Source organism: Hemitrygon akajei, chromosome 1 (assembly GCF_048418815.1).
Source record: "Hemitrygon akajei chromosome 1, sHemAka1.3, whole genome shotgun sequence".
Classification (NCBI taxonomy): domain Eukaryota; kingdom Metazoa; phylum Chordata; class Chondrichthyes; order Myliobatiformes; family Dasyatidae; genus Hemitrygon; species Hemitrygon akajei.
The window spans coordinates 149848594-149920682 of NC_133124.1; positions in this window are offsets into that span (position 1 = coordinate 149848594).

The following is a 72089-nucleotide window of genomic DNA, read 5'->3' on the forward strand; positions in this document are numbered from 1 at the left end:
GTGGGAAACAAGTAAGGAAGTTATGGAACCTATGACAATTAAAGAGGTGGAAGTACTGGCGCTTTTAAGAAATTTAAAAGTGGATAAATCTCCGGGTCCTGACCGGATATTCCCCAGGACCTTGAGGGAAGTTTGTGTAGAGATAGCAGGAGCTCTGACGGAGATCTTTCAGATGTCATTAGAAACGGGGATTGTGCCGGAGGATTGGCGTATTGCTCATGTGGTTCCATTGTTTAAAAAGGGTTCTAGAAGTAAGCCTGGCAATTATAGACCTGTCAGTTTGACATCAGTGGTGGGTAAATTAATGGAAAGTATTCTTAGAGATAGTATTTATAATTATCTGGATAGACAGGATCTGATTAGGAGTAGCCAGCATGGATTTGTGCGTGGAAGGTCATGTTTGACAAACCTTATTGAATTTTTTGAAGTAGTTACGAGGAATGTTGACGAGGGTAAGGCAATGGATGTAGTCTATATGGACTTCAGCAAGGCCTTTGACAAAGTTCCACATGGAAGGTTAGTTAAGAAGGTTCAGTCGTTAGGTATTAATGCTGGAGTAATAAAATGGATTCAACAGCGGCTAGATGGGAGATGCCAGAGAGTAGTGGTGGATAATTGTTTATCGGGATGGAGGCCGGTGACTAGCGGGATGCCTCAGGGATCTGTTTTGGGCCCAATGTTGTTTGTAATATACATAAATGATCTGGATGATGGGGTGGTAAATTGGATTAGTAAGTATGCCGATGATACTAAGGTAGGAGGTGTTGTGGATAATGAGGTGGGTTTTCAAAGCTTGCAGGGAGATTTATGCTGGTTAGAAGAATGGGCTGAACATTGGCAGATGGAGTTTAATGCTGAGAAGTGTGAGGTTCTACATTTTGGCAGGAATAATCCAAATAGAACATACAGGGTAAATGGTAGGGCATTGAGGAATGCAGTGGAACAGAGAGATCTAGGAATAACAGTGCATAGTTCCCTGAAGGTGGAGTCTCATGTAGATAGGGTGGTGAAGAAGGCTTTTGGAACGCTGGCCTTTATAAATCAGAGCATTGAGTACAGAAGTTGGGATGTAATGTTAAAATTGTACAAGGCATTGGTAAGGCCAAATTTGGAATATTGTGTACAGTTCTGGTCACCGAATTATAGGAAAGATATCAATAAATTAGAGAGAGTGCAGAGACGATTTACTAGGATGTTACCTGGGTTTCAGCACTTAAGTTACAGAGAAAGGTTGAACAAGTTAGGTCTCTATTCATTGGAGCGTAGAAGGTTGAGGGGGGATTTGATCGAGGTATTTAAAATGTTGAGAGGGATAGATAGAGTTGACGTGAATAGGCTGTTTCCATTGAGAGTAGGGGAGATTCAAACGAGAGGACATGATTTGAGAGTTAGGGGGCAAAAGTTTAAGGGAAACACGAGGGGGTATTTCTTTACTCAGAGAGTGATAGCTGTGTGGAATGAGCTTCCTGTAGAAGTAGTAGAGGCCAGTTCAGTTGTGTCATTTAAGGTAAAATTGGATAGGTATATGGACAGGAAAGGAGTGGAGGGTTATGGGCTGAGTGCGGGTAGGTGGGACTAGGTGAGATTAAGAGTTCGGCATGGACTAGGAGGGCTGGAATGGCCTGTTTCCGGGCTGTGATTGTTATATGGTTATATGGTTATATGGTCAAGAGGTTCAGTTGTTGTTCAGACCAAACGTCAGACTGGGGAAGAAATGTGATCTAAGTGACTCTAAACGAGGCCACGGAGTGTATGTTCATGGTATTCTGCTGCTGTAGCCCATCTGCTTCGAGGTTCGATGTGTTATTCATTCAGAGATGCTCCTGAGCACACCACTGTTGTAACACAAAATTATTGAAATTACTGTCGGCTTCCAGCCAGTTTGAACTAGTCTGGCCATTCTCCTCTGATCGCTCTCATTAACAAGGTGTTATTGCCCACAGGACTGCTGCTTACTGGTTGTTTCACACCATTCTCTTCAATTCTAGAGACTTGTACATGAAAATCCCAGGAGATCGGCAGTTTCTAAGATACTCAAACCACATTGTCTGGTACCAACAATCATTCCGGGGGCAAAGACATTTAAATCACATTTCTTCTCCATTCTGGTATTTGATTTGACCAACAACTGAACCTCTAGACCATGTTTGCAGGTTTTTATGCATGACTAGATATATGTGTTAACGAGCAGGTGTACAGGTGTATTTAAAAAGTGGCTACAGAGTGTACAGCACTGTGCAAAAGTCTAAGGCGCCTGTAAAAAATCTGTAAAGCAAAGAAGTTTTCAAAAATAATGAAATGAAAAGTTTCTAAATATCACAAAATTTACTATAAAGTGCAGTAAGCAGTGAAAAATGAAATCATATCATTATTTGGTGTGACCCTCCCCCCCTTTGCCTTTAAAGCTGCATCAATTCTCATATGTACACTCTCTTGCTGCTTTATGAGAAAATCAGCTGATATGTTGTTCCAAGAATCTTGGGGAACTTGCTACAGTTCTTCTGCAGACTTCGACCGCCTCATTTGCTTCTGCCTCTCCAGGTAATCCCAGATAGCCTTGATCAAGGCTCTGTGGAGGCCATACCATCTATTGCAGAACTCTTTGAAGATAGTTCTTTATGGTCCTGGCTGGGTGTTTGGGGCCATTGTCTTGCTGCAGAATGAAGTTGGGACTGATCAGACCTCCCTGGTAGTATTGTGTGACGGATGAGAATCTACTTTTCAGCATTGACCAGATGACCAACTCAATCTACAGAAATGCAGCCCAAACTCTGTGGGGAATCTCCACTGTGCTTCACTGTTGGTTACAGACACTCGTCCATGTTGCATTCTCCAGCTCTCCTCTGAGCAAACTGCCTCTAGTTTAAGCCAAAAATTTCAAATTTTGACTTGTCAGTACAGAGCACTTGCTACCAGTGTTCAGCACCCTAGTCCTTGTGTTTTTGTGTGTAGGTGAGTCTCATGGCTTTGCTTCCACTTCAGAGGAATGGCTTTTTGACAGCAACTCTTCCATGAAGACCACTTCTGACAACACTTCTCTGGACTATAAAGGGTGGAACTGGGTTCCAGTGGTTTTTGTGAGTTCGGTGCTGATAGTAGTGCTGGACTTTTTCCAATTTAGAAGGGACATCAGTTTGATGTACCTCTCAAACATGAGAAAGCCTGCAGATGCTGGAAATCCAAAGCAACACATGCAAAATGCTGGTCAGAGAGCATCTAAGAAAAAGAGTAAACAATCGACAGTTCAGGCCACAGCCCTTGTTCAGGACTGAGGAGGAAGGGGGAAGATGCCAGAATAAGGATGGGAGTGGGAGGGGAAAGAGGATAACTGCAAGGTGATAGGTGAAACCAGGTGGGTGGTAAGGGTCAAAGGCTGGAGAAGAAAGAAACTGGTAGGAGAGGAGAAGTGGATCATAGGCGAAAGGGATGGAGGACAGGACCCAGGGGGAAATAATAGGCAATTGAAAAGAAGTGAAAGGTAAGAGTGGGGAATTGAGGAAGGGGTGGGGGGGATGGAAATTTTGTTCACCAGAAGGATAAATTGGTATTCATACTATTAGGTTGGAGGCCACCCAGATGGAATATAAGGTGTTGCTCCTCCATCCTGAGGGTGGCCTCATCTTGGCACAAGAGGAGGCCATGGATGGATATGTCAGACTGGGAATGGGAATTGGAATTAAAATGTCTATTTACCAGGAAGTCCTGCTTATGGTGAAAAGCACGGAAGTACATGACAAAGTGTTTCTTCAATTTATAACAGATCTCACCTGTGTAGGGGAGGCCACATTAGGAGTACTGAACACAATAGACTACCCCTAGCAGATTCACAGGTTAAATGTTGCCTCACCTGGAAGGACTATTTGGGGCTCTGAATGGAGGTGAGTGAGGATCTGAATGGGCAGGTGTAGAATTTGCAAGGATAGGTGCCTGGAGAGAGATTAGTGAGGAGGAACGAATGGACAAGGGAATTTTGGAGGGAGTGATCCCCGTGGAAGGAAGGGGATGGGTGAGGATATGTTTAGAAGTAGGATCCTTTGGAGATGGCAGAAGTTGTGGAGGATAATGTGTTGGATGTGAAGGCCGGTAGGTGGTAGGTAAAGACAAGGGGGAATGCTATCACTGTTAAGGTGGCCAGAAGATGGGGTGAGCGTCAATGTAGCAGAAATGGAGGAGATGCAAGTTAGGGCAGCATCAATAGTAGAGGGAGGGAAAGCCTGTTCTTTAAAGTTCCTGGAAGCAGACGTGGTGGAGGTGACAAAACTGAGAAAAGGGAATAGCATTTTTACAGGAGACAGGGTGGGAAGAGGTATATTCAAGATAATTGTTGGAATCAGTAGGTTTATAAAAGATGTCGGCTGACAGTTTGTCTGCAGAGATAAAAACAGGGAGATTGAGAAAGGAGAAGGAGGTGTCAGAAATGGACCATGAATTTCAAGACAACGTGAAAGTTAGATGCAAAGTCTAGAAAATTGACAAGCTTAGCATGGGTTCATGAAGCAGCACCAAAAAAGTTGCCAATATAGTGGAGGAGAAGTTGGAAAGTATTTCCAGGGAAGGATTCAAACATGGGCTGTTTGATGTAGCCAACAAAGAGTCAAGGAATAGCTGGGGCCCATGGCCTATGGCTACCTTTTGAGTTTGGAGAAACGGGGAAGAGCCAAAGGAGAAATGGTCAGAGCGAAGACCAGCACTACTGAATGGAGGAGTGTAGTGGTGGAGGGGGAGCTTTAAGGCCTTCTCGATTGGGGGATAGAAGTGTATAGAGACTGAACATCTGTAGTGAAGATGAGGTGCTTTGGGTGAGGGAATTGAAAGTTACCGAGGAGGTCGAAGGCATGAGGACTATGGCAGATTTAGGTAGGAAGGGACTGAAAAGGGGATAGAATGCAGTCAAAGTATGAGGACACGAGTTCAGTGGGGCAGAGACAATAGGCCTACTAAGACAATCCGGTTTGTGGATCTTGGGTAGGAGGTAGAAGCGAGAAGTTTGGGGTAAGGGTGGCAGTGGATGGGAGTTCTCCAGAGCTGATGAGGTCTGTGATGTTGTTGGAGATAGTTTTCTGATGGTGTGGGATGGGGTCCACCTTGAGTGGTAGGTAAGAGGAGGCATTTGAAAGTTGTTGTAGAACTCAGGAAATTATGGTTTTGACAACTGATAGGCCAGTGGTGCTAACATGATTGGCATATATTGAAGACTTCAGATAGGTCTGTGGAGATGGCTTAGAAGATAGATGAACTGGAGTTGATTAAAGATGTTGGGCATGGTGTTATTTCAAATTTGAGAATTTTAAAATCATGACATCACCCAGCTAGGGTTCTGGGGACCAGCGACTGTGGGGTTGCTAAGTGAACTGGGAATAGTATGAGCTATACATGGACATAAGGGTGTCCAAGTTTGCCGAGGGTGGAACAAGGGAAGTTCAGCAAAACTGAGTCAAACCATCAGGTCCAGTGGCATTCATAAAGGGTTGATGGAGGTAGAAATAAGCAGTCTTAGTCATGGCCAGGATACCCAGCTGGAATGCTACACCAGTAATCAATTTATGGAATACTACAGCACAGAAACAGGCACTTTGACCCACACATGGACGTTAGGCCTCCATGCCTCTCCATCCATGTACTTATCCAAACTTCTCTTCAATTTTGCAGTTGAACCAGCATCTACTTCTTCATCTGGCAGCTCATTCCATACTGTCACCACTCTCTGTGTGAAGAACCGCCTCCCCCCCATGTTCCCTTTAAACGTTTCCATTTTCACCCTTGACCTATGTCCTCTGGTTTTTTTCTTCCCTGGCCTCAGTGGAAAAAGCCGGCTTACATTCACTCTATCTATACCCATCATAATTTTATATAACTCTATCAAATATCCCCTCATTCTTCTATGCTCCAGAGAATAAAGTCCTAACCTATTCAACCTTTCTCTGCAACTCAGTTTTTCAAGTCCAGGCAACATCCTTGTAAACCTTCTCTGCACACTTTCAACCTTATTAATATCCTTCCTGTAATTAGGTGACCAAAACTGCAAACAATACTCTAAATTCGGCCTCACCAATGTCTTATACAATCTCACCATAACATTCCAACTCTTCTATTCAATACTTTGATGTATAAAGAACAATTCTCCAAAAGCTCTCTTTACGACTCTATCTACCTGTGACACCACTTTTAGGGAATTATGTATCTATATTCCCAGATCCCTCTGTTCTACTGCACTCCTCAGTGTCCAACCATTTACCGTGTATGTTCTACCTTGGTTTTTCCTTCCAAAGTGAACTTAAAGTGAACTTAGTTCTACCTTTCCTCACACTTGTCTGTATTAAACTCCAACTGCCATTTTTCAGCCCATTTTTCCAGCTGGTCCAGATCCCTCTGCAAGCTTTGAAAACTTTCCTTACTGTCCACTAACACCTCCAATCTTTGTATCATCAGCAAATTTGCTGATTCAATTTACCATATTATCATCCAGATCATTGATATAGATGACAAATAACAATGGACCCAGCACTGATCCCTGTGGCACACCACTAGTCACAGGCCTCCACTCAGAGAAGCAATTCTCCACTACCACTCTCTGACTTCTCCCACTGAGCCAATGTCTAATCTAATTTACTACCTCACCATGTAGATCTAGCGACTGAATCTTCCTAACTAACCTCCCATGCGGGACCTTGTCAAAGGCCTTACTGAAGTCCATGTGGACAACATCCACTGCCTTCCCTTCATCCACTTTCCTGGTAACCTCCTCAAAAAACTCTAATAGATTGGTTAAACATGACCCACCACACACAAAGCCATGTTGACTCTCCCTAATAAGTTCCTGTCTATCCAAATACTTGTAGATCCTATCTCTTAGTACTCCTTCCAATAATTTACCTACTACTAATGTCAAATTTACCAGCCTATAATTTCCCGGTTTACTTTTAGAGCCTTCTTTAAACAACGGAACAACATGAGCTATTCTCCAATCCTCCGGCACCTCACCCGTGGATACTGACATTTTAGTCATACTGACTTGTCCTAACTCATTTCCTAATAGGAGATCTAATATTGTATCCTCTCTAGTTGGTACCTAAATATATTGATTTAGAAAACTTCCCTGAACACATTTTATTAACTCTAACCTGTTTAGACCTTTAACAGTATGGGAGTCCCAATCAATATGTGGAAAATTAAAATCCCCTACTATCACAACTTTATGTTTCCAGCAGTTGTCTGCTATTTCTCTGAAGATTTGCTCCTCCAATTCTCACTGACTATTGGGTGGTCTATAATACAATCCCATTAGTGTGGTCATACCTTTCCTGTTTCTCAGCTCCACCCATATGGCCTCGGTAAACAAGCCCTCTAATCTGTCCTGCCTGAGCACTGCTGGAATACTTTCCCTGACTAGCAATGACACCCCCACCCCCACCCTTCATCCCTCTGCCTCTGTCACGTCTGAAACATCGAAACCCTGGAACATTAAACTGCCAGTCCCGTCCCTCCTGTAGCCAAGTTTCACTAATGGCTATAATGTCATAATTTCATGTATCAATCCACGCCCTCAGCTCGTCAGCCTTCCCCACAATACTCCTCACGTTGAAATAGACACACCTCAGAAGATTATTACCACCACACACAACTCTTCTATTTGTGACTTTGCATGAAACTTTAACATAATTTATTTTCAGCCCCATTCCGCTATCTGCTCTGGCACTCTGGCTCCCATCCCCCTACAAATCTAGTTTATACCCTCACCAATAGCACTAACAAACCTCCCTGCAAGGATATTGGTCCCCCTGTAGTTCAGGTGTAACCCGTCTCTCTTGTACAGGTCCCAATGATCTTGAAGTCTGAAACCCTGCCCCCTACACCAGTTCCTCAGCCATGTGTTCATCCTCCAGGGCATCCTATTCTTACCCTCACTGGCACGTGGCACAGGTAACAATCCTGAGATTACCGCCCTCGAGGTCTTGCTTTTTAACTCCCTACCAAGCTCTCTATACTTACTCTTCAGGACCTCCTCACTCTTTCTTCCTACGTCATTGGTACTGATGTGTACCATGACATCTGGCTGATCACCCTCCCACTTCAGAATGCTGTGCACGCGATCAGAGACATCCCTGACCCTGGCACCCGGGAGGCAACAAACCATCCGGGAGTCTCTGTCACGACCACAGGATCTCCTGTCTGTACCTCTATCGAGTCCCCTATCACTACCGCTCTCCTCTTCTTCCCCCCTCCCTTCTGCACTGCAGAACCAGACTCAGTGCCAGAGATCCGGCTGCCGCAGCTTGTCCCAGGTAAGTCATCCCCCCCGCAACAGTATCCAAATTGGTATACTTGTTGTTGAGGGGAATGGCCACAGGGGAGCCCTGCTCTGCCTGCCCTTTCCCCTTCCCTCACCTGACGGTAACCCAATCACCTGTGCTCTGTTCCTTTGGTGTAACTGCCTCCCTAAAACTACTATCTATAAACTCCTCATTCTCCCGAATGATCCGGAGGTCATCCAGCTCCTGCTCCAGTTCCCTAACATGGTTTGTTAGGGAAGATAACTTCCCTAACAGGTGTCATTGTCAAGGACGCCGGAGGTCTCCCTGACTTCCCACATCCTGCAGGAGGAGCATTCCAACATCCTGCCTGGCATTCTCTCTAAACTTACTAGTTAAAAAAGAAATCGAATGAGACAAAAACAACAACAACTTAACGGAACCTACCCTCGCCTTTGCCTGCTTACGCTGAAGCCTGTTGAGCCCAAGCCGTCCCACTCTGACTCAGTCCACTCCGACGATGTCCGCTTTGCTAGTTGAAACTTTTTATAGTGCGCTAGCTGACCGGCTGTCTTCAGCTCCTCTGCTCCCAATTGGTTGGCCGTTTAAAAAACTGAAAAAGCCCACGAATCCTCTCCTTCTCAAGCTGTGACGATAAGAGAGACAAAGGCTATGGGAATAAACCCAGACAGCAGATCCGGAGTGGAGTCCCTCAGGCTGCAGGACATCACTGAACATCCTCCCGGCAGCTCCTGCAGCCAAGCTGGTGCCACACATATTGCTTCATAACCTTTCCTTTAGACTACACTGGTGAGGTCGAGAGGGGGATCTTAACAACTGGGCATCTCAGCATCTCCAGACCTTCCGTCCAGGCTTGTGATGATGATCGTCACCACCCATTGTCCTTCCAGACAGGCGGATGCCAACATATATATGGGTGTGATGTTGGGCAGAAGGTATACACCATGTCTATGAATAGTATTCACCCCCACCATCGAAACTTTCATGTTTTATTGTTTTACAACATTGAATCACAGTGGATTTAATTTGTCTTTTTGACACTGTACAACAGCAAAGATTCTTTTGTGTCAAAGTGAAAAGAGATTTCTAAAAAGTGATTGAAATTATAAAACACAAATAAACACTGGACAATAATTTTTTTCAAAAATGTTGCTTCAATAATAATTTTTTATGATAGACTGCTTGCAGATGAACACAAATATAATTTCAGACTACTTGTATCATGTAGGAATTTGGAGAAACAACAAATTAACTTTTATTGAATATAATGTGTTTAATTGCATAATGGTGCTGATGAGATGAGTTATTAACTTCAAACTTTCTGCATAACCACTCAGAGTTGAACTGCATGTGTATGTAACGAGAGCTGTGTAACTCATCTCCTACCATAGGCCACGAGAGAGAGAGAGTATGTGTGAGAGAGAGAGAGAGAAACATACATATATTTCTTCTTGTGTATGCATCTTTCTTGTTGTAGCTTATAGTATATTTTATGTATACTATTAGAGAGAGAGAGAGAGAGAGAGAGAGAGAGAGAGAGAGAGAGAGAGAGAGAGAGAGAGAGAGAGAGAGAGAGAGAGAGAGAGAGAGAGAGAGAGAGAGAGAGAGAGAGAGAGAGAGAGAGAGAGAGAGAGAGAGAGAGAGAGAGAGAGAGAGAGAGAGAGAGAGAGAGAGAGAGAGAGAGAGAGAGAGAAAAGGAGGGAGCCCACTGGAGAATTTGAAGTCCCAATGTCTGTGAGTCCAAGTCCGCTGGAGGCTAGAGGCTGAAGATGGCCTGACCTGGGATTGAAGTGCAGTGTGTGTGTGTGTGGATGAGATGGAGGAAAGGGGGCTGGTTTTGCCATTGTTATTTTGTCATTTGTTGCATTCTATCTTGCTGTATTCTGTGTTGTTCTGCTGAGCATAGTGGGCAAGCTATGTTGGTGGCAGAATATGTGGCAACACTCATGGGCTGCCCCCTTGGGTGTGTTGGTTGTTATGGTAAACAATGCACTTACTGTACGTTTCAATGCACATGTGATAAATAAATCTGAATCTGGGTCTCAAATTCAATTAGAATCTTCCAATACAGTTAGTGGTGCGTATAACTCTTCTTGGCTTTTGAGCTTGATACTCATTGCTTTGTCAGTAATTTAAAACTAATGATTGTGCTGAACTTAAGCACCCTTTGATAAGTCTGAAGTCATGTATAACATTGAATGAACTACCCTCCATCTGCTTCAGTCTGTCCAGAGGCTTCAGTTAGTTCTGATATTGAAGTTGCTTTTGCAATGGGCAGCTGTAGCTTTTGAGCTGAGTTATACACTCAGTGGCCACTTTATTAGATACACCTCTCCACTTAATCGTTAATGCAAATATCTAATCAGCCAATCATGTGACAGCAACCCAACACATAAAAGCATGCAGGCATGGTCAAGAGGTTCAGTTGTTGTTCAGATCAAACTTCAGAATGGGGAAGAAATGTGATCTGTGTGACTTTAACTGTGGAATGATTTCTGGTGTCAGATGGGTTGGTTTGAGTATCTCAGAAATTGCTGATTTCTTGGGATTTTCACAAACAACATTCTCCAGAGTTTACAGAGAATGGTCTGAAAAACAGAAAACATCCAGTGAGCGGCAGCTCTGTGGGTGAAAGTGCCTTGATAATGGGAGAGGTCAGAGGAGAATGGCCAGACTGGTTCAAACTGAGAGGAAGGCGACAGTAACTCAAATAACCATGCAATATAACAGTGGAGTGCAGAACAGCACCTCTGAACACACAACATGTCAAACCTCATAGAGAATGGGCTACAGCAGCAGAAGACCATAGCATTCACTCAGTGGTCACTTTATTCGTTACAGGACATACATCATATTGTGTCCACTGAGGGTAATATAGTCAGTGAAATTATGGCAAGACAATCAGCTGTATTATGACATGATAGTGATAGTCTCCGGATTGGAGGACCATGCAGGCAGGAAGCATTAGGGCGGGTGTCCCCCTGTGTTGGTGAGCCTGCAGTTTGGGATATTGTCATAGGGGAATGAATATGCTATAATTGCTCTGAACCAATCGATCAAGCATCATCCATAAATTTGTTATATTGCTACTTTTAATACTGGTTTTATGGCTGTCATGCATCTGAGTTGCGCTTTTGTACTGCTGGACATTGCTTGTACTGGCTGGTTACTTGATTTTATTTATTGTTTACTTATTTTATTTGTTGTTTTATAGCATTGAGTACGAGATTTGCAAACTCATTTTCGCTGTATTGGTGCATGAAAATGGTACTATGCAATGACAATAAAGATATTACAAATTTTCAAATTTCAAATCAAAGTCCAGATGTCGAAGAGAAATTGAGGACTGATGGCCGAAGCTTTGTGTCTGGGTGTCTGCAGTTCCAATGGCAAGCCAAAGGCTTTATGTCTATGAGTCTGAAGTAAGCCCAGAGGGGGCCTGTCATGTGGTTGGAGGCATGTCTGTGTGAGTGGGTGGGTACCTGGGAGTGAGGAAAGGGGCTTGTTTTGTTATTGTTGTTGTAGCTTGTGTTGTTCTGCAGAATATTGTAAGCCTGTTATGTTAGCATGGAATGTATGACAACACTTGCAGACTGTCCTCAGCACATCCTTAGCTAGTGCTGGTTATTAACTCAAACAATACATTTTGCTGAATGTGATAAATAAATGAATCTGAATTACTCTTATTCGGGGATGTTTTTCAAATAGGAATCTGTAAAGCATCCCCAAATAACTATATAACAATTACATAATGGAATATACATATTATATAACAATTACAGCATGGAAACAGGCCATCTCGGCCCTTCTAGTCCATGCCGAACGCTTACTTTCACCTAGTCCCATCGACCTGCACTCAGCCCATAACTCTCCATTCCTTTCTTGTCCATATACCTATCCAATTTTACTTTAAATGACACTGAACCTGCCTCTACCACTTCTACTGGAAGCTTGTTCCACACAGCTACCACTCTGTGAGTAAAGAAGTTCCCCCTCGTGTTACCCCTATACTTTTGCCCCTTAACTCTCAACTCATGTCCTATTGTTTGAATCTCCCCTACTCTCAATGGAAAAAGCCTATCCACGTCAACACTATCTATGCCCGTCATAATTTTAAATACCCCTATCAAGTCCCCCCTCAACCTTCTACACTCCAAAGAATAAAGACCTAACTTGTTCAACCTTTCTCTGTAACTTAGGTGCTGAAACCCAGATAACATTCTCGTGAATCTTCTCTGTACTCTCTCTATTTTGTTGACATCTTTCCTATAATTTGGTGACCAGAACTGTACACAATACTCCAAATTTGGCCTCACTAATGCCTTGTACAATTTTTCACCCTTAAACCTTAAAGAGAGTCATTCTGTGCTGAATGCTTCAAATTAATCTGATGAGCAATATTTATCTGTAGGACAGAATCTGATTTCTTTCTGAAGAAATGGTTGATTGTGTTGATGGCATTGTCTCAGATCAGCTCATCAAAAAGAATGGCAGAGTTTCTCCCAGAAGAAATGGAATATGTATTCTTTACATTCATTTGTTTCATAAATAACATTAGAAAGCTGCTAATGCTTGCTATTGGTTTGTTCAAAGTTTGCTATCGGGCTTTCTTTACTTAAGCCCCTTACTGGGATTGAAGCCACCAACAGCAGCTTGCCATAATGTTCTTTCCTGGGCTGAAGGACGATTGGCTCTGTAACTTCCACCTTCACCATGCAACTTCAAAATTTGTTCTTCTCCCAGGGACAAGATCCTTGGAGCTTCTGTTTACATTTCTGTAACTGGGGGTTTTTGTAGGATGGAGTTGCTAGCTCCATGCTGTACTCTCCTCCTTTTGCAGCCAGCTTTGAGACCATCCATAGCAGAGTTGCACTTCCTTTGCTTACATAAATCTATCTGTTACATAGTTCTGTCAAACATTCTCAGTGATTGGCTTGAACTTTACAGTTTTCTCCTTAACATGTTGAAATTAATTTATTGAGAGGGATCTTCTTCACTCTAAAGGTGAGTTGCCAATTGAAGTAGTGGATACAACTTCAAATGCAGCAGTTCAGAGAAGTTTTGATAAGTACATGAACAGGTGGTGTTTGGAGGACTATGTGGGTCAATGTGGATGGACAGAACAGGACTTTGTCACAGACTAGATGGGTTGAAGGACATGTTCTATACTGCAGTACTCCTTGTCACTTTGTCATCATTAAGGGCACTCTCAAATAAACATTCGTTCACTGACAAATCATAGATCTGAAGCTTATTCCCATCCAAATTTTGATTAATGTTGATTTAGGAGATCTGCCAGAGCCAAGAGTTTTAAAGGAAAACTTCACTTCCAACCATATAGTGAGAATAACCATTTTTAAGAACTGTATTCAATTTAGAATAATAACTAGAAAGATCAAAGCCTTTTTCTCTTTCAGTTTTAACCTCCTCTTTTCATTTTGTTGCAAATTATCTCCAACATACTATAAGAGCTATTTATGAGTTTTGTTTCAACAACACGCAGAGAGTGGTGGGAGTGTGGAATAAGCTGCCAGATGAAGTGGTGAATGTGGGCTCACTTTTGACATTTAAGAAAAACTTGGACAGGTATATGGATGAGAGGTGTATGGAGGAATATGGGCCAAGCGTAGGTCAGTGGGACTAGGCAGAAAAATGGTTCGGCACAGCCAAGAAGGGCCAAAAGGCCTGTTTCTGTCCTGTAATGTTCTATGGTTCTATGGTAACAGCTTTTAGCAAAGAATTCCTCATGCAGTTTACATTCCATATAAAGAATTCCAACCTCCTGATTGATTTTGTTACATTCTCCCTACCTGATAGAAATAATCTGACATGTTTGATATATATTTTAAATATATGTGTGTGTGCGCGTGTGTTTATCACTGAGGTTGGATTAGACTGGAACTAGAGGTCATAGGTTAAGGGTGGAAGGTGAAATATTTAAGGAGAGCCTGAGGGGGAATTTCTTCATTTAGAAGGTGATGCAAGTCTGCAATGTGCTGCCAGGGGAAGTGGTGGATGAGAGTTCAAATGCAACATTTCAGAGAAGTTTGAATAAGTACGGTACATGGATGGGAGGGATATGGAGACATATGTTCCATTGCAGATCGATGGGACCAGACGGGCTAATAGTTTGTCACAGGCTTGATGGGCTGAAGGGCCTGTTTTTGTATTGTATTGTTCTATGACTCTAGGACTCTGTTCTCCTTATTATGGTCTTCATAAATGTGAGGCCACATCAGGACACTGTTCCTTCTTAACAGATTAATCAATCCTCTGATATTAGCCCAACGAAACTTACCTCTCCATTCTGCTTGTAATGACTGCTCTAAAGTGGCTCAGTACAGTCCACCAGCAGAGAAATCAAACTATTGCACAATTTCAGGATTGCATTCTTCATTTTGTGTTCTACTTCTCCACGTACAAGCACATAATCTATCTTAGAAGCTGTATCGTCTCACGCAGCCATCTTTATCAGTTGTTCAAGAATCAGATTTATTTATCACATCTACATTGAAGCATGCAGTGAAATGCATCGTTCGCGTAAACAACCAACACACCCAATGATGTGCTGTGGGGAGCCAGCAAGTGTCACCACGCATTCCAGGGTCAACGTCGCATGCCCACGTGCTCGGCAGAACAACACAACAACGGTAAAACAAGCCCCATGAATCCTTTCCACATACACACATACACAGTCCTCTAACCCCAACACAGACCACCTTCCTTGGCCTCTAGCCTCCAGCAGCCTTGGACAGCTACACATTGGGCCTTTGACTCACAGAGAACTGCAGACCCACGGCTCCAGCCAACAAGTCTGATTTCTGAACTGATTCTTGGACCTCAATCCACTGCACTGATCCTAGGACATACTGAACACCAGGCCTCAAACTCCAGATTTGCCAATGATGGGACCCTAAACAGAAGGAGTGGACACTGATTTGTGAAGCCAGAGGTGAGGAGTGGTAGTCACTAGCTCTCATTTGTGTTGGTCTGTTGGTCCAACAAACAGCCAGACATCCCAACCCAGCCTGTGGGTGTCCAATATTTGCATCACTGGTTGCTGTATGTGGAGTGGAGAATGAGGTTTGATGTGGTGAAATTTGTTAACCTAGCAGCAAAAGTACAATACAATACATAATAGTAAAATACAGTAATAATAATAAAATATACAGTATGAAAATATATATACTGTATATACTTAGATAAAATTATTTAACTAAGTAGTGCAAAAACAGAAGTAAAATGTATGGAGGTAGTGTTCATGGGTTCAATGTTCATTCACAAATCAGAGAGCAGAGGGGAAGCAGCTGTTCCTGAAACATGTGCCTTCAGGCTCCTGTTCCTCCTTCCTGTTGGCAGCAATGAGAAGAGAGTGTGTCCTGGGTAATGGGGTCTTTAATGATGGACACTGACTTTTTGAGGCATCATTCCTTGAAGATATCCTGGATGCTATGGAGGCTATGCACTGGTCTAATATCTAATTCTTCATAATCCACCACTAGGAACATAAGAAATTGGAGCAGGAGTAGGCCATCTGGCCCATCGAGCCTTCTCCGCCATTCAATAAGATTTTGGCTGATCTGACCATGGACTCATCTCCAACTACCTGCCTTTTCCCCATAACCCTTAATTCCCCTGCTATGCAAAAATCTATCCAAGCTTGTCTTAAATATATTTACTGAGGTAACCTCCACTGCGTCTCAATATCACCAAGACCAAGGAGATGGTGGTGGACTTTAGGAGATCTAGGCCTCATATGGAGCCAGTGATCATTAATGGAGAATGTGTGGAGCAGGTTAAGACCTACAAGTATCTGGGAGTACAGTTAGATGAGAAGCTAGACTGGATTGCCAACACAGATGCCTTGTGCAGGAAGGCACAGAGTCGACTGTACTTCCTTAGAAGGTTGGCGTCATTCAATGTTTGTAGTGAGATGCTGAAGATGTTCTATAGGTCAGTTGTGGAGAGCGCCCTCTTCTTTGTGGTGGCGTGTTGGGGAGGCAGCATTAAGAAGAGGGACGCCTCACGTCTTAATAAGCTGGTAAGGAAGGCGGGCTCTGTCGTGGGCAAAGTACTGGAGAGTATAGCATCGGTAGCAGAGCGAAGGGCGCTGAGTAGGCTACGGTCAATTATGGAAAACTCTGAACATCCTCTACATAGCACCATCCAGAGACAGAGAAGCAGTTTCAGCGACAGGTTGCTATCGATGCAATGCTCCTCAGACAGGATGAAGAGATCAATACTCCCCAATGCCATTCGGCTTTACAATTCAACCGCCAGGAGTAAGATATGTTAAAGTGCCGGGGTTAGGACTCAATGTATTTAAGTAAACTGCTTAAGAACTTTTTAAAAGCTATTATTAATGCTTTTTGAGAGGGTGATTTTAGATGCATATCATATTTTTACTGAGTTAAGTATTGTATGTAATTAGTTTTGCTACAATAAGTGTATGGGACATTGGAAAAAATGTTGAATTTCCCCATGGGGATGAATAAAGTATCTACCTATCTATCATTGGGCAGAGAATCACACATATTTACCCCTCTCTGGGAAAAGCAGCTCCTCCTCATCTCTGTCCTAAATCTACTCCCCCGAATCCTGAGGAAGGCCCCTTAATTCTAATCTCACCTACGAGTAGAAATAACTTTACTGCCTCTAATTATCTATCCCTTTCATAATTTTATATGTTACGATAAGATCGCCTCTCATTCTTCTGAATTCCAGTGAGTACAGTCCCAAGCAACTCAATCTCTCCTCATAGACTAACCCCGTCATCTCTGGAATCAAACTGGGGAACTTCCTCTGCACCACCTCCGAAGCCAGTATATCATTCCTCAAGTAAGGCGACCAGAACTGCATGCAATACTCCAGGTGTGGCCTCACCAGTACCCTGTGTAGTTGCAGCATAACCTTCCTGCTCTTAAATTCAATCCCTCTAGCAATGAAGGTCAGCATTCCATTTGCCTTCTTGATAGCCTGTTGCACCTGCAAACCAACCTTTTGTGATTCATACACAAGCACTCCCAAGTCCCTCTGCACAGCAGCATGCTGCAATTTTTTACAATTTAAATGATAATCTGATCTTCCATTTTCCCTTCCAAAGTAGATGATGGCAATGGTGTTGTCTGATGAGCGGTCGGGACGGTACGCAAACTGCAGGGGGTCCAGTGAGGGGGGCAGCAGGGTCTTGATGTGCCTCATGACGAGCCTCTCGAAACACTTCATGATGATGGATGTGAGTGTAACAGGACGGTAGTCATTGAGGCAGGACACTGAAGACTTCTTCGGCACGGGGATGATGGTGGTGGCCTTGAAGCACATTGAAATGGTGGCTCTGCTCAGGGAGATGTTGAAGATGTCAGTGAGAACATCTGCTAGCTGGTCTGCACATCCTCTGAGCACTCTGCCAGGAATATTGTCTGGTCCAGCAGCTTTCCATGAGTTGACCCTGCACAGAGTTCTCCTCGCATCAGCCACGGTGAGACACAGCACCTGGTCATTCGGAGGAGGGGTGGACTTCCTCGCCGCCACATCAGTTTCCACCTCAAAACGAGCGTAGAAGTTGTTCAGTGCAGCTGGGAAGGAGGCATCACCAGCACAGTCAGGTGATGTTGTCCTGTAGTTGGTGATGTCCTGAATGCCCTTCCACATGTGCCACGTGTCACCGCTGTCTTGGAAGTGACTGTGGATTCGCTGGGCGTGTGCACACTTTGCCCCTCTGATGGCCCGGGGCATTTTGGCCCAGTTTGGTACTCAAAGGGATCAGACCCACTTGGAATACTGTGCTCAGTTCTGGTCACCTCACTACAGGAAAGATGTGGAAATCATAGAAAGGGGCAGAGGAGATTTACAAGGATGTTGTCCAGATTGGGGAGCAAGCCTTATGAGAATAGACTGAGTGAACTCGGCCTTTTCTCCTTGGAGCGACGGAGGATGAGAGGTGACCTGATAGAGGTGTATAAGATGATGTGAGGCATTGATCATGTGGATAGTCAGAGGCTTTTTCTCAGGGCTGAAATGGCTAGCACGAGAGGACACAGTTTAAGGTGTTTGGAAGTAGGTACAGAGGAGATGTCAGGGGTAAGTTTTTTACACAGAGAGTGGTGAGTGTGTGGAATGGGCTGCCGGCAACTGTAGTGGAGACGGATACGATAGGGTCTTTTAAGAGATTCCTGGATAGGTACATGGAGCTTAGAAAAAGAGAGGCTATCGGTAACCCTAGTAATTTCTAAAGCAAGGCACAGCTTTGGGGGCCGAAAGGCCTGTATTGTGCTGTAGGCTTTCTATGTTTCTAAAATGAACATATACAATAAACATTTTACCCTTTGACTTTTGAATGTTTAAAGTAGTCCTTCATTATGCAGGACCTGTGCGTTGTTATATCTTATGTACACGTACCACATTAAGGATTTGATTCAAACCTATCCATGGACAAACAGCTGCCAGACCTTGAAAGAAACTTTGCTCTGCCCACCCCAGGTCAGGTTGTTTTGGCATCACACCAGGTTTATATTATTGGGGTCAAAGGGTGTAACCTACTTGAGCCCTTGAAACAGTGGCTGTCAGGCAAGTGAAAATGTGCACCTGGATATTGGGCACATACAGCTCATTTCAGAACTGGTTAAACAATGACAGCGTTGATAGGTATGCAATGGATCATCAAAGCCCCAGTGTGAAAAGTAAGTGGAAAAATTGTAAATACCTTGCTAAATATATGGCATATGGCCTTGGACAGTGAGTACTAAGGTTTTTGCTTTTGTTTGTGTGACTGTATCCAAGCACACATATGATTCAGTGTTCCTCTTTTACATGTGTGTGTGTATGGTGTGTGTTTATAATTGTGTGTTTATAGGTGTGTGTGTGTGTGTGCGTGTGCGTGTGTTTGCGAGTGTGTATGTGTGTGTGTGAGTGTGTGTGTGTGTCAGTGTGTGAGTGTGTTTGTGAGTGTGTGTGTGTTTATGAGTGTGTGTGTGAGTGTTTGTGAGTGTGTGTGTGGGTGTGTGTGTGCGCGCATGTGTGAGTGTATGTGTGTGAGTGTGTGTGTGTGTGAGTGTGTTTGTGAGTGTGTGTGTGAGTGTGTGTGTGTTTGTGAGTTTGTGTGTGTGTGCATGTGTGTGAGTGTGTGTGTAAGTGTATGTGTGAGTGTGTGTGTGTGTGAGTCTGTGTGTGTGCGTGCATGTGTGTGTGAGTGTATGTGAGTGTGTGTGAGTTTGTGTGTTTGTGAGTGTGTGCGCATGTATGCGCGTGTGTGTGAGTCTTTGTGTGTGTGCGTGTGTGTGCATGTGCGTGTGAGTGTGTGTGCGTGTGTTTATATGTGAGTGTGTGTGTGAGTGTGTTTGTGTGAGTGTGTGAGTCTGTGTGTGTGTGTTTGTGAGTTTGTGTGTGTGTGCATGTGTGTGAGTGTGTGTGTAAGTGTATGTGTGAGTGTGTGTGTGTGAGTCTGTGTGTGTGCATGTGTGTGTGTGTGTACACGTGCATGTGAAAATCAGTGGACTGGACTGTATTCAGGGATTAATCTTCGAACCTGGATGAGTATGCTGCAGTTGTTACCAACTTCATTAAAACCTGTGTGGATGAGTGTGTGCCTACAAAGACTTACTGTACATTCCCAAACCAGAAGCCGTGGATGAACCAGGAGGTACGACCCAGGCCTGTACCAGAAAACCAGGTATGATTTGCGGAGGACTATTGCAAGGGTGAAGAGACATTTTTGAATGAGATTGGAGGTGACATCAGATGCATGGCAACTCAGGTAGGGTCTGGAAGACATTATTGCCTACAAAGCGAAACCCAATAGTATGACTGGCAGCGATGCTTCACTACCGGATGAACTCAATGCCTTCTGTGCCGGCTTTGAAAGGGAGAACACAACTACAGCTGTGAAGATCCCTGCTGCACCTGAAGACCCTGTGATCTCCGTCTCAGAGGCCGATGTTACTCTGTCTTTAAAGAGAGTGAACCCTCGCAAGGCAGAAAGTCCCGATGGAGTACCTGGTAAGGTTCTGAAAACTGTGCCAACCAACTGGTGGGAGTATTCAAGGACATTTTCAACCTCTCACTGCTACGGATGGAAGTTCCCACTTGCTTCAAAAAGGCAACAATTATACCAGTGCCAAAGAAGAATAATGTGGGCTGCCTTAATGACTGTCACCTGGTAGCACTCACGTCGACAGTGATGAAATGCTTTGAGAGGTTGGTCATGACTAGACTGAACTCCTACCTCAGCAAGGACCTGGATCCATTGCAATTTGCCTGTCGCCATGATAGATCAACGGCATAGCAATCTCAATGGCTCTGCACATGGCTTTAGACCACCTGGACAACACAGACACCTATGTCAGGGTGCTGTTCATCGACTATAGCTCAGCATTTAATACCTTCATATTCCAGAATCCTGATTGAAAAGTTGCAAAATCTGGGCCTCTGTACCTCCCTCTGCAATTGGATCCTTGACTTCCTAGCTGGAAGACCACAATCCTGCTGACGATCAACACTGTTACATCTCAGGGGTGTGTGCTTAGCCCACTGCTCTACTCTCTATATACACATGACTGTGTGGCTAGTCATAGCTCAAATACCATCTGTAAATTTGCTGGCAATACAACCATTGTTGGTAGAATCTCAGGTAGTGACGAGAGGGCGTACAGGAGTGAGATATTCCAACTAGTGGAGTGGTTCTACGGTAAGACAAAAGAGCTGACTGTGGACTTCAGGAAGGGTAAGACGAAGGAACACATACCAATCCTCATAGAGGGATCATAAGTGGAGAGAGTGAGCAGCTTCAAGTTCCTGGGTGTCAAGATCTCTGAGGATCTAACCCGGTCTCAACATATCAATGTAGTGATAAAGAAGGCAAGACTGCAGCTATACTTTTTAGCAGCTTGAAGAGATTTGGCATGTCAATAAATACACTCAAAAACTTCTACAGTTGTACCATGGAGAGCATTCTGACAGGCTGCATCACTATTTGGTATGGAGGGGCTACTGTACAGGACGGAAAGAAGCTGCAGAAGGTTGTAAGACATAGAACATAGAATAGTACAGCACGGTACAGGCCCTTCGGCCCACAATGTTGTGCTGACCCTTAAACCCTGCCTCTCATATATCCCCTCACCTTAAATTCCTCCATATACCTGTCTAGTAGTCTCTTAAATTTCACTAGTGTATCTGCCTCCACCACTGTCTCAGGCAGTGCATTCCATGCACCAACCACTCTCTGAGTAAAAAACCTTCCTCTAATATCCCCCTTGAACTTCCCACCTTTTACCTTAAAGCCATGTCCTCTTGTACTGAGCAGTGGTGCCCTGGGGAAGAGGCGCTGGCTGTCCACTCTATCTATTCCTCTTAATATGTTGTACACCTCTATCATGTCTCCTCTCATCCTCCTTCTCTCCAAAGAGTAAAACCCTAGCTCCCTTAATCTCTGATCATAGCGCATACTCTCTAAATAAGGCAGCATCCTGGCAAATCTCCTCTGTACCCTTTCCAATGCTTCCACATCCTTCCTATAGAGAGGCGACCAGAACTGGACACAGTACTCCAAGTGTGGCCTAACTAGAGTTTTATAGAGCTGCGTCATTACCTCGTGACTCTTAAACTCTATCCCTCGACTTATGATAGCAAACACCCCATAAGCTTTCTTAACTACCCTATCTACCTGTGAGGCAACTTTCAGGGATCTGTGGATCCCTCTGCTCCTCCACACTACCAAGTATCCTTCCATTTACTTTGTACTCTGCCTTGGAGTTAGACCTTCCAAAGTGTACCACCTCACACTTCTCTGGGTTGAACTCCATCTGCCACTTCTCAGCCCACTTCTGCATCCTATCAATGTCTGTCTGCAATCTTTGACAATCCTCAACACTTTCCATAACACCACCAACTTTTATGTCATCTGCAAACTTGCCAATCCACCTTTCTACCCCCACATCCAGATTATTAATAAAAATCACAAAAGGTAGAGGTCCCAGAACCTATCCTTGTGGGACACCACCAGTCACAACCCTCCAATCTGAATGTACTCCCTCCACCACGACCCTCTGCTTTCTGCAGGCAAGCCCATTCTGAATCCACCTGGCCAAACTTCCCTGGATTCCATGCCTTCTGACTTTCTGAATAAGCCTACCGTGTGGAACCTTATCAAATGCCTTACTAAAATCCATGTAAATCACATCCATTGCACTACCCTCATCTACATGCTTTGTCACCTCCTTAAACAACTCTAATAGGCTTGTTAGACATGATCTGCCCTTCACAAAGCCATGCCGACTGTCCCTGATCAGACCATGATCCTCTAACTGCCCATAGGTCCTATCTCTAAGTATCGTTTCCAACAGCTTTCCCAGCACAGATGTAAGGCTTACTGGTCAATAATTACCTGGACTATGCCTACTACCTTTTTTGAACAAGGGGACAACATTCGCTTCCCTCCAGTCCACCGGTATCATTCCCGTGGAGAACGAGGATATAAACACTCTGGTTCCCCTCCCCCTGCAAATCTAGTTTAAAACCCCCGGAACAGCACTAGCCAACCTTCCCGCAAGGATATTAGTCCCCCTCCAGTTGTAAATCTAGTCAGCTCCATCTTGGTTACTAGCCTACAAAGTACCCAGGCCATCTTCAGGGAGTGGTGTCTCAGAAAGGCAACGTCCATTATTAAGGGCCTCCAGCACCCAGGACATGCCCTTTTCTCACTGTTGCCATCAGGTAGGAGGTACAGAAGCCTGAAGGTACACACTCAGTGATTCAGGAACAGCCTCTGCCATACGATTCCTAAATGGATATTGAACCCTTGAACACTACCTCACTTTTTAAATATATGTTTTTTCTGTTTTTAAATAATTTTTAATCTATTCAATATACATATACTGTAATTGATTTACTTATTTATGTTTTTTTTTATATTGAACTGCTGCTGCTAAGTGAACAAATTTCACGACACGGTTCTGATTCTGAGTTTGATGTGAGGAGCTGGGGAGTGTAGGGCTCTTTGTGTGCAGTGCCAGGTTTACTGAAGACCTTGCCTTTGGAGGATAGGTGTTTGCACCAAAGAAGGATGAGAGGTGTACAGGGTGATACATGGATTGAGTAGATAGCCAGAGACTTACCCCGGGGCGGAAATGGTTAATATGAAGGGGCATAATTGTAAGGTGATTGGAAGAAAGTATGGGGGGGGGGGGATGTCAGAGGTAAGTTGTTTTGCACAGAGAGTTGTGGTTGTGTGGAATGTGATGCCAGGTTGGTGACAGAGGCACATGCAATAGCAACAGTTAAGAAATCCAGCCACATTGATGATAGAAAGCTGGAGGGCTATCTAGGAGGGAAGGGTTGGATTGATCTTAGAGTACATTAAAAGGACAGAAGAACATTGTGGGGCGAAAGGCCTGTACTGTGCTGTACCATTCTATGTTTTACATTCAGTGGTAACTTCCCCCATAACCTTCAGCACAAGTCTCACAGTCCTAGTTCAATAACTGACAGGTCTTTCAAGTAAAGACCACATCCTCAGCTGGAGATGAATGAGCAACCAGCCAGATAAGACAAATATACTGACATCATATCATTTCTCCTGCAAAGATCATAATCTTGTGAGTTCTTGGAAATCTTGTAGGTAGTATTTAACTTGGGGCCTAGCTCAATTTTGGAAGAAGAAGGCCAGATGAACCAGATACACACACAGAAAACTGTTTTATTTGTGCCGTGTGAGAGTAGCTCAGGTCTTAGAATGTTTCTCCACTCATTACATGAATATCACTTATGTTATTCCTGTAACTTTGCCAGATTGGATCTGTTCTTTGAAAAAGCCTCTAAACCACAGTTATCAAATCTTAAAGTTCAAAAGTAAGTCTATGATCAAAGTATTTATATGTCACTATATCCTACCCTGAGATTAATTTTCTTGTGTGCATTCACAGTAGACGAAGTACAATAGAACCAATGAAACACTGCACACAAAGACTGACGAGCAAGCGATGTGCAAAAGACAGTGTACAAATATGAAAAGAAAAAAAACTAAATAATAATAATAATCAAGCAATAAGTATTGAGAACACAAGTTTAAAGTGAACCACAGATTGCAGGACCAGTGTTGGTGTGAGTTGAGTGATGTACAAGAGTGGTGGTTGAGAAGTAATAATTGTTCCTGAACCTGGTGGAGTGGGACCTGAGGTTCCTGTACCTCCTTTACGACGGCAGCAGCAAGAAGAGAGACTGGCCTGGATGGTGGGAGTATTGATGATAGATGTTGCTTTTGTGCAACCACATTCAGAATCAGAATCAGAATCAGGTTTATTATAACCTGATGTGTTGTGAAATTTATTAACTTAGCAGCAGCAGTTCAATGCAATACATAATCTAGCAGACGAAGAAAATTAAAAAAAATCAACAAATAATTAAATCAATTACAGTGTACATATATTGAATAGATTAAACAACAGAAAAAATATATATTATAAAAGTGAGGTAGCGTTCACGAGTTCAACGTTCATTTAGGAGTCAGACGGCAGAGGGGAAGAAGCTGTTTCTGAATCACTGAGTGTGTGCCTTCAGGCTCCTGTACCTCCTACCTGATACTCTAGGTGCTGGATGTCCTTAATAATGGACATTGCCTTTCTGAGACACCGATCCTTGAAGATGTCCTGGGTACTTTGTAGGCCAGTGCCCAAGATGAAACTGACTAGATTTACAACCCTCTGCTGCTTCTTTCAGTCCTCTGCAGTAGCCCCACCACTCCCCCCATAACAGACAGTGATGCAGCCTGTCAGAATGCTCTCCACTGTACATCTATAGAAGTTTTTGACTGTATTTGTTGACATGCCATATCTCTTCAAACTCCTAATGAAGTATAGTTGCTGTCTTGCCTTCTTTATAACTGCATCGATATATTGGGACCAGGTTAGGTCCTCAGAGATCTTGACACCCAGGAACTTGAAACTGCTCACTCTCACCACTTCTAATTCCTCTGTGAGGATTGGTACGTGTTCCTTCATCTTACCCTTCCTGAAGTCCACAATCAGCTCTTTCGTCTTACTGACGTTGAGTGCCAGGTTGTTGCTGTGACACCACTCCACTAGTTGGCACATCTCACTCCTGTACACCCTTTTGTCTCCATCTGAGATTCTACCAACGATGTTTGTATCATCAACAAATTTAAGCTATGCCTAGCCATACAGTTATAGTCATGGGCATATAGAGAGCAGAGCAGTGGGCTAAGGACACACCCCTGATGTCGCCAGTGTTGGTCGTCAGCGAGGAGGGAATGTTATCACCAATCCGCACAGATTGTGGTCTTCCAGTTAGGAAGTTACGGATCCAATTGTAGAGGGAGGTACAGAGGCCCAGGTTCTGTAACTTCTCAATCAAGATTGTAAAGGTGGGGAAGGTTCTACCTGAGATGGACTTGGCTGAATCTTTCGCTTTTTGTAGGCTTTCACATTCAAGGGCATCGGTATTTCCAGCCCAGTGTACTTTGGATTGGAGCCAATCAGTATACCTTCCAGCATGCATCAACAGAAGCTTGTCAAAAGTTTTAGATGACATGCCGAATCTTCGTAAACTTCTAAGAAGGATGAGGTGCTGCTGTGTCTTCTTTGTAATGGCACTTCTGTGCTGGATCCAGAACAGATCCACTGATATGAGAATGCTGATGAATTTAAAATCAGTGACCCCACCCGAAATGGACTGCAGTTCCCACCTCCTTAATCAGCTCTTTGCTTTTGTTGACGTTGAGTTTTTGTTGTGTCACCATTCAGCCAGATTTTTAATCTGAAACGTATGTTGCTAACTGTATTTTATCTGTTGTATTTTTTGTATAAAGTGTTTGATCTCCTGTTAATAGTCAATCATAGTCACAGAGTTACACTCAGTGGCCATTTTAGTAGATACACCTAAACCTGCTCGTTAATACAAATATCTAATCAGCCAATCATGTGGCAGCATCTCAATGCATGAATGTATGTGGGCATGGTCAAGAGGTTCAGTTGTTGTTCAGACCAAACATCAGAAAGGGGAATGATCCGTGATCTAAATGACTTTGACCATGAAATGATTCTTGGTGCCAGATGGGGTGGTTTGACTATCTCTGCTGATCTTCTGGGATTTTCTCTAGAGTTTACAGAGAATGGTGCAAAAACATTAAAAAATCATCTAATGAGTAGCAGTTCTCTGGACAAGAATGCCTTGTTAATGAGAGAGGTCAGAGGAAAATGGGCAGAATGGTTCAAGCTGACAGAAAGCAACAGTAATTCAAATAACCATGTGTTGCAACAATGGTGTGCAGAACTGCATCTCTGAATGCATCATACATAAATCTTTGAAGTGGACGGGCTACGGCAGCAGAAGACCATGAACATACACTTAGTGGCCACTTTATTAGATGCAGGAGGTAAATAATAAATTGGCCACTGAGTGTATAATAAATCAAGGTAGTCTTGTCTAGGTTGGATTGGAGATAGGTCCTACATTAACCCTAAGCATGGAGCCACTTCAATTAAGCCGACATTCTCACACTTCATTAAGGGACTGCTGCAGTATTGAATAAGGCTCACAACGAAGGTGAGTTATGACCTCACGTAGGGAGAGCATATTAATGAAGTGGTTGTCATAATGTTACTACTGCATCAGCTGTAAGATCGGGGCCCAATTCCCCACTGCTGTCTCTGAGAATTTTGTATGGTCTCTCTGGGACCATGTGGGTTTGTGGTCCCACATTCCAATGATGTATGGGTTAGGATTAGTGAGTTGTAGGCACGCTATGCTGGCGCTGAAAGTGTGGGCTTCCCCTAGCAATATCATCAGACTTTGTTGCTCATTTTTACAACACATTTTACAGTATGTTTCAATGTAGCTGCAACAATTAAAGGGTAACCTTTCATTCTTTTGATTTCCTAGGTGGGTATAAAGACTATAATATTTTTTAACAAGAAGGGGTGTTAATAGTTCAATATTTATTCAATGTCCAAAGTTAAAAGTAAATTTATTATTTAAGTACATATATGTCACCATAATTCTTTGATATTCATTTTCTTGCAGGCATTTACAGAAAAAAATAAAGAAATACAACAAACAGTGATCTACAAAAAACCATACATAAATAAAGGCTGACAAACATCCAATTTGCAAAAGAAGACTGTGGGCAAATTAGATATAAATAAATAATACAGAGAACATGAGTCGTAAAGAGTTTTTGAAGGTGAGTCTGTAGGTTGTGGAGTCAGTTTCAGAGCTAAGGTGAGGGAATGCGGACACATGGAAAATGTTCATGACGTGGTTCAGTGGTGGGGAATGAATGTTAATGGCCTAATTCGTTCCCCAGTTCGTACACCCTAATCCACACAGCAGAATGGACACTAATGGTCTATTTCTTTCCCCAGTTCATACACTCTTATCCACACAGCAGAATGGACACTAATGGTCTATTTCTTTCCCCAGTTCATACACTCTTATCCACACAGCAGAATGGACACTAATGGTCTATTTCTTTCCCCAGTTCGTACATTCTTATCCACACAGCAGAATGGACACTAATGGTCTATTTCTTTCCCCAGTTCATACACTCTTATCCACACAGCAGAATGGACACTAATGGTCTATTTCTTTCCCCAGTTCATACACTCTTATCCACACAGCAGAATGGACACTAATGGTCTATTTCTTTCCCCAGTTCATACACTCTTATCCACACTGCAGAATGGACACTAATGGTCTATTTCTTTCCCCAGTTCATACACTCTTATCCACACAGCAGAATGGACACTAATGGTCTATTTCTTTCCCCAGTTCGTACACCCTAATCCACACAGCAGAATGGACACTAATGGTCTATTTCTTTCCCCAGTTCATACACTCTTATCCACACAGCAGAATGGACACTAATGGTCTATTTCTTTCCCCAGTTCATACACTCTTATCCACACTGCAGAATGGACACTAATGGTCTATTTCTTTCCCCAGTTCATACACTCTTATCCACACAGCAGAATGGACACTAATGGTCTATTTCTTTCCCCAGTTCATACACTCTTATCCACACAGCAGAATGGACACTAATGGTCTATTTCTTTCCCCAGTTCATACACTCTTATCCACACAGCAGAATGGACACTAATGGTCTATTTCTTTCCCCAGTTCATACACTCTTATCCACACAGCAGAATGGACACTAATGGCCTAATTCGTTCCCCAGTTCGTACACTCTTATCCACACAGCAGAATGGACACTAATGGTCTATTTCTTTCCCCAGTTCATATACTCTTATCCACACTGCAGAATGGACACTAATGGTCTATTTCTTTCCCCAGTTCATACACTCTTATCCACACAGCAGAATGGACACTGATGGTCTATTTCTTTCCCCAGTTCATACACTCTTATCCACACTGCAGAATGGACACTAATGGTCTATTTCTTTCCCCAGTTCATACACTCTTATCCACACAGCAGAATGGACACTGATGGTCTATTTCTTTCCCCAGTTCATACACTCTTATCCACACAGCAGAATGGACACTAATGGTCTATTTCTTTCCCCAGTTCATATACTCTTATCCACACTGCAGAATGGACACTAATGGTCTATTTCTTTCCCCGGTTCATACACTCTTATCCACACAGCAGAATGGACACTAATGGTCTATTTCTTTCCCCAGTTCATACACTCTTATCCACACAGCAGAATGGACACTAATGGTCTATTTCTTTCCCCAGTTCATACACTCTTATCCACACTGCAGAATGGACACTGATGGTCTATTTCTTTCCCCGGTTCATACACTCTTATCCACACTGCAGAATGGACACTAATGGTCTATTTCTTTCCCCAGTTCATACACTCTTATCCACACTGCAGAATGGACACTAATGGTCTATTTCTTTCCCCAGTTCATACACTCTTATCCACACTGCAGAATGGACACTAATGGTCTATTTCTTTCCCCAGTTCATACACTCTTATCCACACTGCAGAATGGACACTGATGGTCTATTTCTTTCCCCGGTTCATACACTCTTATCCACACTGCAGAATGGACACTAATGGTCTATTTCTTTCCCCAGTTCATACACTCTTATCCACACTGCAGAATGGACACTGATGGTCTATTTCTTTCCCCGGTTCATACACTCTTATCCACACTGCAGAATGGACACTAATGGTCTATTTCTTTCCCCAGTTCATACACTCTTATCCACACTGCAGAATGGACACTAATGGTCTATTTCTTTCCCCAGTTCATACACTCTTATCCACACTGCAGAATGGACACTGATGGTCTATTTCTTTCCCCGGTTCATACACTCTTATCCACACTGCAGAATGGACACTAATGGTCTATTTCTTTCCCCGGTTCATACACTCTTATCCACACTGCAGAATGGACACTGATGGTCTATTTCTTTCCCCAGTTCATACACTCTTATCCACACTGCAGAATGGACACTAATGGTCTATTTCTTTCCCCAGTTCATACACTCTTATCCACACAGCAGAATGGACACTAATGGTCTATTTCTTTCCCCGGTTCATACACTCTTATCCACACTGCAGAATGGACACTGATGGTCTATTTCTTTCCCCGGTTCATACACTCTTATCCACACTGCAGAATGGACACTGATGGTCTATTTCTTTCCCCGGTTCATACACTCTTATCCACACTGCAGAATGGACACTAATGGTCTATTTCTTTCCCCAGTTCATACACTCTTATCCACACTGCAGAATGGACACTGATGGTCTATTTCTTTCCCCGGTTCATACACTCTTATCCACACTGCAGAATGGACACTGATGGTCTATTTCTTTCCCCGGTTCATACACTCTTATCCACACTGCAGAATGGACACTAATGGTCTATTTCTTTCCCCAGTTCATACACTCTTATCCACACTGCAGAATGGACACTAATGGTCTATTTCTTTCCCCAGTTCATACACTCTTATCCACACTGCAGAATGGACACTAATGGTCTATTTCTTTCCCCGGTTCATACACTCTTATCCACACTGCAGAATGGACACTAATGGTCTATTTCTTTCCCCGGTTCATACACTCTTATCCACACTGCAGAATGGACACTAATGGTCTATTTCTTTCCCCAGTTCATACACTCTTATCCACACTGCAGAATGGACACTAATGGTCTATTTCTTTCCCCAGTTCATACACTCTTATCCACACTGCAGAATGGACACTGATGGTCTATTTCTTTCCCCGGTTCATACACTCTTATCCACACTGCAGAATGGACACTAATGGTCTATTTCTTTCCCCAGTTCATACACTCTTATCCACACAGCAGAATGGACACTAATGGTCTATTTCTTTCCCCAGTTCATACACTCTTATCCACACAGCAGAATGGACACTAATGGTCTATTTCTTTCCCCAGTTCGTACACTCTTATCCACACTGCAGAATGGACACTAATGGTCTATTTCTTTCCCCAGTTCATATACTCTTATCCACACTGCAGAAGTACCTCTTTGGATGTAACACACAGAGAATGCTGGAGGAACACAGCAGGTAGGCAGCAGCTATGGAGGAGAATAAGCAGCCAAAGTTTCAGAATGAAGCCCTTCACCCAGACATGACATAATTACCATCAGAGTCCTGATGAAGGGTCTCTGCCCAAAATGCTTGATGTTTATTCCCCTCCATAGATGCTGTCTGACCTGCTGAGTTCCTTCAGTATTTTCTGTGTTTTGCTCTGGATTCCCAGCATCTGTAGATACTCTAAAGTTTACCATTGGCTGAAAAGCACTTTGTGATGTTCTAAGTTCCTGTTGGATGCCACATCAAAGCAAGATCTGAAATCATCCTTGCGCTTACCATGTTTCAGAAATGGCTAAGTGACCACAAGACCATAAGCTCTAGCAGCAAAATCCTGTCATTCAGTCCATCAATCCTGCATCACCATTTCATCATGGCTGATTTATTATCCATCTCAATCCCATACTCCTGCCTTCTCCCTGTGATCTTTGACACCCTGAACTATCAAATTTTATTTTAAATATACCCAAATGACTTGGACTCTACAGCTATCTGCAGCAATTAGTCCCACATATTCACCACCTTCTGACTAAATAAATTCCTCCTTATTTCTGTTTTCTTCTCCACGTCCACTCTGTTTAAGCCTTTCAATATTCAATAGGTTTCAATGAGGTAGCCCCCTCATTCTTCTAAACACCAATGAGCACAAGTGCAAATCATCAAATACTCCTCTGTTTGGAGTGGAGGTTATATAGGTACCAATCATTTGGGTAGGAGGAGTGACAAGGTTCTGCAATGTGAGTTCAGGGAGTTAGGTGCTACATTAAAGCCCAGGATTGTAATCCCAGGATTGCTACCCGTGCCACGTGCTAGTGAGGCCAGAAACAGGAAGATCAGACAGTTCAACATGTCACTAAGGAGTTGGTGTAGGAGAGAGAGTGTCAGATTTTTGGATCAATGAGTTCTCTTCCAGGGAAGAGACAATCTATACCTGAACAGGAGGGGAACGAATATCCCATCAGTAACTACTATCTGAGCAGTACGGTTTGCTAGTAATGCACGTGGGGGGGGGGGGGGGGCATGGTTAATCTAGAGTCTCAGGAGGATGGGAACCAGAGTGCCAGAACAGTTAGTGGGGCGGTTGTGGAGGCAGATGTTGCTCAGACCTCAGACAAAGTCAGGAATCAGAAGGTTGAGCATGGTGCGACTAATGTTCTGAGCTTTGTATATTTCAGTGCAAGTATCACAGGAAATGCAGATAAAATCAGAATGTTACACAAGCGTGGCGGTGGATGAACACGGGCGTTATTGATGTAGCGAGCGTGGAATCGTTATCGAGGAGCGATGCTAGACTTAGGACTGGCAGTCCTAAGAACCATGAAACAAGGTTACTCACACCGGAGTCGACCAACGAACTGGCAGCTCCTTGTTGTGATCGCAGGGTTTTATCCTGCATTTGCTGATGGATGGTTAGTGGAACCTGGGAATGATTGGGAACTAAACGAGGGGATTGAGGCCCAATTCCTGAGGTAAATAGCCAGGTGGGCGATTGCCAGAAGGGACCATGACAGTATCCCTCCCTCAACGGGAACCTCCAGGCGATCCTCCAGGCCTGTCCAGATGGTCCCGATGGAAATCCTGGATGAGGGAAGGGTCTAGGATGAAGGAGCGGGAAATCCAGGAACGCTCTTCTGGACCGTACCCTTCCCAGTCTACCAGGTATTGGAAACCCTTGCCCCTACGGCGCACATCCAGTAGTCTTCGGATGGTGTAAGCCGGAATCTGCATCTGCATCTGGGGGCTGAAGGGAGTATTGTCCGGCTCACCAGGTGAGCTCCTTTTTTCACTGCTGCCCTCCCTTTTGGCATCTGAGGGAAGGTATCCCGGAAATGTCCTGGCTGGCCACCTCCTTCGGCCAGGGAGAGCCAGTTCCGTCCTTGCTGCTTTGGTTCCTCCCCCGGGGTGGTGGGGACGGTCGGAGCAGGAGCTACACTTGGAGTGGCTGAGGAAGGGAGGCTGGCTGGGACTGATAAGGTGGACCGGGGGCTTCCCCGAGGAGCGGGGCCACTGGTTCTTTCTCTCAGCCGCTCTTGAAGTTGATTATATAATCTAGTGGCTAGCGAGATCAGAGAGTCCAGATAGTCCGTGTTATGCCTCGCTGCAAGTTCATCCTTTATCTTGTCCGAGAGGCCCTGTGGAAACCCCTCCCATTAGGGCCTCGTCATTCCACCCTGAGTCTGCGGCTAAGGTTCGGAACTCGATGGAATATCTTGCTATGCTTTGCGAACACTGACAAAGAGTCAGCAAGTGCTTAGCAGCGTCCTTACTGCAAATAGGTTGTTCGAAGACCTTCCTTATTTCAGCAACAAAGGAGGGGAAGGAGGAACAAACCTCTGGTTGGTTATTCCATATCGCGGTTGCCCAAGCCAAGGCCTCCCCTCCTAACAGCCCCATCATGTAGTCAATCTTGGATTTATCTGAAATGTAGGTACGTGGCTGTAGCTTAAAGACCAGAGAGCATTGTAACAGGAAGGCCTGGCACCTCCCTATAGGTCCCCAGCGTAGGGTTCGGGCTCGGGTACGTATGGCACTCGAGGGGACTGTGTTTCTGATCCCAGGGGTGACGCCATCCCGAGGGGTGCAGTTTGGGTAGTCAGGATTTTTGGAGGGGATGGAGAAATGGAAGTGGAAACTTGGTCCACCTGCTCAGTGACCTTCCGTACATTCATGGACAGCATCCGAAGGTTTTCTGTGACTTCCCCAAGTATTTGGTCATGGGTGCCCAGTAGGTAGCCCTGACTGGCAAGGGCCAGTTCGTTCTGTTACACGAGCGAGGTGGTGGATGAACCCAAGTGCAGAACACGGACGCGGAGGCAGAGTTGGGAGGCGTTCTTGATGTAGCGAGCGTGGAATCAGTATCCAAGAGCGATGCTAGACTTAGAATTGGCAGTCCTAAGAACCATGAAACAAGGTTACTCACACCAGAGTCAACCAATGAACTGGCAACTTTTTGTTGTAATCACAGGGTTTTGTCCTGTTTTTGTTGATGGAAAGCAGGTGTTTGTAGTTAGTGGAACCTGGGAATGATTGGAAACTAAATGAGGGGATCGAGGCCCAATTCCTGAGGTAAATAGCCAGGTGGGGGATTGCCAGAAGGGACCGTGACACAGAGCATTTATCAACACCTGGAATTATGACATTGTACCCATTAGTGATATTTGGTTGCAGGAGGGGCAGGACTGGCAGACTGGGGTTCAGTTATTTTACACACAACAGAGCAGTAGGGATTAAAGGTGGTGTTACTAGCCAGGGAAAATGTCATGGTAGTGTTCAGTCAGGGCAGCCTGGGGAATTTGTCTAGTGAGGCTTTAGGGATGGAACTGAGGAATAAGGAAGATATGACCATGTTAATGGAGCTATAAAATAGACTACGAAAAAGTCCATGAGATTTAGAGAAACAAATTTGTAAAGTGAACGCAGACTGTTGCAAGAAACACAAGGGTGTTACAGGAGGTGATTTTAACTTCCCACATGTTGACTGGGAATCACATACTGTAAAAGGATTAGATGGGATAGAGCTTGTCAAATGAGTTCAGAAAAGTTTTCTTAATCAGTACATAGAGGTCCCAATGACAGAGTGTGCGATACTTGCTTCAAATGTTTCAAAGGTACATTTAATGTCAGAGAAATGCATACAATGTACATCCTGAAATGCTTTTTCTTCGCAACCATCCATGAAAACAGAGGAGTGTCCCACAGAATGAATGACAGTTAAATGTTAGAACCCCAAAGCTCCCCCACAGCTCACTTCCCTCCCGTGTGTAAGCAGGTGCAAGCAACAATCCCCCCTACCCCCACTGGCAAAAAAGCATCAGCACCCGCCACCGAGCACTCAAGTGCGAGCAAGGCAACACCCAAGACACAGACTTGCAGTTACCCCAAAGACCACATTGTTCACCTGGCATTCGACATACCACAGGCTCTCCCTCCCCCTCTCCCCCTAATAAGTGAGAAAGACATGTCTCCGTTTTCACAGCGAGAGGGGAGACGTAACAAACAACTCACTGGCTTACGATGTTAAAAGTCTGTTGTGTCGATTTTTTTGAGCTCTGTGCCCAAAGATCTCGGGTCTCTGAGCAAACAGCCAGAGATCTTCCGTCTCCAATGACACACTGATTTCCTGCAAAGGCACTGACCTCTGAAATCCCTGTCTCCAGAGATCTTCCGTCTCCAATGACACACTGATTTCCTGCAAAGGCACGGACCTCTGAAATCCCTGTCTCCAGAGATCTTCCGTCTCCAATGACACACTGATTTCCTGCAGAGGCACGGACCTCTGAAATCCCTGTCTCCAGAGATCTTCCGTCTCCAATGACACACTGATTTCCTGCAGAGGCACTGACCTCTGAAATCCCTGTCTCCAGAGATCTTCCGTCTCCAATGACACACTGATTTCCTGCAGAGGCACGGACCTCTGAAATCCCTGTCTCCAGAGATCTTCCGTCTCCAATGACACACTGATTTCCTGCAGAGGCACGGACCTCTGAAATCCCTGTCTCCAGAGATCTTCCGTCTCCAATGACACACTGATTTCCTGCAAAGGCACTGACCTCTGAAATCCCTGTCTCCAGAGATCTTCCGTCTCCAATGACACACTGATTTCCTGCAAAGGCACGGACCTCTGAAATCCCTGTCTCCAGAGATCTTCCGTCTCCAATGACACACTGATTTCCTGCAGAGGCACGGACCTCTGAAATCCCTGTCTCCAGAGATCTTCCGTCTCCAATGACACACTGATTTCCTGCAGAGGCACTGACCTCTGAAATCCCTGTCTCCAGAGATCTTCCGTCTCCAATGACACACTGATTTCCTGCAGAGGCACGGACCTCTGAAATCCCTGTCTCCAGAGATCTTCCGTCTCCAATGACACACTGATTTCCTGCAGAGGCACGGACCTCTGAAATCCCTGTCTCCAGAGATCTTCCGTCTCCAATGACACACTGATTTCCTGCAGAGGCACTGACCTCTGAAATCCCTGTCTCCAGAGATCTTCCGTCTCCAATGGCACACCGATTTCCTGCAGAGGCACTGACCTCTGAAATCCCTGTCTCCAGAGATCTTCCGTCTCCAATGACACACCGATTTCCGGCAGAGGCACGGACCTCTGAAATCCCTGTCTCCAGAGATCTTCCGTCTCCAATGACACACCGATTTCCTGCAGAGGCACGGACCTCTGAAATCCCTGTCTCCAGAGATCTTCCGTCTCCAATGACACACCGATTTCCTGCAGAGGCACGGACCTCTGAAATCCCTGTCTCCAGAGATCTTCCGTCTCCAATGACACACCGATTTCCTGCAGAGGCACGGACCTCTGAAATCCCTGTCTCCAGAGATCTTCCGTCTCCAATGACACACCGATTTCCTGCAGAGGCACGGACCTCTGAAATCCCTGTCTCCAGAGATCTTCCGTCTCCAATGACACACCGATTTCCTGCAGAGGCACGGACCTCTGAAATCCCTGTCTCCAGAGATCTTCCGTCTCCAATGACACACCGATTTCCTGCAGAGGCACGGACCTCTGAAATCCCTGTCTCCAGAGATCTTCCGTCTCCAATGACACACCGATTTCCTGCAGAGGCACTGACCTCTGAAATCCCTGTCTCCAGAGATCTTCCGTCTCCAATGACACACCGATTTCCTGCAGAGGCACGGACCTCTGAAATCCCTGTCTCCAGAGATCTTCCGTCTCCAATGACACACCGATTTCCTGCAGAGGCACGGACCTCTGAAATCCCTGTCTCCAGAGATCTTCCGTCTCCAATGACACACCGATTTCCTGCAGAGGCACTGACCTCTGAAATCCCTGTCTCCAGAGATCTTCTGTCTCCAATGACACACCGATTTCCTGCAGAGGCACTGACCTCTGAAATCCCTGTCTCCAGAGATCTTCCGTCTCCAATGACACACCGATTTCCTGCAGAGGCACTGACCTCTGAAATCCCTGTCTCCAGAGATCTTCCGTCTCCAAAGACACACCGATTTCCTGCAGAGGCACTGACCTCTGAAATCCCTGTCTCCAGAGATCTTCCGTCTCCAATGACACACCGATTTCCTGCAGAGGCACTGACCTCTGAAATCCCTGTCTCCAGAGATCTTCCGTCTCCAATGACACACTGATTTCCTGCAGAGGCACTGACCTCTGAAATCCCTGTCTCCAGAGATCTTCCGTCTCCAATGACACACTGATTTCCTGCAGAGGCACTGACCTCTGAAATCCCTGTCTCCAGAGATCTTCCGTCTCCAATGACACACCGATTTCCTGCAGAGGCACGGACCTCTGAAATCCCTGTCTCCAGAGATCTTCCGTCTCCAATGACACACCGATTTCCTGCAGAGGCACTGACCTCTGAAATCCCTGTCTCCAGAGATCTTCCGTCTCCAATGACACACCGATTTCCTGCAGAGGCACTGACCTCTGAAATCCCTGTCTCCAGAGATCTTCCGTCTCCAATGACACACTGATTTCCTGCAGAGGCACGGACCTCTGAAATCCCTGTCTCCAGAGATCTTCCGTCTCCAATGACACACTGATTTCCTGCAGAGGCACGGACCTCTGAAATCCCTGTCTCCAGAGATCTTCCGTCTCCAACGACACACTGATTTCCTGCAGAGGCACGGACCTCTGAAATCCCTGTCTCCAGAGATCTTCCGTCTCCAATGACACACTGATTTCCTGCAAAGGCACGGACCTCTGAAATCCCTGTCTCCAGAGATCTTCCGTCTCCAATGACACACTGATTTCCTGCAAAGGCACTGACCTCTGAAATCCCTGTCTCCAGAGATCTTCCGTCTCCAATGACACACTGATTTCCTGCAGAGGCACTGACCTCTGAAATCCCTGTCTCCAGAGCCTCAACACCCAGGTGGGAGGAGCTCTTAGGCCGAGTCCTTGGTGTGCTGAACAACGGCCAGTTGTGAAACCCCAACAGCGGGTCCCATACCCACAAAGAACTGTAGTCAGCGTCTAAATCCAGGTCAGGGTCTACAAAAGAACCCTGAAAGGGTAAAATAGAGATATTAAAGATGGAAATAGAGCTGCTTCTGAAGATGCAAGCAAAGGAGTCACTGTTAGGTGCCATTAACTCTCCTGAACTCCGCCTTGCTCCCTGCTATTAGACAGGGTAGGTGACGGAAGTCTGTGTAGGGAAACACTTTGCATCTAGTGATCAAAATGCCATTAGTTTCAAAGTAAATATGGAAAAAGTTAGGTCCGGTCCATGGGTTGAGATCCTAAATTAGAGAAACGCCAATTTTGGTGGTATCAGAAAGGTTCTGGCAAGTATGGACTGGGTCAGGCTGTTTTATGGCAAATGTGTACTTGGTAAGTGGGAGGACTTCAAAAGTGAAAGTTTGAGAGTATAAAGCTTGTATGTGCCTGTCAGAGTAAAAGGTGAGGATAACAGATTTCATAAACCTTGGTTTTCAGGAAATATTGGGGCTCTGCTTCAGAAAAAAGAAGAGGTGCACAACAGGTATAGGCAGGTAAGAACAAATGAAGTACTTATGGAGTATAAGAAATACATGAGAACACTTAAGAAAGAAATCAGGAGGGCTAAAAGAAGGTTGCCCTAGAAGACATGGTGAAGGAGAATCCTAAGGGATTCTATAGATATGTTAAGAGCAAAAGGATTGCAAGGGACAAAATTGGTCCTCCAGAAGATCAGAATGATAATCTAAGTGTGGAGCCAAAGGAGATGGGGGAGATCTTGAGCTGATTTTTTGCATCTGAGATGGACACAGAGTCTATAGGAGTGAGGCAAAGCAGCAGCTGCGTCATGGACCCATACAGATTATAGAGGTTTGCAGTCTTGAGGCAAATTAAGGGTGATAAATCCCCAAGGCTTGACAAGGTGTTTCCTTAGACCTGTGGGAGACAAGTACAGAGGTTGCAGGGGTTCTAGCAGTGATACGTAAATGATCCACAGTGACAGGTGATGTACCGGAGGACTGGAAGGTAGCAAATGTTGTTCTGCTGATTAAGAAAGGCTCTAAAATTAAACCAGGACATTATAGGCTGGTGAACCAGATAACAGTTTTGGGAAATTTATGGAAGGTATTCTAAGGGACTGTGTATATAAGTATTTGGATTGACATGGGCTAATTGGGGATAGTCGGCATGGCTTTGTGCATGTAAGGCCATGTCTAGCCAATCTTATAGAGTTTTTTGAGGATGTTACCAGGTAAGTTGATGAAAGCAAGGGAATGGATGTTGTCTACATGGACTTTAGCAAGTCATTTAACAAGGTCCCACATGGGAGGTTGGTCAAGAAGGTTGCTTGGCATTCAAAATGAGGTAGTAAATTAGATTTGACATTGGTAGCAAATGGTTGCCTCTCTGACTGGAGGAATCACGGGGATCAGTGCTGGGTCTGTTAATTGTCATCTATATTAATGATCTGGATGATAATATGGTTAACTGGATCAACAAATTTGCGCATGACACCAAGATTGGGGATGTATTGGACAGTGAGGAAGGTTGTCAGAGCTTGCAGCAGCATTTGGACCAGCTGGAAAAATGAGCTGAAAAATGGACTAAAAAATGGTAGATGGAATTTAATGCAGTCAAGGGCAAGGTGGTACACTTCGGTAGGGCCAAGCAGGGTAGGTCTTACATAGTGAATGGTAGGTCACTGAGGAGTGCGATGTAACAAAAGGATCTGGGAAGACAGATCCATAATTCATTGAAAGTGACGACACAGGAAGACAGGATCATAAAGAAGATTTGGCACATTGGCCTTCATAAATCCATGTATTGAGTATAGAAGATGGGATGTTATGTTGAAGTTGTACAAGACATTGGTGAGGCCTAATTTGGAGTATCACTTGCAGTTTTGGTCACTGATGTACAGGGAATATTTAAGTAAGGTTGAAAGAGAACAGAGAAAATTTACGAGGATGTTACCAGGACTGGAGGACCTGAGTTATTAGGAAAGATTGAATAGGTTAGGACTTTATTCCTTGGAAAATAGGAGGTTCAGGGGAGAATTGATAAAGGTATACAAAATTATGAAGGATATAGATAGGGTAAATTTAAGCAAGCGGGCTTTTTTCCATTGATGTTGGGTGGGACTACAACTTGAGGTCATGGGTTAAGGGTGAATGGTGAAAAGTTTAAGAGGATCATGAGGGGAAACTGCTTCACTCAGAAGGTCCTGGGAGTGTGGAATGAACTACCAGTGCAAGTGATACATGCAAGCTCTATTTCAACAATTAAGAGGTACATGGATGGTAGGAGTATGGAGAGCTTTGGTCCTGGTGCAGGTCGATGAGACTAGGTAGTTTAAATAGGCCTGCTTATGTGCTGTACTATATATGACTCGATGAATTTCTATGAAATCAGACATGATGGAATGATGGAGCCAACTTTATAAGACAAATGGCTTATTTGTGTATTCTGTCTTGTGGTCTTATGGACTTACCTGTACTGAATGTATGCTGTGACTAATAGATTTTTGTCTCTACAACAAATTAGGAGGGAATAGTTTATGCAATAAACGTAGGCTAATGGAATTGATGGTACTCCGCTACAAAGAGCTCTCTCCGAAATCCAAAAAGCTGAATGACCTCTGCCTGTGCTATTGCCATGTCTTGAGTCTACGGTCTGGCTGACTATATATCTTCGATGAGATAGCTTTTACAGTAATCCATCTTTAATCCTGGGAATCCTTCACTGTAGTAGGATGTGCTGTTTGTTAAGCACAAATATCAGCCTGTTTAGTGCTGGCATGTGCTACTTGTCCATCATTGGTTTACGGAGCATTCTCCTCTGTGAGTGACCCCTGACAACTGCCAGAATGAGTGACTGTGGTAAGCACGTCGTTTGGGTTTCTCAGCACGTCCATTAGGAACCAACTTTAAATAGGTGAATAATTTGACTGTATTATTCACAGTTATTGCTACCTAACATGCTGTGAAGTAACATTGATAAAACAATCTTCGACAATTTGAATAATTCAATGAGTTTCGGAGGGGCGAAGAGAAGTTATAATGGCACTAAACTGCGATTCCTTTGCTTGCGTTGTTGGAAACAGCATTATTTCCATCTCTGATATCTCCTTTTCCCTTTCAAGGTTTTTTTGAAGACCCTGACCTGGAGTTAGACTCTGACTTTGGTTCTTTGCGGGAATGGGACCCACTCTCAGGGCCTCATAACCGGCCGCTTTTTGATATCCCGAGGATGCAGCTTGGAAGGCTAGCTTGCCTTCAGGGTTCCAGATTTTCATGGCCTTGAAGATGGGCTGACTCAAGGCCGGTGTCCCAGACTGAGGCGTCGCGGGAGAACGCGGAACATTGGGAGCAGCGGGATAGCTGCCGTGGGCTGTGTGTCCAGGAACCAGAACCCTGAGCCCTGGGGCAGGCTCTCTGAGCACAGAGCTCGGAAAAAGTGATGCAACAGACTTTTAACACCATTAATCAGCAAATTATTTGTTATGTCTCCTCTCTTGCTGTGAAATGGAGACACCTCTTTTTCTCTTATTAGAGAAAGGGAGAGAGAGAGAGAGCCTGTGGTATATCGAATTACCAGGTGAACAAGTAGACTTTGAGGTACTGCAACTCTGTGTCTTTATTGATGCTTTGCTGCACGCTTGAGTGCTCGGTGGGGGGGGGGGGGCATCGATACTTTTTTGCTGGTGGGGGGTGCAATTGTCTTGCTACTGCTTATGCGTGGGAGGGGGGATCTGGGGGGGGCTTTGGGGTTCTAACATTTAACTGTCATTCATTCTTTGGGGCATTCCCAGTATTTGTGCATGTTTACCAAGGAAAAGAATTTCAGGATGTATATTGTTTACATTTCTCTGTCATTAAATGTACCTTTGAAACAAATTGAAACTTAATAATGCAAGTACACTTCATCCTCATAAGTGATAACTAAATGGTGAGACTTGTATTTATCGAGAGAACATAGCAATAGAAATTTAGAATGTTGTATGACTAATATGTGAGACAGATTTTGTTCTTGTTATCAAAAGATTCTATTAATAAAAGACCAGCAACTGTTGAAAATGCTCATCAGGTCAGGTCAGATGGCATCTGTAGTGAGTAAAAATACATTATTTTGTTCTTTATTCCAGAAGTAGTGGCCCAATATCCGGAGCCCTGAGTCTGTGAATCTCTCACCACGGCTGTCTCACGTTTGTGTCACTGGCCTTCAAATACAGATCAGAGGCTTAGACTAATCTCCATTTCTCTGACGTACCTGTCCCTAAATCCTAATGAAACATTCCGGTTTCCTCGGCTACGTAAGTCTAGGGAAGACAATCTCTGGCGCACCAAACATCTGAGATTGAAGCATGAGCCCACCCCCCTCCAAGCCCCCTGCTTGAGTGGACGCTGTGTAATTCTCTGCCCTCTTACAAATTAATGCCATGGAATAACAGACAGTACACTGCATACGATTAAAGGAATTATAGTTATGAATCTTAACTAAAGGGTTAGTAAAGAATACCAAAAAGAAAAAGGCCCATTCTAATTAAACAGTCAAGTTGGAACTCCTCTTGAAATTTTCTGTCACTCACACACTGAGCCCTTGGTCAACGTGAACGCACACACCACCTTCCAAACATCGCTTGCAATCCATCTCGAATAAACAGGTTTCCCGCTGGATTGTATGCTCCGGACAGTCCTCCTCAGTGTCTTCTCTCTTCATCTCCTCTCAAACAAAAGGACCAACCTTATTGTCCCTCACCTAGAAAACCTCCCGCTGACTGGATGGCACACATTCCACATCATCCCTCATCTTCAACAATAACCCAAACAGGCTGCCTGCAGAACAGACTGCTCTTACAGAGCTGCTAAATGAAATACCTACAGCATAACAGTGAAGATGTGAAACAGGGCACTACACTAACATGACCATTAAATCCTACATTGCCTTCCAAACCATCTTTACAAACCTAAAGACACCAAAAAAGATGTAAATTGAAGGAGACAGCAGATCAGCACCATCTAGAAGTCCATTTATAGGATGATTCTATTAAAATCTTGATTGCATTCCTGCAATATAATACTCTATGTTGGAAGTGTTGTTGACATCAATATGTCTCATTCAAAGTTTTGGTTGATGCAGATACTCCTTGCCTTTCTGAAGATGGTAAAATCTCAGCTTGCACCTTGCCTATCTTGGTCTTTTATTTCAACCCAGGGTATAAATAGAAAGGGAGGGGCCAAGACCATGAACAGCAATTTCCATTTTTGATACAGCACTATGTACAGCAGAAACAGGCGGTTATCCATATGTTCCTCACCTCTCCATTATTTCCCTCCATCACCTTTACTCCCTCAACCTGATTACTATCCATGTGCTTGCTAAAACTTTGGCCTTTCACAAAATGGAGTTATGGAGCTTAGTGACATGGTGTTGTAACAACAACCTTTCCCTCAATGTCAACAGAACAAAAGTGCTGGTCATTGACCTCAGTGCACACTACCCTGTCTACATCAGCAGTGTTGAGGTTGGGAGGGTCACAAGCTTCAGCTTCTTAAGTGTCACACCCGTCCTGGTGCCAGAGCCAAAGTATCTCACTAATGCCCCTGTTTTCTCAGGAGTTGAAAGAAATTTTGCATGTCCCCGTCAACTCCTACTAATTCTTATCAATGCATCATTGCAATTATTAATGCATAATAGTTTGGAATGGCAACTGCTCTCCCTGTGACTGCAAGAAACTGCAGGGAGTTGGATTCAGCTCAGCACATCACAGGAACTAGATTCTCCTTGGTCCTAAAGAAGGGCTCTCAGCATGTAAATGTCAACTATCTATTTATTTCCATAAATGCTTCCTAACCTGCTGTGTTCCTCCAGCATTTTGTGTGTGTTATTTTGGATTTCCAGCATCTGCAGAATTTCTTGTATTCATGATTTGTCCACTTTACAAGACCATAAGATATGTCCAATCAAGAACTTACCAATCTCTGCCTTAAATACACCCAATGACCTGGCCTCCTCAGCTGCATGTGGCAGCAAATTCCACAAATTCACCACTCTGGCTAAAGAAATTTCTCTGCATCTCTGTTTTGAAAGGGCATCCCTCTATCCTGAGACTGTGCCCTCTTGTCCTAGACTCTCCCACCATGGGAAAAATCCTTTCCACATCTACTGTCTAGGCCTTTCAACATTCGAAAGTTTTCAATGAGATGCCCCCCTCATCCTTCTGAATTCCAGCGAGTACAGACCCAGAGACATCAAACGTTCCTCGTATGATAACCCTTTCATTCCTAGGATCATCCTTGTGAACCTCCTCTGGACCCTCTCCATTGTCAGCACATCTTTTCTAAGATGAGGGGCCCAAAACTGTTCACAATACTCAAGGTGAGGCCTCACCAGTGCCTTAAAGCCTCAGTATCACATCCTTGCTCTTGTATTCTAGATCTCTTGAACTGAATGCTAACATGGCATTTGCCTTCCTCACCACCAACTCAACCTGCAAGTTAACCTTCAGGGTGTTCTACACAAGGACTCCCAAGTCCCTCTGCATCTCAGTTTCCTGTATTTTCTGACGAAGGGTCTCAGCCCGAAATGTAGACAGTGCTTCTCCTATAGATGCTGCCTGACCTGCTGTGTTCCACCAGCATTTTGTGTGTGTTGTTTGAATTTCCAGCATCTGCAGATTTCCTTGTGTTTGTCCTGTATTTTCTCATAGTTTAGAAAATAGTCCACACATTTATTTCTACTACCAAAGTGCATGACCATGCATTTCCAACATTGCATTTCATTTGCCACTTTCTTGCACATTCTCCTAATCTAAGTCCATCTGCATCCTACCTGTTTGCTCAACACTACCTGCCCCTCCACCAATCTTCATATCATCTGCAACTTGGCAATAAAGCCATCTATTCCATCATCTAAATCATTTATATACAGCATAAAAAGAAGTGTTCCCAACACCAACCCCTGAGGAACACCACTGGTCACTGGCAGATAACCAGAAAAGGATCCTTTTATTCCCACTCGTTGCCTCCTACCAATTAGCCAATGCTCTAACCATGTTGGTAACTTTCCTGTAATACCATGGGCTCTTAACCTGGTAAGCAGCCTCATGTGTGGCACCTTGCCAATAGCCTTATGAAAGTCCACTACATCCCCTTTATCTATCCTACTCATAATCTCCTCAAAAATTCCAACAGATTTGTCAGGCGGGATTTTCCCAAAAGGAAACCATGCTTACCTTGTCCTATCTTGTCCTGTGTCACCAAGTACTCCATCACCTCATCCTTAACAATTGACTCCAACATCTTCCCAACCACTGAGGTCAGGCTAACTGGTCTATAATTTCCTTTCTGCTGCCTTCCTCCTTTCTTGAAGAGTGGAGTAACATTTGCAATTTTCTAGTCATCTGGCACCATGCATGAGTCTAATGGTTTTTGAAAGATCATTTCTAATGCCACCACAATCTCTAATGCTACCCTTTTCAGAATCCTTGGGTGTAGCTCATCTGGTCCGGGTGACTTATGTACCTTTAGATCTTTCAGCTTTTTGAGCACCTTCTCCCTTGTAGACAGCCTCAGTGTTCTTTGACCAGTCCAGTCCAGCAAAGAAATGAAGAACTACACAAAAGATTGACAAATAACCAATGTGCCAAAAAGAACAACTATGCAAATCCAAAAAATAAACAAATAATAATACTAATAATTGGGGATAAACAAGCAAGAACAACTTACTTAATAGATATAGCCATTCCAAACAGACCTAACTTACAGAAATCAGTAAGTGAAAAATACCAGAAATACCTGAATTAAAAGAGGAAATTAAAAGACTTTGGGTTGTGAACAAGGCATACAATGTCCTGTTAGTAATATCTACAACTGGTACCATCTTAAAGAAACTGCACAATAGCATTAAACAATTAGGACTGCACAGCAATATCTATATAAATCTTCAGCTAGCCACAATACAAACGCCAGTAAAATAGTTCCTTATATTTATTTTAGCTAAGCTATGCCTGTACCTTAAGTTTTACCAGCCTCAGCTGAAATAAAATAAATAATCATCATCATCGTCATCAGCCAGCACTGGAACCAGGGGCAGCCAGCTGCAGGACCACTGTGGATGGGACGAGACAAAAGCACCGGCCTCTGGCAGCCGGCAGTCAAGGTTGGAGAACTCATCGGACAGTGCCCTCTCAGCCATGTCAGGCTGTGGAGTTCAAGCTTGGTTTCAGGCTCTGTGGAACAGTCTGGCATCTTGGTGCCTGGAGGGGACTCCATTGGTGTGAAATCAGGTATAGCCAAAGCCAGAATTGTCTGTACCCAGATTGGGAGGATTTCTGGTCAGCGTCTCCTCTCCATTTTAGGGTCAGCTAACATAAAACTTGGCTGTAGGTATAACGGGCAATACACTTTCACTTTAGAAATGGAAAGATACCTACACAATAGAGTGATACGGCCGCTGCCTGGGAATCACCAGGGCGTGCCTGGTCTAGCACTGGGCATGACAGTAAGTGAACTGCTGGTGATGCACTGCTGAATAGGTTAGCAGGTACCTGGAAACCCCCCAAAAATATAGCCAACACTCAAAGGAGCCCACTAACATCTCAGGCTGCGACTGCTGCAAGTGTTTCTCGGGGGGGCAGTCCACTTACAACTGAGACTACTCAAGCAGTTAAGAGAAGAAAGACTCACATAAAATGGCCACTAGAAGTTAACACATTCATAATGTGCGTATTTTACCAAGTAACAGAACTTGAGACTGATATGACAGGAAACAGAAACAAACTTCATCAACAGTTTATAGCACAATATCCCTTCATGCAAGTAAATGCACAATGAATAGCTGATAAATGTGAAGTGATAGTAAAAAAAACTTAATCCCTCAGGACATGTTAAACCAAATTAAACATGAAGTTGCACAAGAGCTAGAAAGATACCAACCTAAAAACCACAACAATTCTATACAAGTAATAGTAACAACACAGATCTAGAGCCTCTGCAGAATGCTGATGCCAAAGCTGAACTTACAGACAAAATTATCCTCATACTTAACAGCACACTAACAGAATATATGGGCATTGACAAAACCAAAAGACCCTACATACCGAAAAAAAGTATGTCATCAAAATTTGCAAAAATTGATAAGACTCTCAAGAATATCATACTACCACCATATTTAGGAAAACTTGAAACACTTGAAGAATTACACACAATAACATACTGTGCAGCATTAACAGCAGTGCATTGCAATGGTTCCAAAATAAAGACATTCATGAATAGAAACCCAAAAGTGTGTAATGAAATGAGATTATCAAAAAGGCAGAAGAGATTAAAAAACAAAATGAAACCTTATGAGCAGAAATTTCCCACCTAATGGAGTATAAAATGCATAAGCTGAGCAAGAAAGTTAAGAGAAAAGCTTAGGAAACATTATGGAGGTATAAGGTCCATACAAGATATGATCAAATGAACAAAAGCACTGTATGCTGAACTAAGTATGCATTGTCCCAATAGTAATTTCCACAACTGGTATCATCCCAAAGTCACGACATAATAGCATTAAACAAATATGGCTACACAGCAATATATATGTAAATTTTCAGAAAGCCACATTACTAAACACCACTAGAATAGTCTGAAAGCTCCTAGCAATTGACAAATGAGAATGTGCTTGGCTATGCAACTACTTTAGGTTTTACCAGCCTGAGCTGAGATAACATAAAAATACAATAATAATAATAAATAGGTAAATAAGTAGTACTGAGAACATGAGCTGTAAAGTATAAGCAGTGTACAAGACAAGCTTTTTTACTGTATCTTCATCCACTTGACAATACCAACACCATACCAAAGTCATGGTGTACTGCAGATAGTGTAAGATTGATGAGGTTCACTGTAAGATATTGTATGTACAACTTACAAAAAACACACTGTCCCTGTGTTCAACTGACCAATCACTTAATCAGCTGAAAGGAAAAAAAAACTCTGAAGCTCTGAAATCTTTTGTGCGCAATAAAAGATATGAGTTTGATGGAAGATACTAGTTTAATAGGCCGGTTGGTGGCGTAGTGGCATCAGTGCTGGACTTCGGAGCAAAGTTTCCCAAGTTCGAATCCAGCCAGCTCCAAAAAACCTGGAGAAGGATGGGCTCTGCCAGGTTTCAGATACCCAAGGCGTACGATGAGCAATCACCAAAAAGATCGGTGCAAAAAGCTTGTCATGACGGTGCCCCAACGACTCCACCAGGAGTTAAAGGCACACACACACACACAACTTTAATATTGTTCATAATGTAATCACAGGCAGTGCGTTCAAAATAAATTGACCTTGTGATCCTGTAGTCATTCCAAATATTAAATTATTGGATTGAAAATCAACAAATTCAGTGGTGCCTTTTGCTGATGCTTTAATTTAATAGGTTAAAAATGATAAAAATCATGATAGCTGTAACATAGCTAATCCATGCTGAAACCTTGAATTTAATTTCCATGCAGTCAAAAAATATTAAAATAGGAAAAAATTCAATGATATCTCAACCTATTTTCAGATTCATATTTATTTAACAGATCTATATCGAAACTTACAGTGAAGTGTCTCAATTGTGCTAACAACCAATGCACCTAACAATATATGGGTCTGCACACTCTGGTGTCGACACAGTACATCCACGATGTTTGGCAGATCAACACAGAACACAAAAAACTGAACACATCAAACAAGAAAACAACAACACCAAAATAAGCCCTTTCCCTTGCTCCCAACCACCCCACACATGGGCAGTACTCGAACTCAAGGACAGACTACCAGGCCTTGAGTCTCCAGTTGCCAGGATTTGGCCATTATGCTCTAACTTCTGGACTTTTGATCCAACAACGAGGGATGATTTTCATTATTGACCTCCAGACTAGCCAGTGACAGAACTCCAAAATCCAGGCTCACACCTGCTGCTTGCACAGACATCCAGTCCCAGGACCCAGAAATCTGAGACAACCCAACATCAATGGATCCTTCATCACACATCCTTGTCACTGACCTCCTAGTATGGAGCAGTGGCCTGGACTCCAGATATCTATGTCCACATCGTTGGCCTTTCGAGTTTGGAGCAGAAGCCTAGCCTCCAGATCTCCTTCATCACCTGTCTACATCCTGGACTTTGAATGTGAAGCAGAGGCCTAGACCTCTAACTCTTCAACATCCCTGTCCTGAAACCTTATGCTGACCACCAACTCCCCTCTCTGTCTCCAGAATCATCTCTATACACTTAAAAAACAGATATGTCTGAATCATCACCTCGACAGAGACCGCCGCTCACTGTCATTTTGACTGGAAGCCATGTCAAGAGAATAGGTCACTTTTCTTTGTATATCTTCTTTTGCCATTGGAGCCATGCAATATCATGTGCATGTCTGAAACTTACTTCCAAAAGCCCAAGATATAGCAACCAATTTGAGGTAGCACAAGGACATTTTGAACAAGATGCTCATCAAACCAAAGAAAGGGAGAGTAGAAGGGTTTCTAAGGAACTACTTACCAGACGGAAGGGAATATTCAGAATGGACAATGAAAGGAATGCTTGAGTTAGAGGACCTTGACATTCAAAAGCACAGTCAACAATAGAAGTGTCTGGAAATGGGGACACAAACACCGCCAGAGTTGTGGAACAGTGGGTTGTTAAAGAGACAAGGTCTTAGGCATCTGGCCCATCAGCTGGCTAAGTCTAAATTAAAATAGGGAAGATCCTGCACTTGCTGCCTCTGTCTGTAAGGAGTACGTTCTCCCCGTGACCACACGGTTTCCACCGGGAGCTCTGGTAACGTAGGGAAGATCCTGCGCTTGCTGCCTCTGTCTGTAAGGAGTACGTTCTCCCCGTGACCACACGGTTTCCACCGGGAGCTCTGGTAACGTAGGGAAGATCCTGCACTTGCTGCCTCTGTCTGTAAGGAGTACGTTCTCCCCGTAACCACACGATTTCCACCGGGAGCTCTGGTCTCCTCCATATTCCAAAGACATATGGTTTAGCAGGTTAATTGATCACTTGAGTGTAACTGGGTGACACAGGTTCCTTGGGCCAGAAGGGCTTGTACCTATGATACATCTCTAAATAAATTTAATACTTAATACTCAGCATTTAATGCCATCATTCCCACAACCCAGATTGAAAAGCATGGAAACATAGAAAATCTATAGCACAATACAAGCTCTTCTGCCCACAACGCTGTGCCAAACAGGTACTTACTTTAGAAATTATCTCGGGTTACCCATAGCCCTCTATTTTTCTAAGTTCCATGTATCTATCCAGGAGCCTCTTAAAAGACCCTATCATATCCGCCTTCATCACTGTTGCCGGCAGCCCATTCCACGCAGTCACCACTCTCTGCGTAAAAAATTTACCCCTGTACCTACTTCCAAGCACCTTAAAACTGTGCCTTCTCAAGTTAGCCATTTCAGCCCTGGGAAAAAGCCTCTGACTATATACATGATCAATGCCTCTCATTACCTTATACACCTCTATCAGGTTACCTCTCATCCTCCGTCACTCCAAGGAGAAAATGCCAAGTTCACTCAACCATACTTGAGAAGTTGCAGAACCTGGGCCTCTGTATCTCCCTCTGCAATTGGATCCTCGACTTCCTAAACAGAAACCCACAGTCTGTGCAGGTTGGTGAGAACATATTCTCCTCGCTGATGATCAACACTGGTGCACCTCAGGGGTGTGTGCTTAGCCCACTGCTCTACTCTCTGTATACACATGACTCTGTGGCCAGGCATAGCTCAAATACCGTCTATAAATTTTCTGACAATACAGCCATTGTTGGTAGAATCTCAGGTGGTGACGAGAGGGCGTACAGGAGTGAGATATGCCAACTGGTGGAATGGTGTCGCAGCAACAACCTGGCACTCAACGTCAGTAAGACGAAAGAGCTGATTGTGGACTTCAGGTAGGGTAAGACAGAGGAACACATACCAATCCTCATAGAGGGATCAGAAGTGGAGAGAGTGAGCAGTTATAAGTTCCTGGGTGTCAAGATCTCTAAGGATCTAACCTGGTCAATGCAGGATCAATGCAGTTTTAAAGAAACAGCGGCTATACTTCATTCGGAGTTTGAAGAGATTTGGTATGTCAACAAATACACTCAAAAACTTCTATAGAGAGCATTCTGACAGGATGCATCACTGTCAGAATGGGAGGAAGGGTTACTGCACAGGACTGAAAGAAGCTGCAGAGGGTTTTAATTTTAGTCAGCTGCACCTTGTGTACTAACCTACGAAATACCCAAGACATCTTCAAGGAGTGGTGTTTCAGAAAGGCAACATCCATTTTTAAGGACCTCCAGCACCCAGGGCATGCCCTTTTCTCATTGTTACCATCAGGTAGGAGGTACAGAAGTTTAAAAGCACACACTCAGCAATTTAGGAACAGCTTCTTCCCCTCTGCCATACGATTCCTAAATGGACATTGAACCCTTGGACACTACTCACTTTTTAAAAAAAATATATAGTATTTCTGTATTTTGCACGAATTTTAAACTATTCAATATATGTATTCTGTATAAAGCATACTGAATAAGATTTATTTATTTATTTATTTATTTATTTTCTTCTATATTATGTATTACATTGAGCTGCTGCTGCTAAGTTAACACATTTCACGTCACATGCCAGTGATAATAAACCTGATTCTGAAAAAAAACCTTCTTTCATCTGGAAGAACTCCATAATTAAAGAACTGTGGAACAGTAAGGTTATGCAAATTTTAACAATGTCCTTTCCCATCCATCCTGATCCCTGTTGATGAGCCAGTCAATTCATTGTGGGAAAGCAAACCAGACATAGATAATGACTTTGTAATTTGATCAGTTTACCTGAGGAGTGGCCTTTTTTTTTAAAAGAAATTGATAGTTTCCACAAATAAACTTCTTGGAAGGTCTGTCAACATTGAGTTCCCTCTCACCTGTTGAACCAGGAAATTGTGCCTCTGCATCAGCAGTCATGGTTTGCAATCCCACGCTTGGAAATATTACAACTTGTCATAGATACACCGTGTGCAAGGTTTGACTTTGGTTACACACCAAATGCACAGACTGAGGGAGAGGTCAGTGTCCACACAAACATGTTATTTAAGCAATCCATTACTCTATTGTAGTGGAAACTCTTTAAAGATTTTAATAAATTGCTATGGATCTTGTAACTTGGAGGCAAATTAGATTCTTACTTCATTAATGGAGGCTGATTAGACTGTGATTAGTACTTAGTTTTAATCTCGTGTACATCGGTCCCAAATGCCCGAAAGACTCAAGCTGGTTGCAAAGAAATAGATCCTGGCATCTTGGTGTTAGTAATATCTAGAAGTGACTGAATCGCTGAATGACTGCATGAAGCAAGTTGCCTGTGATTAAGGTAATTACCTTAACTTGTATGACTGTCAACAACACAGTGGCCACTTTATTAGTGCACATATCTGATCATAAGACCATAAGAAATAGGAACAGAATTAGACCATTCGGACTATCAAGCCCGCTCCACCATTTTATCATGGCTGATCCCCGATCCCACTCAGTCCCATACAGCTGCCCTCTCATCCTTTACCTTGATACCCCGACTAATAAGGAAATGATCAACTTCCACTTTAAACATACCCATGGGCTTGGCCTCCACTGCAATCTGTGGTAGAGCATTCCACAGATTCAACACTCTTTGATTAAAAAAGTCTTCCTTACCTCTGTTCTAAAAGGTCACCCCTCAGTTTTGAGGTTGTGCCCTCTAATTCTGCAAAGCCCAATCATATGAAACGTCCTCTCCACATCCAGCCTGACTAGAGTCTTATAAAGCTTCAGTTTTATCTGCTTGTTTTATATTCTATTCCCTTTGAAGTAAATGCCAAAATTGCATTTCCCTTCTTTATCACAGACTCAAACTGTAAGTTAACCTTCTGGGCATCTTGCACAAGGACTCCTAAGTCCCTCTGTAGCTCTGTTGTTTTAAATTTTATTGGCTACTTATATAATTGCCTCCACTATTGTTCCTTTTATCATACATTAACTACATTATCACATATTTCCCAACCCTGCATTCCATCTGCCACTTTTTTGACCACTCTTCCAATTTGTCCAAGTCCTGCTGCAATCACATTGCTTCCTGAGCACTACCTTCTTCCCACCTATCTTCATATCATCCACAAATTTTGCCACAAGCCTTCAATTCCATTATCTAGATCATTGACAAACAATGTGAAAAGTAGCGTCTCAATACTGACCCCTGAGGAAGACCATTAGTCACTGGCAGCCAACCAGACAATGCCCCTTTTATTCCCACTTGCTGCCTCCTTCCTGTCAGCTATTCCTCTATCCATGCCAGTATCTTTCCTGTAACACAATAGGATTTTATCTTGTTAAGCAGCTGCATGCTTGGCACCTTATCAAATGCCTTCTGAAAATAAAATTAAATGACATCCACTGCCTCTCCTTGTCCACTCTGCTTGTCACTTCCTCAAAGAAATCCAATAGATTTGTCAGGCAAGATTTCCTTTTACAAAATACCCCATGCTGACTTTGACTTATTTTATATTAGTTTCCAAGTACCCCAAAACCTCATCCTTAATCATAGTCTCCAATACTTTCCCAACCACTGAGGTTAGGCTAAATGGCCTATAATTTCTGTTCTTTTGCCTTCCTTCCTTCTGAAAGAGTGGAGTGACATTTGCAATCTTCCAGTCCTTGGGGTCCATGTCAGAATCAAGTGATTCCTGAAAGATCATGACCAATGCATCCGTTATCTCTTCAACGACCTCTCTCAGGACTCTGGGATGTCGACCATCTGGTTCAGGTGACTTATCCACCTAATGACCTTTGAGTCTGCCTAGCACTTTTTTCTTTGTAATAACAATGGTACTCACTCCTGCTCCCTGACACCCATGAATCTCTGGCAGAGTGCTAGTAAAGATTGAAGTGAAATACTTCTGAAATCTACTTGTCATTTCTTTGTCCCCCATTATTACCTTATCAATATAATTTTCCAGTGGTCCAATAACAATTCTCATCTCCCTTTTATTCTTTATATAACTAAAACACTTTTAGTATTCTGTTTTATATTATCGGCTTGTTTGCCCTCATATTTCACCTTTTCCCTTCTTCTAGCTTTCTCAGTTGCCTTTTGTTGGATTTCAAAAGCTTTCCAATCATCTCATTTCCTACTCACATTTGCTACCTTTCCTTGATTTTTATGCAGTCCTTAACTTCCTTTGTCAGCCATGGTTTTCTAGCCCTGCCATTTGAGAACTTCCTCTTCTGTGGGACATTATCTATCCTGCACCTTGTGAAATATTCCCAGAAACTTCAGCCACCTCTGTTCTGCCACCATCCCCATCAGTATCCCTCTCCCATCCACCTGGGCAAGCTCCTCTCTCATGCCTCTGTAATTCCCTTTATTCCATTGCGATACTGATACATGTGACTTCTGCTGCTCCCTCTCAAATTACACTATGAATTCAATCATATTATGATCGCCTTTCCCCTAGCAGGGGAAGCTGCTCTGAAAAACCCATCTTGTAGGCATTCAACAAATCTCTCACAACCCAACACAAACATGATTTTCCCAATTCACTTTTTTTGAAGTCCGCCATTACAATTGTGACATTACCCTTATTAAATGCCCTTTCCAACACTCTTTACAATCTCAACTCTGGATCTTGGCCTCTATTTGGAGGCCTATATACGATTCCCAAAATGGTTTATTACTCTTGCAGTTTCTTAACTCCACCCACAAAGATTCGACATTCTCTGACCCTATGTCACCTCTTTCTAAAGATGCAATTCTATTTCTTCCCAAGACAGCCACACCACTGCCTCTGCCTTCCTAACATGTCCTGCCAACACAGTGCATATGCTTTGATGTTAACCTCCCGACTATGACCTTCTTTCAGTCCACAACGTCATACCGACCAATGTGCCACAAGTTTGTCCACCTTATTCTGAATGTTACATGCATTTAAATACAGCATCTTTAGCCCTTATGCATTTTGCCTCTGTGGTACAATTCAATTCTTGGGTCTGTCTGTATTTGTACCCAATCATTGGCTTGTTCTTCCTAACATACATTTTACATCATCTGGCTCATCCTCAGCTCTATAATTCTGTTTCCCATCCCCCTGCCATATTAGTTAAACCACTCCCAACAGCTCCAGCAAACCTACCTACAAGGATACTGGTCCCTCTCGGACAGGTCACACCTGTCCCAGAAGAGGTTCCAATGATCCAGAAATCTGAATCCTTGCCCCCGTTCCAATTCTTTGGCGATGCATTTATCTGCCACCTCTTTCTATTCCTATCTTCACTGTTGTGTAGCGCAGGCAGCAATCCCAAGAACAGTACCCTTGAGATCCTGCTTCTCAACTTCCTTTCCAACTCGCTGTATTCTGTTTTCAGGACCTCCTCCCTTTTTCTACCCATGTCGTTGGTACCAGTATGTACCATGGCCCTCCCTTTTCAGGATATTGTGATGCATTCAGAAACATCATGGACCCTGGCACCTGAGAAGCAAACTATCATCCCTATTTCCTTTCCTTTCCAGATCAGGAAATCATGTGGCAGCAACTCGATGCACAAAACCATGCAAATATGGTCAAAAGGTACAGGTATTGTTCAGACCAAACATCAGAATGGGGAAGAAATATGACCTAAGTGACTTTGATCATGAAATCATTGTCGGTGCCAGACTTGGATGCTTTGAGTATCTGAGAAATTGCTGATCTCCTAGGATTTTCATGCACCACACTTTCTAGAATTTACAGAGAATAGTGAAAAAGGCAAATAAAAACAACAGACTTTTGGTGAGCAGCTGTTTGGTGGGCAAAAACACATTTTTAATGAGAGAAACCAGAAGGGAGTGGCCAGATTGGTTAATTTCGGAATGCATCACAATATGCTGACAGGAAGCAAACTTAAACATCAGTGATGTGCAGGAGAGGATCTCTGAATGCAGAGCATGTCAAACCTTGAAGCAGATGGTTGATAGCAGCAGAAGATCCCAAACAAACACTCAGTAGCCACTTTATTTGGTACTTTCAGTAATTAATAAAGTGCCCACTAAGTATAAATTTAGGTTTATAAAATGTAAGAACATCTGAAATTCAAGTAGGCGCTGACACCTTGACCCTTCTCCAACACCTTGTTTCCCCTTGTTTCACAGGTCCCATGTCCGCAAAAACAAAAATATGTCAATCGGTGTCCCGGAGGTTCTCATTGACCGCACATATACATACAGATAGATGGAAATAGAAATGATACACAGCCTACATTTGAAGAAATTTTCCTCTAATCTCAAAGGTTTCAAAGGTACATTTAATGTCAGAGAAATGTATACAATATACATTCTGAAATACTTTTTCTTCACAACCATCCATGAAAACAGAGGAGTTCCCCCAAAGAATGAATGATGGTTAAACGTTAGAACCCAAAATCACACCCCCAGTTCACCCCTCGCAACAGCAGCAACAGAACAACAATTCCCCTTCCCCCACCAGTGAAAACAAGCATCGGCACCCACCACCAAGCACTCAAGTGTGTAGCAAAGCAACAGCAAAAACACAGACTTGCAGTACCCCAAAGATTACTCGTTCACCTGGTATTCGACATTCCATAGGATCTCTCTCTCTCCTTAATAAGGGAGAAAGAGGTGTCCCCATTTCACAGCGAGAGGGGAGATGTAACAAACGACTCACTGATTTACGATGTTAGAAGTCCGTTGTGTTGCTTTTTCCGAGCCCTGTGCCCAAAGAACTCGGGTCTCTGGGCACACAGTCAGCAGCCAGCTTGCTGCTTTTGATCTTCCATCTCCCACGACACACCGATTACCTGCAGAGGCACTGACCTTCGATCTGCCTGTCTCCAGAGCCACGCGATCCCGGAACTCCAAAGGCAAGCTAATCTCTCAGGCCACATCCTTGGCAAATCGAATAACGGCCAGTCGTGAAACCCCGAGAGCAGGTCCCATTCCCGCAAAGAACCGAAGTCAGCGTGGAACTCCAGGTCAGGGTCTTCAAAAGAACCCTGAAAGGGAAAAATAGAGATATTAAAGATGGAAATAGAACTGTTTTGAAGATGCAAGCAAAGGAGTCCTCTTTAGGGGCCATCGTCTTTTCTTAAACTCCTCCTCTAATCTCAGTTCTATAATTCCAGAGATTACATTCTAAGTATTCAATTGTCTTAGTAAATATTTTGGATTTAAAGATAAACAGGAATTTCTTTAGGCAGAGGGTGGTGAATCTGCGGAATTAATTGTATAGGCGGCTGTGGAGACCAAGTCACTGGGTGTATTTAAAACTTAGTAAGGATGGCAAATGTTTCAGGGTGAATGCAGGAGAATGACGTTAAAAAGGGTAGTGTATCAGTGGTGATGGAATGGTCTGTATTCTGCTCCAATATCTTATGATCAGATGGTATTTTGCTTCATTTGTTCCAAAAAGAGCAGTCAGATAAAGATAAAGGAACACCAAATTCTGGAGGAACTCAGTAGGTCAGGCAGCATCTATGGAGGAGAATAGAAGACACTAGAATACTACAGCACAGTATAGGCCCTTTAGTCCTCCATGTTGTGGCGACCCATATATTCCTTAAAAAAAGTATTAAACCCACACTAACCCGTAACCCTCTATTTTTCTTTCATCCATGTGCCTGTCCAAGAGGCTCTTAAATACCCCTAATGTTTTAGCCTGCAGCACCATCCCTGGCAAGTCATTCCAGGCGCCCACAACCCTCTGTAAAAAACTTACCCCTGATGTCTCCCCTAAACTTCCCTCCCTTAACTTTGTACATATGCCCTCTGGTGTTTGCTATTGGTGCCCTGGGAAACAGGTACTGGCTATCCACCCTATCTATGTCTCTCATAATCTTGTAGACTTCTATCAAGTCCCCTCTCATCCTTCTACACCCCAGAGAGAAAAGTCCCAGCACTGCTAACCTTGCTTCATAAGTCTTGGTTTCCAGTCCAGGCAGCATCCTGGTAAATCTTCTCTGCACCGTCTCCACAGCTTCCACATCCTTCTTATAATGAGGTGACCAGAACTGAACACAGTACTCTACTCTAAGTGTGGTCTCACCAGAGATTTGTAGAGTTGCAACATGACCTCTCTACTCTTGAACTCAATCCCGCTACTAATGAAGCCTAGCATCCCATAGGCCTTCTTAACTATCCCATCAACCAGTGCAGCGACCTTGAGGGATGTATGGATTTGAACCCCAAGGTCCTTCTGTTCATCCACACTCTTAAGTAATTGACCATTAACCCTGTATTCAGCCTTCTGGTTTGTCCTTCCAAAATGCATCACCTCACACTTATACGGATTAAACTCTATCTGCCACTTTTCTGCCCAACTCTGTATCCTTTCTACATCCTCTTGTAACCTTCGACTACTTACAGCTCCATCCACAATTCCTCCAATCTTCATGTCATCCACAAACTTACTCACCCATCCTTCCGCCTCTTCATCCAGGTCATTTATAAAAAATGACAGATCCTTGCGGCACTCCACTAGTCACCGACCTCCAGGCAGAATACCTTCCTTCCACTACTACCCTTTGCTTTCTTCCTGCAAGCCAATTTTTTATCCAAACAGCCAAAGTTCCACTGATCCCATGCTTCATGACCTTCTGGATGAGTCTCTCATGGGGGACCCTGTCAAATGCCTTGCTAAAATCCATGTTGACCACATCTACCACCCTACCCTCATCAATTTATTTTGTTACCTGTTCAAAAAACTCAATTAGGCTTGTGAGACACGACCTTCCCTTCACATAGCCATGTTGACTATCCTTGAGTAGACTGTACTTCTCCAAATGCTTATAGATCCTATCCTTAAGAATCCTTTCCAATAGATTACAGACCACTGACATAAGACTCACCGGTCTATAGTTCACAGGATTCCCCCCATTACCTTTTTTTAAACAAGGGAACTACATTTGCCATTCTCCAATCCTCCGGCATCTCTCCTGCAGCCAAAGAGGATTCAAAGATCATAGCTACTGCTCCAGCAATCTCTTCTCTCACTTCCCACAGCAACCTGGGGTATATCACATCTGGCTCTGGGGACTTATCAATCTTGATGTTTTTAAGAAGATCCAGCACCACTTCTTCCTTCATCTCCACATTGTCCAGTACACAGGCCTGTTCTATTTCGACCTCACCCTAATCAAGGTCTTTTTCACTTGTGAATACTGAAGCAAAGTATTTCATTTAGGACCTCCCCAACCTCCTCTGCCTCCAGGCACATGTTGCCTTCTTTATCCTTTAACGGCCCCACCTTCATTCTTGTCATCCTTCTGTTCTTCACATACGCATAGAACGCCTTGGGGTTCTCTTTAATCCTACATGCCAAGGCCTTCTCATGGCCCCTTCAAGCTCTCCTAAGTTCTTTCTTAAGCTGTTTCCTGCTTCTTATATTTAACAGATGCTTCCTTCTTCCTTTTGTGTTTGCCTCATGTGTTTCGTCAGCCATGGTTCCCTTTTCCTACCATTTTTTCCTTGTCTCGGTGGGACAAACCTATCCTGAACACAGCACAAGTAGTCCCTAAACTTCTTCCATATTATTTCTGTGCTTTCACCCTTGAACATCTGTTTCCAATTTACTCTCGCTAGTTCCTGCCTCATCCCTTCAAAGTTAGCCCTTCCCCAGTTAAGCACTTTCCCATTTTGTCTGTTCTAATCTCTTTCCATAGCTATGCTGAAGCTAAGAGAATTGTGGTCACTCTCATCAAAATGCTCCCCTACCAAGAGGTCTGCCACCTGACCAGGTTCGGTTCATTACCCAGAACTAAATCCAGTATGGCCTCTCCTCTCGTCAGCTGGTCAGGAATCCTTCTTGAACACACCTGACAAATTCAACCCCATCTATCTCCCTGGCAGTCAGGAGGTGCCAGTCAATATGAGGGAAGTTGAAATCACCCATAACTACAACACTGTATTTCCTGCACCATTCTAAAATCTGCCTGCTTATCTGCTCCTCGGTGTCCCGAGGGCTATTTGGGGGCCTATAGACTACTCCCAGCACAGTGATTGATCCCTTCCTATTTCTGACTTCCACCCAGACCGACTCAGTGGACACTCCCTCTGCAGCGTCCTCCATTTCTATAGTCGTGATACTATCCCTGACCAGCAATGCCACTCCACCCCTCCCTTTTCTACCTCCCATGCTATTCCTTTTAAAACACCTAAACCCCAGTACCTGCATAGCCAATCCTGCCCTTCCTCCAACCAAGTTTCAGTAACAGCCATAACATCGTAGTTCCACGTCCTGATCTATGCTCTAAGTTCATCCCCTTTATTCCTAATACCCCTAGAGTTGAAATAGACACATTTCAACCCCTCTAACTGGCTACATTTATGTTTTGACCCCTGCCTGTCATTCCTCACCAACTCAGAACGCATAGCATCATGCCTTTGTCCTTCTACCCTAATCTGTGCACTCACATTCTGATTCCCACCTCACTGCCAAACTAGTTTAAACCCTCCCCAACAACTCTTGCAAACCCGCCCACCAGGATATTGGTCCCTTTCCAGTTCAGGTGCAGCCCATCACCTGACAATATTTCAGGACAAAACCTTTTATCAGGATTGGAAAGGAAGGGGACAAAAGCCAGAATAAGAAGGTGGGGGTGGGGAAGGAGTACAAGCTGGTAGATGGTTTATGTTAATTATGATAAGCAATATTTATAGTGGCATGCAAAAGTTTGGGCACCCCTGGTCAAAATTTCTGTTACTGTGAATAGCTAAGTGAGTAAAAGATGACCTGATTTCCAAAAGGCATAAAGTTAAATATGACACATTTCTTTAATATTTTAAACAAGATTACTTTTTTATTTCCATCTTTTACAGTTTCAAAATAACAAAAAAGGAAAAGGGCCCGAAGCAAAAGTTTGGGCATGATGGATGGTCAATTCTTAGTAACACCCCCTTTGGCAAGTATCACAGCTTGTAAATGCTTTCTGTAGCCAGCTGAGAGTCTTTCAATTCTTGTTTGGGGGATTTTCGCCCATTCTTCCTTGAAAAAGGCTTCTAGTTCTGTGAGATTCTTGGGCCGTCTTGCATGCACTGCTCTTTTGAAGTCTATCCACAGATTCTCGATGATGTTTAGGTCGGGGGACTGTGAGGGCCATGGCAAAACCTTCAGCTTGCGCCTCTTGAGGTAGTCCATTGTGGATTTTGAGGTGTGCTTAGGATCATTATCCTGTTGTAGAAGCCATCCTCTTTTCATCTTCAACTTTTTTCACAGACGGTGTGATGTTTGCTTCCAGAATTTGCTGGTATTTAATTGAATTCATTCTTCCCTCTAACAGTGAAATGTTCCCTGTGCCACTGGCTGCAACACAAGTCCAAAGCATGATCAACCACACCCGTGCTTAACAGTTGGAGAGGTGTTCATTTCATAAAATTCTGCACCCGTTTTTCTCCAAACATACCTTTGCTCATTGCAGCCAAAAAGTTCTATTTTAACTTCATCAGTCCACAGAACTTGTTTCCAAAATGCATCAGGCTTGTTTAGATGTTCCTTTGCAAACCTCTGATGCTGAATTTTGTGGTGAGGACGCAGGAAAGGTTTTCTTCAGATGACTCTTCCATGAAGGTCATATTTGTGCAGGTGTCACCGCACAGTAGAACAGTGCACCACCACTCCAGAGTCTGCTAAATCTTCCCGAAGGTCTCTTGCAGTCAAACAGGGTTTTGATTTGCCTTTCTAGCAATCCTATGAGCAGTTCTCTCGGAAAGTTTTCTTGGTCTTCCAAACTTCAACTTGATCTCCAATGTTCCTGTTAACTGCCAATTCTTAATTACATTACGAACTGAGGAAACGGCTTCCTGAAATCCTTACAATCTTTATAGCCTTCTCCTGCTTCGTGAGCATCATTTATTTTAATTTTCAGAGTGCTAGGCAGCTGCTTAGAGGAGCCCGTGGCTGCTGATTGTTGGGACAAGGTTTGAGGAGACAGGGTATTGATAAAGCTTTGAAATTTGCATCACCTGGCCTTTACTAACGATGACTGTGAACAAGCCATAGCCCGAACAAGCTAATTAAGGTCTGAGACCTTGATAAAAGTTGTCTGAGAGCTCAAATCTCTTGGGGTGCCCAAACTTTTGCATGGCGCTCCTTTCCTTTATTTCACTCTAAAATTGTACAAAACAAAAATAATACATTAATTTTGCTTAAAATTTTGAAAACAAAGTTTCACCTTTAACTTTATGACTTTTGGAGATCAGTTCCTCTTCTACTCACTTAACTACTCACAGTAACAGAAGTTTTGAACAGGGGTATCCAGACATTTGCATGCCACTATACATTTATATGCAAGGCACACTAAATGCTGGAGGAACTCAGCAGCCCAGGCAGTATCTATGGAAAAGTGTAAACAGTCTATGTTTTGGGCCGAGACCCTTCTTCTGGACTGGAAAGGAAGAGGAGAAGTCTAAGTAAGAAGATGGGGGAGAGAAGGAAGAGGTCCAAAGTGGCAGGTGACATCTATATGTAAATTTGCATTTATATGGTGTCTTTGACATATCAGAATATCCTAATTTAATATGGAACCACAGAAAGGGATTTTTGGAGGGGAGATTAAATGGTAGGCCAAAAATGTATGTATAAAAAAAATCATCCTGGAGGAAAAAGAGACATCAGTGTTTAGAGAGGGGCCTTCTTGGTGAAAGCTGGCCTGTTTATGGTAGAAGGATATATGTCAGATACGAATCAAGGAACATAAAGATCTTGAAGAGGTTAGTATCATGAGATTCAGATTTATCTATCACATATACATTAAAACGTACGGTGTGATGCGTTGTTCACTACAAAACTGTCTGAGGAGGTGCTGAGGGCAGCCTGCAAGACTTAACTAGGAGTAGGCCATTCTACCATTCAACAGTACCACAGAGGATCTTTTGCCTCATTTGTGCAAAAATCCCATATTATTTGATTTCCATGAGATGAAATAAAAAAACATTAACTTGTCTGTTGAGTGTACTAAGCAATTCAGCCTCTGTAGCTCTTCTCGACAGAGAACCCCAATGGTTTACTACCCAAAGGGTGACTGCACGACCCTTGAGATGTGACAATGTCTCACACCACCAGGTTCAGGAACAACCACCAGGACTCTGAACCAGACAGGAAACTTCACACACCTCAACACTGAACTGATTTCACAGCCTTTCAAGGGCTCTACAATTCATCTTTCCAATATTATATATTTACTTTTTGATTTTTTTTTATTCAAAGGTCTAAGATTAATTTATTATATCAAAGCATACAACTCTGAAATTCGTCTTCTCCAGATAGCCATGAAACAAAGAAAGTAAATGAAAGTCGTTCGGAGAGAAACATCAAACTCACCCCCCACACGCAGAAAAGAGCGGCATCCTGATCATTAACCCCCAAAACCCCCTTCCTGCTGCACAAACGTAACAGGAACATTAATCCCCAAAAACAACAGAATATCAACCCCCAAATACACAACAAAACAGACAAGGAACGAATGATAAAAAAAACACAGAATATAAAAACCACAAGTCTGAAAAAGACCACAATCCCGAAACGCAACAGTCCAACTCATAAACGCAGAAGCTAATACCATCATCCGATATCACTGACATTCATCAAAAGAGGGGCACTACAGGAGGTAGAGAGCCTATCTGCCTGCTGCAGTGAGTCACACAGCGATATGACGCTCACAGACTCCTTCTCAAAAGGGAGGCAGTCGATGCTGAACTCTCACTTGCCTTCCACTTTTGCCTCAATGTCTCACTCTTCCTTGACACTTTAATCAGTGAAATGGAGTTGAACATCAGCTGGCACCCCGTCGTGAAGTTTCTTTGCATTGAGGCCTTCCAAGCACGCGCTCTCTTCCCAGAATCTTCTCTGAGAGAGCAAAGTGCTGGATCACTGGATTAATCTCCAAACTGTAAATCACAGTCTCTAACAGTCCCATCCCAGGAAAACATTCAAGGTGAAATACAGATGTGAAAGAAGTAAAAAAGACATTTCCATGACCTATCTGGAAGATGTCAACTGAGGGAGTGTTGTACACTGTCACCACCTGCACAGGCGTGCAGTTCATCTTCTTTTGCACGTTGGTTGTTTGTCAGCTTTTGTCTGTGTGTAGTTTTTCATTGATTCTATTGTATTTCTTTGTACTACTGTGAATGCCTGTGAGAAAATGACTCTCAATGATGATATATGGTGATGTGTACTTTAATAATAAATTTGCTCTGAACTTTGAAATTATTTTGAAGCTGTGATTGCTAACTATCAACACCTGGATTAGAGAAGTGTCGTCCCTGCATCTACCCTGACAAGCTTGCTGAGAATTTTGAATGTTATCTTTCGTTCTTCTAAATGCAGCGGAGTATAAAATCAGCCTGCTTCATCCATCCCCCTTCCTGCCAATGCAGGAGTCAATTTGATGAACCTTCACTTCACGCTACATATGGCAAGTGTATCCTTAGGTAGGGAGACGCAGCCTGTATAAATGCAGTTTCCCCAATGCCTATATAATTACAGCAAGTTATCTTGTTCCGTCCTTCCAAACCCTCTTCCAAAAAGGTCAATATACAATTAGCTTCCTACTTGCTTTCGGTACCTACCTGCTAACTGAATGATTCATGTATAAGAAATCCAGATTTCTCTGAAAACCAACGCTTTTCTTCTTCTCACCATTTTAAAGATATTTGCACTTCTAGTTTTTCCACAAAAATGGATAACCTCCCATTATATAACATCTACTATTCCTTAACCTGTCTGAGCCACTTCAGCATCCTCCTCGCAGCCAATCCTGCCCCCTTGATTTGTATAATTAACAATGGGGATTATACTGAACGTGACACCCTCACTGATATGGATTAAGAACAGCAAAGGCATCAACATAGACTTCTATGTCTCCTCCTCACTACTGTAAACCTCAACTAGATAATGACCCTCACTCTTCTCTGTCCATTAACCAGTTCTCATTTCACAGCAGTGTATTATCAACAATACTGTGTGCCCTAAATTTATACTTTGCGTAGGCTTCTGAAAACTTAAATACATAACATCAACAGGTTTACCTTGCTAGATGCAAGTTCAAAAAATGTTAAGTATTGATTCTTGTCAAAAACTTGTCAAATATAGATTCTCTTTCAAAAATCCATGATAACTCTACCAAATCTTATTATTATTTACCAAGTATTCTGCTGCCATTCACTCAAATAATTCCAAAACTACTGATTCTAAGCTAACAAAGTCAAGATTCAAGTACACTGTCATTCTTCAGTACACGAGTGTAAAGGAGAATGAACTGGTTGTTACTCTGGATCCGATGTGGCAGAAAAACACAACAAGCAAGAGTAAGCGTAAAGACCCAAAATCAAAGGACTGCCTTGAGATTCATTTTCTTGCAGGCATTTACAAGAAAATAAAGAAATGTAATAGAATTTAGGAAAAAATACATAACAAAGACTGATGTACAGCCATTGCACAAAGAAGAAGTTTACGCAAATAAGCAATAAATAGACGGTTCCGGTGACATCATCGTCCAGAATGGCAGCCTAAAATAATAGCTCCTCCGAAAAACGTTGATTTTACCCGTTAATCTGCCGAATACAAGATCTCTCAAAAATATCTGAACTGGTAAGGGGGGCAAGAATGGGGAAAAGGAATGGAGATTGAAAAAGCATCACTGCGGAGCCTGTGGAGGGGGGTGGGTGCAATGAGCGGCTCTCCTACACGTGCGCATGGTGGCGAGGCTGACGCTGGGCCTCATTCAGGCGAAGTGGCAAATTTAGTAAAAATTCTGGAAGAGATACTGGAATTCCAAAAAGAGATAAAACAGCAACTAAATGATATCAAATCAGAGCTTACCAACGTTAATCAAAAAAAAGCGGTGGCAGAGACACTAATTGAAAAGGTGGAAGATTGCGTTCAAAACAAGGAACGGATGCTAAAAAAGATGATAAAAGTGTTAAATCAACAAGAAAATAAACTACTCGACCAAGAAGGAAGGTCACGATGGAAGAATATCAGGATATATCAGGATTACAAGTAGGCTAGACAAAGGAGATGTAGTGGATGTTGTGTATTTGGATTTTCAGAAGGTCTTTGACAAGGTGCCGCACATGAGGCTGCTAAACAAGGTAAGAGCCTATGGAATTATGGGAAAGTTACATACGTGGATAGAGCATTGGTTGATTGGCAGGAAACAGAGAGTGGGAATAAAAGGATCCCATTCTGGTTGGCTGCCGGTTATCAGTGGTGTTCCACAAGGGTCCGTGTTGGGGCTGCTTCTTTTTACGTTGTATATCAACGATTTGGATTATGGAATAGATGGCTTTGTGGCTAAATTTGCTGATGATACAAAGATAGGTGGAGAGGCTGGTAGTGCTGAGGAAACAGAGAGTCTGCAGAGAGATTTGGATAGATTGGGGGAATGGGCAAAGAAGTGGCAAATGAATTACAATGTCGGAAAGTGTACGGTCATGCACTTTGGTAGAAGAAATAAACACGCAGGCTATTATTTAAATGAGGAGAGAATTCAAAGTTCTGAGATGCAACGGGACTTGGGAGTCCTTAAGGTTAACCTCCAGGTTGAGTCGGTGGTGAAGAAGGTGAATGCAATGTTGGCATTCATTTCTAGAGGAATAGAGTATAGGAGCAGGGATGTGATGTTGAGGCTCTATAACACACTGGTAAGACCTCACTTGAAATATTGTGCACAGTTTTGGGCTCCTTATTTAAGAAAGGATGTGCTGACATTGGACAGGGTTCAGAGAAGATTCACTAGAATGATTCCGGGAATGAGAGGGTTAACATATGAGGAACGTTTGACCGTTCTTGGACTGTACTCCTTGGAGTTTAGAAGAATGAGGGGGGACATCATAGAAACATTTTGAATGTTGAAAGGCATGGACAGAGTGGATGTGGCAAAGTTGTTTCCCATGGTGGGGGAGTCTAGTACGAGAGGACATGACTTAAGGATTGAAGGGCGCCCATTCAGAACGGAGATGCGAAAAAAAAATTTTAGCCAGAGGGTGGTGAATCTGTGGAATTTGTTGCCACAGGTGGCAGTGGAGGCCAAGTCATTGGGTGCATTTAAGGTAGAGATTGATAGGTATCTGAGTAGTCAGGGCATCAAAGGTTATGGTGAGAAGGTGGGGGAATGGGACTAAAGGGGAGATTGGATCAGCTCATGATAAAATGGTGAAGCAGACTCAATGGGCCAAATGGCTGACTTCTACTCCTTTGTCTAATGGTCTTATATAGTGTTCTTGAAGGAGCAGAGGGGTTGGCTATGGTGGAGTTTGTAGATAAGTTACTACAGGACATGCTGGAGATTCCTCCAACTACAGAACTTGACATTGAGAGAGCATACCGCGCACTTATCCCAAGGCCTTCTGGAGACAGGGAAGATAAGCCACGGTCAATTGTAATCAGATACTGTGGTGAACTACACATACCTGTCTGGACACGCCCCCCCCGGCTGACTGCTCCTGTGGCTCCTCCCACAGACCCCTGACATTGACATTGAGAGAGCATACCGCGCACTTGTGCCAGGCCTTCTGGAGACAGGGAGATAAGCCACGGTCAATTGTAATCAGATTCTTTCGGTACAAGACCAAAGCAGAAATTCTGCACAGGGACTGGGAAAAAAGAAGGTATTTTTGAATGGGAAATTAATATATTTTGATCAAGATTACCCTCAGCAAAATGTAAGGAATATTCTGAAGTGAAGCGAGTATTAAAGCAAAGAAAGCTTAGCTTCCAAACCCTGTACCCTGCTAAACTGCCAGTGTTTTATGAAGACAGGTCGCGGCTGTATCAGACAGTGGAAGAGGCGACTCAGACGTGAAGGACAGAGGGTTGCCCGTCAGCGTGATCAAACCGAGGGAAAGCCCGGCTGAGCAGCTATCCCGCTCTGCTTGGGAAATAGTGAGAGAATCGAGAAAGCAGGGGACGGGAGGAGGGCAAGAGAAGAATATCAGGTGTTACGAATCCCGTAACTGGGTCACTTACCAGCAAAGATTGAGCGGTCCGTTGAAGTCTGATGATACTATTTTTAACAGTATTTATTAGTAAAAATACACAAAAATAATATCAATGCAAATATACAGATTATAGACGTCGTCAATACTAAATCTAAAAGTGCGGGTATAATAATAATCAATAAGAAATAAGCTCTATCGTTGTCTAGGGGATAATGTATTGTCCGATGGAAATATAAAGTTCACTCAGTTCATGCAGGCTGCAGCCGTTGGGGACCGCTGTGTTGCAATGGTGGGAGAGAGGGAGAGATTTGGAGAAAAACTTGCCGATTCCTTTTATGATTTCGATCCGTCGGAGTCTCGTTGGTGTGGCCGTTCACTTGTGGCCTCTCCTTTAGCTAAACTGTTCTTCCGTGATGAGCCCGCCAATCCCAGGCAAGGGAGGATGCACACAGGCCCTCACCGGCGTTCGCTATAAAACGCTGTCACTGGATTTCCAGCGTTTCTCCTGGTGCGTCTAAAGGGGCTGTTCCCCAGACCCTCTTTTATCCTTACTCACGGGGTCTCAGATGTCAATCAGGTTGGGATGATGCAATCCCTCAACCAGCCCACTCTGGTTGTCCCCGAGGGGTTTCAATGAATAGTACAGTACTCAATACACAATTCCGTCTCCAAGAGACAATGGCCGTTATCAATGGTTCCGTTTCGCTGAGGCCAGGACACATTCCAAACCTTGTGGATTCTGTGTGTCTCTCTCTCATTTCCTGGGTCCCAGACCCGAATTAATAGCGATCTTGCGATTCTCAAAAAGGAGGGGGCGACTTTGTACCCTTCAGAGTTGCATCACATTCGTAACACAGGAAAAGACTGTGAGTTTTCAGAAGACAGACCTCAACCCCTCCAGAAGAGCCATAAGGTCTGACTCAAAAGTCAGATTCAAAAGTCTGATTCAAAAGTATTGATAAGCTAAACAGAAGCAAATATATATGGTGCCATACTTATCTCAAGAAATACATTTACCAATGTGGATTTTATATCACTCAATTATTTTATTTTTTATTCATTCATTCACTCTTTTTTCCCCACTTAAATGAGAATATATACATGGGGAAATCTTTTCTGTGTAATGGACATAGATTTTTCACTTTCTTTTATGGGTACTGCAGTGGGGGCCCTCAACTCACCAGTAGGAGAGGCTATCACCCATGTCTAGATGTTTCCTCTAGCCCAACCCAGGGTCATCTACTAAAAACCTCAGCTTTGGAATCACACCTTCATTACATTTCCTTTTAGTCACATTTCTTGGTTCTAATTTGTTCAGGGAGTAGATTGATTAAGTTTTATTCTGCTAATTTCAATGAGCTACTGACAGATAAATACACATGGCTAAGGACAAAGTAAAATTCATTTCTGTTAATGTCAATAGGTTGTTAAATCCAACCAAACACAATAAAATTCTATCAAAAATGAAGAAAGAACAAGCTCATGTAGTATATTTGCAGGAAACTCACTTAAGTGATAATGAGCATAAAAAACTAAAGAGAATGGGTTTCACTAATTTGTTTTTCTCCTCATATAAATCAGGACATAGGAGAGGAGTTGCTATTCTTATCTCAAGCAAGTTAAATTTGAAAAAGTATTCAAAAAGGGAGATAAAGAGGGCAGATATATTCTGGTAAGGGGAAATATAGATGGTAATTCAATTATTCTACTGAATATATATGCACCCTCAGGAAGTGATATTAGTTTCTTCCAGAAAATTACTAATATTATGGTAACGGAAACAGAAGGTCTCTTGATATGTGGGGGAGACTTACAAACAAAATTAGACTCTTCAAATAGAAAAACCCATGAGATTAAGTCCTTGCATAAGAAAGTTAACACACTCTTTGAGGATGTTGGTCTAATTGCTTTGTGGAGGGACCTTTTCCCCAACAGAAGGGATTACACTCATTATTCTACTCCCCATTCTGTAAATACAAGAACAGACTATTTCATAACATTTGGAAAAGACAAAGACGAAATAAACACCTGTGGAATTGGGACAATAGATGTAAGTGACCATGCATCTATATATTTATCTGTTCATTTTGACCTACAACCAAATAATTCTATTTGTAAACTAAATTCAAGTCTACTCAATGATCCCTATTTTAAGGAACAAATTAAAAAATAAATTGGTTTTTACTTAGAATTCAAGGATAATGGAGAGGTTTCACTTCCCATTCTATGGGATACTCTAAAGGTGGTCTTAAGAGGGAAAACTATAGTGATATCTTCATATAAGTAAAAAATAAGGAATAAAACATTAGAGGAATTACAAAATAAGCTAAATGAACTAGAAAAAAAACACAAATCGAGTTTGGCACAGGATACATTAGAGGAAGTTTAAAAAATTAGGAATGAAATTAATAGTTTGGCTACACAAGAAATCAGGAAAAATTTAATGTTTCTGAAACAGAGACATTATGAAAGTGGATCTAAATCTATGAAAATACTGGCGTGGAAACTGAAAAAAAAAAGATAGCAGAAAATACAATTCATAGAATTAGGGATCCAAGAACAAAAGCCATAAAAAAATAAGTTAAGTGTAATTCAAGAAGCTTTTGAAGTGTTTTACAAAACTCTATATTCCAAAGTTCCAGGGAGAAGCATAACCCAAATTGACACCTTTCTGAATTCTCTAGAGTTGCCCACTTTAAGCGAAGAACAAAATAGAACGATGACTGCTGACATAACTGAAGTTGAACTAAGAGCTGCAATTAGTAGGCTTAAATTAAGCAAGTCACCAGGATCAAATGGATATATGGCAAAGTGTATAAAGAATTTAAAAATGAGTTAATTCCTGTTTTACTCCCCACACTGAACTGGGCTCTAAAAAAGGTGCAACTGCCACCCAGCTGGAAGGAGGCGATAATCTCAGCTACACGGAGAGAAGGCAAGGATAAAATGGAATGCGGGTCATTTAGACCAATATCCGTTCTTAATGTAGATTACAGATTATTTACCTCCATCATGGCCAAATGATTAGAAGAGTTTCTACCCACACTGATACATAATGATCAGACAGGTTTTATACAACAATGCCAAACACAAGACAATATACAAAGGACACTTCACATTATGGATCATATACAAAAAAATAAAATCGAAGCAATAGTGATAACTATTGGACACTGAAAAAGCATTCGATTCAGTTAATTGGAATTTTTTTTACATAGTTTTACATAGATTTGGAAGCAAAGAGTGGGAGTAAACGGGACCTTTTCAGAATGACAGGCAGTGACTAGTGGGGTACCGCAAGGCTCAGTGCTGGGACCCCAGTTGTTTACAATATATATTAATGATTTAAACGAAGGAATTAAATGCAGCATCTCCAAGTTTGCGGATGACACGAAGCTGGGCGGTGGTGTTAGCTGTGAGGAGGATGCGAAGAGGATGCAGGGTGACTTGGATAGGTTAGGTGAGTGGGCAAATTCATGGCAGATGCAATTTAATGTGGATAAATGTGAGGTTATCCACTTTGGTTGCAAGAACAGGAAAACAGATTATTATCTGAACGGTGGCCGATTAGGAAAAGGGGAGATGCAACGAGACCTGGGTGTCATTGTACACCAGTCATTGAAGGTGGGCATGCAGGTACAGCAGGCGGTGAAAAAGGCAAATGGTATGTTGGCATTCATAGCAAAAGGATTTGAGTACAGGAGCAGGGAGGTTCTACTGCAGTTGTACAAGGCCTTGGTGAGACCGCACCTAGAATATTGTGTGCAGTTTTGGTCCCCTAATCTGAGGAAAGACATTCTTGCCATAGAGGGAGTACAGAGAAGGTTCACCAGATTAATTCATGGGATGGCAGGACTTTCATATGAAGAAAGACTGGATCGACTAGGCTTATACTCACTGGAATTTAGAAGATTGAGGGGGGATCTTATTGAAACGTATAAAATTCTAAAGGGATTGGACAGGCTAGATGCAGGAAGATTGTTTCCAATGTTGGGGAAGTCCAGAACGAGGGGTCACAGTTTAAGGATAAAGGGGAAGCCTTTTAGGACCGAGATGAGGAGAAATTTCTTCACACAGAGAGTGGTGAATCTGTGGAATTCTCTGCCACAGGAAACAGTTGAGGCCGGTTCATTGGCTATATTTAAGAGGAAGTTAGATATGGCCCTTGGTGGCTAAAGGGATCGGGGGTATGGAGAGAAAGCAGGTACAGGGTTCTGAGTTGGATGATCAGCCATGATCATACTAAATGGTGGTGCAGGCTCGAAGGGCCGAATGGCCTACTCCTGCACCTATTTTCTATGTTTCTATGTTTACATGGCACAATTATTAAAACTATACAGGCACTACACTATAATCCTACTGT